Source organism: Oreochromis niloticus, linkage group LG6 (assembly GCF_001858045.2).
Source record: "Oreochromis niloticus isolate F11D_XX linkage group LG6, O_niloticus_UMD_NMBU, whole genome shotgun sequence".
Lineage (NCBI taxonomy): Eukaryota > Metazoa > Chordata > Actinopteri > Cichliformes > Cichlidae > Oreochromis > Oreochromis niloticus.
The window spans coordinates 11503866-11575172 of NC_031971.2; the positions used below are offsets into that span (position 1 = coordinate 11503866).

The 71307-nt window shown below is 40.5% G+C and overlaps 3 protein-coding genes and 2 long non-coding RNA genes across 7 annotated transcripts in view; 1 reads left to right on the plus strand and 4 right to left on the minus strand.

Annotated features, from left to right (window-relative positions):
- Window positions 1-3295: 3295 nt before the first annotated feature.
- LOC109202539 (carcinoembryonic antigen-related cell adhesion molecule 20) lies at window positions 3296-17144 on the minus strand. Of its 2 annotated transcripts, XM_019360244.2 has the most exons (6): window positions 16961-17144; window positions 15169-15438; window positions 14526-14829; window positions 4668-4696; window positions 3605-3859; window positions 3296-3431 (listed from the first exon to the last, which is right to left on the minus strand). In XM_019360244.2, the coding sequence occupies exons 1-6, from the start codon at window positions 17031-17033 to the stop codon at window positions 3340-3342; spliced, it is 1023 nt and encodes a 340-aa protein (XP_019215789.1). In that variant the 5' UTR covers window positions 17034-17144; the 3' UTR covers window positions 3296-3339. The 2 variants fall into 2 exon arrangements, with proteins under 2 accessions (XP_019215789.1, XP_025764051.1); XM_025908266.1 differs by lacking the exons at window positions 14526-14829; window positions 15169-15438; window positions 16961-17144 and adding an exon at window positions 5595-5694 and having other exon boundaries at window positions 4668-4997.
- LOC112847179 (uncharacterized) lies at window positions 14645-26026 on the plus strand. The gene is made up of 2 exons (XR_003220570.1): window positions 14645-14677; window positions 25854-26026. It is a non-coding gene; the product is annotated as an uncharacterized LOC112847179 (long non-coding RNA).
- On the minus strand, window positions 24174-27281 carry LOC106096848 (uncharacterized). The gene is made up of 4 exons (XR_001223200.3): window positions 27048-27281; window positions 26170-26439; window positions 25679-26005; window positions 24174-25423 (listed from the first exon to the last, which is right to left on the minus strand). It is a non-coding gene; the product is annotated as an uncharacterized LOC106096848 (long non-coding RNA).
- A 2574-nt stretch (window positions 27282-29855) lies between these two features.
- On the minus strand, window positions 29856-53524 carry gtf3c1 (general transcription factor IIIC subunit 1). The gene is made up of 39 exons (XM_013265746.3): window positions 53075-53524; window positions 50249-50461; window positions 49485-49661; window positions 49225-49368; window positions 48864-48960; window positions 48659-48782; window positions 48039-48218; window positions 47801-47916; window positions 46813-46865; window positions 46314-46705; window positions 46110-46178; window positions 44635-44872; window positions 44393-44546; window positions 44158-44261; window positions 43058-43149; window positions 42157-42531; window positions 41869-42014; window positions 41436-41533; window positions 41239-41335; window positions 40843-41026; window positions 40650-40746; window positions 40196-40328; window positions 40013-40100; window positions 39815-39876; window positions 39295-39403; window positions 39070-39212; window positions 38847-38989; window positions 38694-38778; window positions 38486-38598; window positions 38339-38398; window positions 38165-38258; window positions 37783-37955; window positions 36350-36973; window positions 35874-36019; window positions 34562-34666; window positions 34181-34476; window positions 32231-32784; window positions 31962-32145; window positions 29856-30252 (listed from the first exon to the last, which is right to left on the minus strand). The coding sequence occupies exons 1-39, from the start codon at window positions 53293-53295 to the stop codon at window positions 30055-30057; spliced, it is 6681 nt and encodes a 2226-aa protein (XP_013121200.1). The 5' UTR covers window positions 53296-53524; the 3' UTR covers window positions 29856-30054.
- A 2553-nt stretch (window positions 53525-56077) lies between these two features.
- Window positions 56078-71307, minus strand: part of LOC100695880 (axin-1) — an 18173-nt gene continuing 2943 nt past the window's right edge. The window contains exons 3-13 of one of the 2 annotated variants that reach the window (XM_025908022.1): window positions 70738-70931; window positions 70404-70559; window positions 69079-69213; window positions 68860-68956; window positions 66444-66581; window positions 65273-65663; window positions 64328-64505; window positions 63702-63875; window positions 59770-60066; window positions 59527-59676; window positions 56078-59442 (exon numbers count right to left, since the gene is read on the minus strand). In XM_025908022.1, the coding sequence (XP_025763807.1) occupies window positions 59316-59442; window positions 59527-59676; window positions 59770-60066; window positions 63702-63875; window positions 64328-64505; window positions 65273-65663; window positions 66444-66581; window positions 68860-68956; window positions 69079-69213; window positions 70404-70559; window positions 70738-70931 (2037 nt within the window). In that variant the 3' untranslated portion in view covers window positions 56078-59315. Of the gene's footprint in view, window positions 59443-59526; window positions 59677-59769; window positions 60067-63701; window positions 63879-64327; window positions 64506-65272; window positions 65664-66443; window positions 66582-68859; window positions 68957-69078; window positions 69214-70403; window positions 70560-70737; window positions 70932-71307 lie in introns of both variants that reach the window. The other variant, XM_005462635.3, reaches the window with a different exon arrangement.

Below are 71307 nucleotides of genomic sequence, written 5' to 3' on the forward strand. Positions count from 1 at the left end.
CTAGTTAAGCTTAAACACTATCTTTGAAATATGCTTATAATGCAAGGACTGATGGTCTCTTTACGACCAACAAATTAGTTCAAAGTATTTTAGCATATCTCTGTAAAATCAACAAATCCATTCTTTTCACATTTTTATTGGTTCACTCTTTCACATACTAAAGCCATGCAAGTACACTGGGCGGTTGCTTTTAACAGAATCATTTGATGATTCTGATGAAATGAAGTATTGTTTCAATGAGCTGTGGCACCAATAAAACTGTCCACATCTGTAAGCTATGTGACACCAACAAAAATTAACACATGAAAATCTAAAAATTAACTGATAAAGGAAATAACTTCTCCACTTTTTTGTTGAGTGACTTTTGTTGTTGTCATTATGTTTGTTTAAACAGATTCTTGCTTTAGCAGTGAGAGGAGTCAGGTAGGGCTCCATCAGGAAGAGGGGCCCCAGAGGTCCTATCCCCCCACCCACTTCCCTGGGGCTTGAACATCAGTGGATTTTCACTTAAGCAAAGCCTCATCAAGTTCCTGCAAACAGCACCACACACACACTATCATGTATGGAGCAGAGTGTGGATGCTGTGTCTACCGCGATCATTGCATTTCTACCATCTGGTGCAAGCTTCATCTGTCTCACTGTGTTCTCCTAAAGGCCAAGACAGCAGGACAGTGAAATCAATCCCACTTATAGGTGCCAGAAATCAGTGGATATGAGATTAATGGTGGTAATCAGGTTATACAGTAGTTGTCTTCTCAGCAGGTGGGAAACATCTCTCTTTATTTGTTTATGTACATGTGTGTAACAGAAATCTATTCTTCCTGTACAGCTCAGGTTTAAGGCACATTGTTGATCTAATCTAAAGAAGATCAGTGCCTTTTTAGAGTCAGTGAAAATACTGACATAGGTGATGTCTTGGTCAAGTGTTAATGGGAAAATTCTGGACATTTCCACACCACCATCTTCTAAGCTTTGATGCTATGTGTGCAGCAGCAAACGTCCAATTAGTACCGACCGGAAGGTTGGAGGTTCGATCGCTGCCTGATCCGGTCTGTATCTCAAAGTATCCTTGGACACGATACTGAACCCCAAACTGCTTTCATTAGTCCATCAGAGTATGAATGTTAGATAGAAAGAACTTAGGTACAGAAAAGTGCTTGTATGAATGGGTGAATGAGGCATGATGTATAAAGTGCTTGAGTAGAAAAGTGCTATTTAAGAACAGGGATGTGCAAGAATTTGCTAGACACGCTTTTCTTTTTCCCAAACTAAAAATGTTATTTCAAATTTGGCAGCCTGTGTGTCAAAGAGACTGAAGAGTAACTAAAGGGTAAAGTCCAGGAATACAGCCAAACTCAGGAGATCAGTTAGGAGCACAACTGAGCAAAGGTGATTCAAAAAAATGGAGAGAAACTCTGCCATGCAGTGACATGCTGAGCAGACTGGTTTACAGCCACAAGAGAGATTCAGCGTTCACAGGTCATAAAATCTTCAGGGAGCAAAGCTCTCAGAGAAACTATAATGCAATCCACAGATACAATACAGTCACTAAACTCCAAGTGAAATGTTAAACAGTAGGAGTGCCTGGATAGCTTTTTGTACAGCTCTTTCTTCGTATCCGTTTTTCCCCCATTCTAAAGCCTCTTCAGAGGCTTTGCAATTTGTCAAACAGCAGCTGGTAAAAAGGCTTTTGCAGTGAGGCAGGGAGCCTGTTCAAACCAGATTATGCTTGATTTGATGACTGCAGAGAACTTGGGGCTGACAGCTCAGATTAGGATCGGTTCTCCCTTGAAAAGGCATTAGTGTGTTCTGTCATGGCAGGATTTCTGTTCAATGTGCACAGACAGTTAGTTAGGGCACCAAAGACACCTTAACCTGAGGGATCATTACGTGACAGCCAAAGCATCTGAGCAGTCTTATTCCTTCATCTGAACCAAATTACTCAGATTCATAGACGTCGTGCACAGCAGACCTGCAATACAACAATGAATAACAGGAGTTACGGCTGCGTTTGACAGGTCAAAATGTCACAGGGAGCATTTCAGTTAACTTTCATTCCCAGAAATCACTTCATGCATAATTAACAACAGCGTTTGAGTAATGAAAGCACTTAAATGAGCCTTTCCTTACCATATTCCACTTTGCCACCAAGTTTTATGATGAGAAGGGTTTTTTCTACTTCTATTGCTTTTTTTATATCGTTATTATTATTTCTTTTGTAATTTGTGCTTGTTTTTTGTTTTTGTTAAGATTTTCAGCTTTGTGGCATTTTTTTCCATTTCTGTTGTGTTTGATTCAACTTCCGTTACGTTTTGCATGCTTTTGCAGCTTTTTCTATTGACGGGTGTTTTCTTCAGGGACACTATATCACCATTATCTTTAAAACTGCATTTGAAACTTAATGCTGAGTTTTTACCTTCTGCAGTTGAAGTTATCTAAAGCAACTGTGTGTGGGTGCAGCTGAAAAACTTCTTCTTTTGGTAAATAAAACAGAAATTCTGAAATCCTCTACTGCATATATGAAACATAATAAAAGAAACCAAAGCTAAACTCTAAAAGATTATTTATTTCAGCTTGTTTACATCCACACCTTACAGCTTTTTATGGGTTGATAGTTTTCCTGATCCAATCTGCATACTGAGGATCACAGAGGTCCATGAAGGCAGCCGGTGCTCTGCATACAAAGTCTGGATCTCCCACAAAAGAAGAGACCCCATAAATCCTGCCATTATGAACCACTCCTCCACCAGAGTCTCCCTGCAAGATGGAAATACAGTTTCCCAGTTTAATGAAATCTTTCTGTATTTTGAATGGTTAATAAATACAGCTGTGAGCTGAGGGATCGACATATATCTTTCCCAGGACTTTGTCCACAGAACCAGTGTTGATAGCTCTTGACTCGGTGGACCTCGGGGAATTTTTTCTGTAAAATATCATTGAGCTCTGTACAGCTGACAACCTCAGTCTCTGCACAATGAAGAGAGGGTGATTCGCCAGGTTCTAGAAAAATTACACCAGAAATGTGTTTTTATTTATGAATTATTTCTATTTTGAAATTTTGCGTTGTATTTTTTTCCTCTATCAATAATCACACAGATGGGCCTGAGCAAAAGGAGCCACCAAATCCAGATGTGATCACAATCACAGAAGGAGACACTCTACACCTGAACTGCTCCTCTGTGGGAAACCTCAGAGTGCTTTTTCCAAACAACAAGTTTACTTAGAAGCTAGACAGTTACAAGCTGCTCATCAGAATCAGAATCAAAAATATATTTTAACCATTCAGTCATTTCTTCAGCTGTTACTAACAATAATTTTGTTGAGTTTGTAGTTTCCCATTCAGTTGTGTTTGCAGTAGCATCCCACTGACAGTCCGACAAGGACCAGAGCTCCCAGTATTGTCCCAGCTATTATATATGGGATGGAGTTGACTGTAGAATTGGGTTGAGGTGGGGTCGGGGGTTGGGTAAAGAAAGGAAAGGAGAATCATTTATACCAGGCAAATTAAAAACACCAAAACACTCACAATGAACTTAATTTGTGAAGTAATATTGTGATTGAACTTCAGTGACTCGTTTTCCAGGAAGTATCTGACAACACTCACCTTGTACATCAATGTTAAACTCCTTGGTGACAGTCCCTACTGTGTTGCTCACAGTGCAGATATACTGTCCTTCATGCTCAAAGCCGACAGATTTAATAGTGAGAACGCTGCCACTGTAGGAAGGACTATTTGTTGGAAGTGTCCAGGTGTATGAGGGGCTGGGGTTTCCCACAGAGGAGCAGTTCAGGTGTAGAGTGTCTCCTTCTGTGATTGTGATCACATCTGGATTTGGTGGCTCCTTTAGCTCAGGCCCATCTGTGTGATTACTGATAGAGATTAAAAATACGAAGCAAAATTTCAGCAAAATAGAAATAATTTATAAATTAAAACACATTTCTGGTGTAATATACAACAGAAAGTACTGTCGACAGTTCAGCCCACTGTACTTTATTTTCACTTTGTGCTGCTATACTCTGTTGTCAGTTTGTCCACTTCATGATGTTTAACTGCTCTACTTACTTTACAGGTTGATGCTCGCCACACTAAACATCTGACATAAAGTTTAAATTACACGTAGCATGACAGTAAGAGGTCAGTCTGACAGTTCAGAGAAGTAAGAGAATTGTTCAACCCATATGACACTGAAAGGAGACAAATCATGATTAATTCTTCTGGAGTGGCTTTAAATACACTTATTCTTTTATTGCATATTTGTGACTCTGTATTGATTCCACATTTAAACAAATAGTAAAGCCGACCTTTTATCATTTAGGATTTAAACACAATTACTATTATTATTTTTTAATGTCCACCAACAAAGTTTACTTCTATTCTGGCTTTCCACAAACTTCTGAGGGAAACATTTTACTGGTAAACAGCTAAATCCTCCACTATGTTCATCAGCTTGTGTCAGTCAGCAGTTTGTTGATGATGCTATTTAGAGCCTGTTCATTAACAGTGATGAGCGCTATGAGGAAGAATCAAAACACTATTTCTTTACTGTTTCGATTCTTCCTCAAAGCGCTCACGAGGACACAAAACCAAACCAGTGACATGAATCATGCTCAAAATGTCAAACTCTGAGAAACAGAACAAAGAACGTCTTTATTTCTCTCAGACTCACAGTGAACTATAGCAGGGAGTTTTTCTGATGTCACCACTGGAGGGCGCTGTGATCCAGCTGGTCCCAGCTCCAGCTTGGCTTCACACCAGTACTGGGCTCCATCACCTTCTCTACTGGGAGTGATGTTCAGAGTAAAGGTCTCATTCACTGGTTTCTTCTGTTCACTGTTGGACTGTAGGTGACCCAGTGCTGTGTTTCCTCTGTAGAAGGTCACAGTGAGGCTCTGAACAGGAGCTACGTTCTGTACGCTACACTGCAGGGTGTACTGCTGATTCTCAAACATCATCCCAGTGTGGTTTACAAAGCTGATGGAGACACTTTCTGGAGGCTCTGAGGAGACAGGGAAAGAAAGAGTAACACAGGTAGATGTTAGTCAGTAACCTCTGAGCTCACGAATCCGTCTGTGTATTTACACAAAGAGGTCAAATTTTGTCTGATTGTAAACAGCCTTGAAAGTTAAATGTTGCTACCAGGGGCGTCATAGTGGAGGCAAAAGTGATGCTCAGATAAAGACACCCAAGGAGCCAAAGGAAGGAGGCAGCCGCAGGTCTCTCTCTTAAGGATGTAACACAAGATGAGCTCATGCAGTGGCAATTAAACGTTATTAAAACAGCAAATCGCTTTTATCGGTGTGGTTGGTTTTAAGGTTGATTTAAAAAATTGCATTCGTTTCTAAACAGAGGAGAATTCCGCTTTTTTCATTATATATATAACACACAAAAAACGAAGACGTCATTTTTTCATTGTAGAAAATCAGCGCAGTTAGAAGTAAACTGTGTGTCGGAAACATTAATAGATCAGTTCGCCCGCTTGTTTAAAATATTATGAGTAAGCCACAGGACCACAGGCAATAATCTCGGAGTGGGCAAAAAGACGTGACAGAGGCGGATGGAAGTGAAGAGAGCGTGGAAAATAAAGGTTTTCTACCACAGAGAAGAGCTTTTGCGTAAGCGGTGAAAATGGTTTTCGGGCCTATTTCAAACATTAAAGGGGAGAATCGGGCCATGACGTCAGAAACTCTGGAAGCCCGTTCTTTGTGGGCGTTACGTATTTTCAGTCAGCCAATAGGGAACGTTGTTGTGGGCGGGGCCGGTTTCAACAATGAAAGGCAAGAGAACCCGGCCGTGACGTCACAGTCAACTCAAGTCCATAAATAGCAGGTGAACCCCGCACTGGACCAGCACGTTTCTTACTTATAGTCACGAGCGATTCACTGGATGAGATTTTGTTCTGCTACCCTCAGTCATATCTGAATGTCTGATTCATTGTAACACCGTAGCTTAACTGTCAAAACTGAGCGATCACAAACCAAAACCAGGATTAGTGTGCACTCTGCCAAAGAGTACACTGGGCGACCTGCAGGTCGAGGAGGAAGAAAATAAAGTCCTGGAAGAGCAGAAAGTGATGAAGGACACAAAAGAAATGCAGGAAAAAGTGGACGAGCAGACAGAACAATTAGCCGAGGCTAAGACAGAGACAAAAGACACGGCAACCCCAGATTCCTCCTCAAAGTTGTGTGTCGACAAAGTTGAGAAGACCATGGTAGAGGACGCAAAGAAACAAACTGAACAGGACAAAGAAATGTTAGAAGAAGTGCAGTTTGTATTCAAAGATGAGACCAACCAGGCTGAAATATCAGCACTGGAAAAGACACTGAAGCTGCAGAAAAAGGTGCGCGTCAGCTGGGTTATTCAGTTGGTGGTTTTACTGGCCAAAGAAAAAGTCTCCTCCAAATACAAGATCTTCACAGAGCGCCTCACTCCTGACTGCATCAGCCATCGTCTGATTGAGAAAATCTGGCCTGAAGTTGAGGAGAAACACTTGAATTTATCCCACGACAGCATTTTTAATGTGGGCAAGGCCATCCTCAAGGATCTTTGCGAAACACACAAGTGCAAAGAAAACCTTTTGATTTTTAATCTGAGGGAACAGCTTGACAATATTACCGTCTCAATCTTCATCAAACACCTGTTGGCATTACCAGCAAGAGTACTGAGTGTCTCTAAAGACAGGGAAGAATACCAGGAAGTTGTAAAGAATGTGACCAAAGATCTGGTAATGCACGCCATGAGCGAAGGAAATGAGACGATGACAATGAATCCAGTAGCATCAGAGTTTATTGTAGAGAGGCTTTTCCAGAAGATCTGGAACAAAATTTTGTCAAAAAAGTACAAAATGTCCTTGGAGAACATTGAACTACTCGCCCTGACAGTATACAATGAACTCCATGACAGGTGGGACTCTCCAATACTCTTAATGTGGTCAAGAAACCCAGAGATGGATGAAGCAATCGTCAGCAGCTTCAAAAAACATGCAAAACTGAGGAGCCAAAATGTCATCGTTAGGGCTTTCTCATGTGCACGCTAAAATCTAACTGACACGTGCATGTGATTATGCAAGAAAACTCTTAAATTGGCTTCAAATATTCATTTCAATTGGGCTTTCTAAATTTAATTTTAAAACCAGAGTGGTTAAAAATAACTACTCTTCTTCTCCCAACTTCCTTCCCTCATCACCAACTGGCCGAGGCAGATGGCCACCCCATCCCAGAGCCTGGGTCTGCCGGAGGTTTCTCTCTTTTAAAAGTGAGTTTTTCCTTCCCACTGTCGCCAAGTGCTTGCTCTAGGGGGTTGGAGTCTTTGTGCATTATTGTAGAACAACCTTACAATATAAAGCACCATGAGGGAAGTGTTGTTGGGATTTGGTGCTGTTTCTTAACTCAAAATGTCCAATTACAACAGGACATTTTGAATTTAAAAAAACAGCACCAAACCACAAATAAAAAAATAATAAAATAAAAAAAAAAAAAAACTTTGAATCTGTGCTTTGTTTCATTTACTGTTTAAGAAGTTCGTTCTTCCTGCAACTTTTAAACACAACAAACAACAAATAGCTGAGCTGTTGGATTTACTAAGTGCAGCCAAGAATACAAACAAGCAGTCCTCACACACATTTGAGAAAAACTGAGACCTTTGAATCTTTATAGCTTACTGAATATTTATCTCTTTACTCTGTCTGTATTTGTCCACTTTTTTTCTTTTTCTATTTGTATTATTTACTTAGAAGCTAGAAAGTTACAAGCTGCTCATCAGAATCAGAATCAAAAATATATTTTAACCATTCAGTCATTTCTTCAGCTGTCAGTAACAGAAATAACAGAAGACAATATATTAGCAAAATTAACATAGATTACTAACTGATGCACATATTTGTTCTTTTTTAAACATCATGACATCATTTATTTAATGTCTGCTGAACTCTGTACCATTTCTGAATCAATTTATAATGGAAATGTCTTTTTTTAATAAAAAAACAAAAAAACCCAAAAATGACACAAATATAATCCAAGAAGCGTCTCAGGTTTTCTGAATTTCTGGCAAAAAAAAAAAAATGTATTGAGTTAACCATCAGCTGATTTTGTTTGTCAGCTGTTTGGTGTGGATTTTAGAGAATTTCCACTCTGTCACCGCTGACATGAGCTTTGAGAAAACAACCAGAATGGCAAATTAATGTAAAGAAATCTAAACCAGTGAGGTACAACATTCTAAAAAGAAAATGTTCATTTATGTTTTTATGTTTTTATTATTTTATGCTCACAGTAGACTGTAACATTGACACTTTCTAATGTCACCACTGGAGGGGGCTGTGGTCCAAAAATTGACATGTACAAGCATATGAGGGCAGATCATTGTAGTAGAAAACAAATTTCAATTCATTTACTGTATTTTCCGCATTATAAGGCGCACTTAAAATCCTTTAATTGTCTCAAAAATTGACAGTGCGCCTTGTAATCCGGTGCACTTTATGTATGAATTCTGGTTGTGCTTAATGACCTTGAACCAATTTTATGTGGTACACGGCGCTCAAAATCTGTCAAAAAGTGGTTTAGTACGGCTTTTGTAAGCTATGAAGCCGCACCGCTTGATGAATTTGTCGGGTTAAATGAAATCATTCTACATACCAGGAATTCAAGACAGTTAAAGCAGCCCTTCTACAACACGACCACACAAATCTACATGCTTTCAAAACAGGTGACTGGGTGCTGAAAAGAGTTCTCTGGAGAACCATCTGTAAGCAGAAACAGTTGTAGGGATCATTCCAGGTTCTACTTTAAACCCAGATAGCAGTTAAGGTCAAAGATTGCGCCACTTGGATCCATGTCAGCCATTGCAAAGAGGATTCCAGAACCACAATAACAACACAAAGGGTTAAACAGATTTCCACACAGACAAAGACATCAAGGGTGTACATTGTGCTCTGCCATTTCAATTTACAGAGCCAGACTGTCTCCACATGAGGCACCGAACATGAACACAGGAAACACAGGAAAAAGTGTTTTGTTTGTTTTTTAAATCACTCAGATGCTCCTTAGGGAAGAGTTTTAAAGATTACTCTAGTGTGTCATTAGCTTGGAAAGTCGTGTGTGTGTGTGTGAGATGTTGTACATTCATTCTTAACAGTATTGCAGCTCACAAACTGGAGACACTGGCTGACAAAGGAGAGTTTTTGGATAGAAATAAAAAAATCTTTTAATCTCCCTGATGACAAGCGTCATTGTGGCTTTGGCTCTCCTAACACTGTGTGTTTCCTGTATCAGAGACCTGGTTGATAGGACAGCTGATAACTCTGTCTCACAACAAAGGACTTCCTTAAATGCACAATGGCTTCTTGTGAATGAACAACTTGATTTAATTCCTCTGCCATCTCAGTACCTTCCTATCAATATTGAAATTCCTCAGTCAGTAAGAAATGAAGATTTTGTGTACATTTTTAAATCTCTTTACACTTTGTAGCCATCAGGATGCCTACTAAAAGGATAAGGCTATTTCATTTTTTGTATGTTATGTTCACTCAACCCCCATTTGTTCAGGCACTGATATTTTGGGAAGTTTCTTTATTAGCACTATGTTTTTTTGGTTAGAGAAATATTGGATAGATAGAATCAGACTACCCTCAATTGCACAGCTCTGTATCTAGAATCAGTCTCTTGGAGACAAAGCAGAGTGCTAAGCATGCCAGGACGGCATTAATACACACTTTATTTATCCCAAAAGTCACAGACCAAAATGAAAAAAGGAAACGAGAGACAGAGGGTAATGCCCACCTGATCTGTCACCACAAGATGAGGACATTATTATACTTATCGCACAGACCACAGCCATCAAATTCAAATTGACCTTTTTTATGGTACATTTTCTCACTTCAAACATTTGATAACAAAAGCTCCAGGCAGCGTGCAGTACGACTCTCGAATCGGCAGCTCTTGGGGGTTTAAAAAGGGGAAGTGTTGGGTGAAACTGTGAACGAGGTGCCAGTGTTGCTAATGGATCAAGGGAATTTACGCTCAGGGGTTTAAGAAGCAAAACTAATGTGACTATTGCAGTGTGTACTGTGCATTAGATGGAGGAGTTGTACAGGAGTGATTTCCTGTGTCGTTCAGTGGTGTATTTGTGTAATCTCAGTCTCTCACTGGACATGCTCCTGTGACTGGCCAGCACGTCATGAAGTGGGTGGGAGGTATTGTCCAATATTTTCCTTATCTTGGGTAATAGCTGCCTCTCCGACGCCAACTTAACAGAGTCCAGCTCCTTCCCCACAAACTTGCGGATCAGTTTATTGAGTTTGCGACCCTCAACCTGCTGCCCCAGCATGCAACAGCTTAGAGGATAGCACTGACCACAAGAGACTCATAAAAAATCCTGAGCATTGTCCAACAGTTGTTGAAAAACCTCAGCTGCCTCAGAAAATAGAGATGACTCTGGCCCTTCCTGTAGAGCGCGCTGGTATTTTTAACCCAGTCCAGTTGATTATCATTGTGTACTCTGAGGTATTTAAAGTCCTTCACAATGTGAGAATTTAATGGCTGTTTTGCTCGAATGTGCTGTGACTTTCAATGACTCAATTTTCTGTTACTTGGCTGTGTCATTTTTTTTCAAGAACACTGCTGCACAGCTTTTAAATTTTCATGTACTTTTCACACAAGACAGACAGACAGACATTATTGTTTCTGTTATATTGTTGTGATAATAATAATAATAATAATAAATTTCAAAAAGGTAGCAAAGAGATTTAAACTCAACTGGTAATTCTTCTACCAAAATAAAATACAATAAAATAAAATAAAATGAAATAAAAATCCTCAGCTTCATAACTCATAAATAGGCAAGAGAAACTTCAAGTCACCCATTGTCTCTCCATACATCAGCTTGTTCGCAGCTACCGAACGTTCAGCATCGACTAAAAAGAATTTGGAAACTTCTAGATTCTTTAGAATGTATTTGTATCAAGGTACTAAAATGTCTCACAGACAACACCACCGAAGCCAGAGGGATCACTCCAGCACTGCTCACTTGGGTGAATTTATGGCCCTCAGAAAAGCATTTATAAATTGTTGCAAGGAAAAACAAGACCTGGAGAACAGGATTCAACAAATGGAAGAGGAAAAAAGTGCCAAAATGATTAAAATGCAACAATTTACAGAAATATTGAAAGACAAGGAAAAGAAGGAAAAGAAAAACAGAGAAATGCAGTGCAAGCTCCAAGACATGGAGAAAAACAGTGAAGGTTTGTGTGTCATGTTTGATGAAGCTCTCAAAAGAAATATACAAATGCTTCAAGCGAAGGAACAATAGGAGGCACTTCATCAACACATGCAGTGCAAACGCCATGACACAGAGAAAAACATGGAAACACTGCAGGAAGTCTTTGATAAAGCACTTCAAGAAAATGCAGACCTGCTAAATGAAAAGAAACAACTGGAAGAAACCCAGAGAGAGACGCAGCAGATTCTCCAAGACTTTAAAACAAGGAAGGCAGAATTGAAACTACTTAACAATGAAGTGAAGCACAAAAACACTGAAGTCGAGGAAGAGAAACAGCAACTAGAAAAAAAAATGCAGGGATATGCAGTGCAACATCCAAGTGATGGTGACAAAAAAATATCCATTTGAAAGCGTTATACAACAAAGTTCAGTATGCAAACACCGAAATTCAGGAGGAGAAGCAACGACAGGAAAAATCACAAGAAGACACACAGTCTTCGCTTGAAGAACTGCTGAAGAAACATGACAAGTTACAAGCCATCATTGACAAAGAACGACAAAAAGACATAGGACAAGCATGAGAAAAACAAAGAAGTGCGAGAAAAAACTGATGAAAAGCAAGAAACATTAGAAGAACTGGAGAAACGCTGAAGAATCTTGAGGTGCAGGATGAACACTTTTTCACCGACATGACAAATCTCATAGCGCAAAACAAAGATCTGCATGAAATCTGCCTAAAAAAGAAAAGAAAGCAGTTCGGGATCTTCTGGAAGAGGACTTCTTCCCAAGAGTAGCCTCATCTTCCTCCTTCAGGGGCTAATTATTCAATAAAAGACACAACTAAATTCAGTGTGCTTCAGGGTCTTATTTAATTTTAACATTACTGATGAAAAACACTGTTTAGCAGTGCTTACGAAAAGCTGAATAACTTAAACTGAGCTTTATTTAATATGACTTCCTGTTTTTAGATGAGTCGACAGGTTTGAGTTGGATAACAGGTACCAGTTCAAGACTTAAAACGCACCGTAATTAGAAAATAAAATTTAAGACAAGTCACACTTTGATCATTTGCCTTCATTTTATAAAGATATGTATGCGTTAGTGTTGACTGATTCTTTTAAGTCTTGTTGTTGCTTTCCCAAAGACCACAAAGATTTAAACAACAAACATATAAAAGTGGAACACAAGTTAAAAATAGAAGGATGAAATAATTTGCGGATTTCTTTCTTTGTAAAAGAATCAGGGAATAAACAAATGCAGATGTACTTCAAGGTTATAGGAGGCAAAGAAGACAAATAGGCACCATATTATTTTACATGCATTTTTTATAAAACATACATTTAATGCACATCATGATCATTGATAAAGATCATTGAAGACCTGCTGGCATTAAAAAATCATCAAAAGGATTAAAAGGATTCTTTTTAAGGATTAAAAAAAGGCTTACTCTGTAAATTCTATTTAGTTCACTGAGCTTAAATTATGCAAATTTGTTGCCTAAAAAACCTAAGCAAAGCATATTTAAAATGGAAATTAAACACTAAATGTATAAAGGCTAATTTACACCATTGAAAGTGAACAGCATGCCCTTGGTGTTAACATAAAACTCATTGTTGGAGTCAGGGGCAACACAAAAATGACCCCCACCTCCAATTTGTAGTTTAAGTGTTTATACATTTAGCATTTCCGTCCTCTTTAAGCTGAGTTAGGGAAACTTGTGAATTATTCTCCTGTAGCAGCTCTACCCACAATGCAAAAGTATCGCGTCACAAACAGAAACACAGTTATGGAAACAGCTGCTGTTTACAACATTTGGTACAGGAGGTTTTTGATATAGACTGAAAGTGTGAGGGCTCAGTGGTTGGCACTGTTTCCTCACATCCAGGGTTCAAACCCACAAACCAAAACCATTTCATAAAGTGTTGATTCACAACAAAATTAATGATTCACACAATATGAGAATGCACACAGACTTCTGTACACTAAAAGAACAAAATCAGAGGTGTTTTATTTCACAGTTTATTATTCAGTGAGTTTACTGTCAGGTCTACTTAAGGCATTCACGAGGCTCACAAACTAAAATGAGATGACACCTAGAAGCTACACCAAAACTGGAAGCAATGCATATATTAAAACATGGAAACATTAGCATGTGGGCGTTGTCTCTAGCATGAACGAAAACTCCTATCAGTCTAATGCCAGTGTCAAACATAAGGCCTGGGAGTCAGAAACATTGCAGCAAAGATCAACTGGAGAGCTCTGGAAAATGTGGAGGAGGGCGTAGATTTTGAACTTTTAACTGTATTATCATAACTTTCACAGCTTTTCAATGAAAATCTTAATAAAGAACACCCTTCACTCATACTACACCAAAGTAATTGATAAACAATTACAATTACAGAAAGTTCCTGTTTTGTTTTCATTATCTACTATATAAATGTGTTGGGGGGCGCTACCCTACATCCCATGCCTCTCCTCTTTTTGATCCACAGCCACCTCGACGCTGCTTCTGCTACGTTGGTGACCAACTTGATAGCTCTTCGCTGGTTAACCCCTGTGATTCCAAGCATCAAAACTTTATATTTTACAAGTCAAGGTAAAACTTTTATCATTTATCACATTTATAATTTTTACACATTTATCATGTAGTTTCACTTTAGCTTCTGTGTGGCCCACAATGTAAAATGAGCTTGACATCCCCGGTCTAAAGCAACTCTAACCAGTCAGTGATCCCAGGATGTTCTGTGTCCTCACAAACATCAAACACTCTTCACTCTTCAAGGCTAACGCTCTCTCAGGCTTAAACATTAAAATAAAAACAAAAAAACGTCATTTTACACAGCTGGCTGTACAGGGAATGATTTTTTGATGTAACAGCTTCATGCAACATTCTGTCGTGAATTTACATCAAAGCAGAGAACAGAAACTTTAAACACATGAAGTGAAAAATGAATATTCTGCTGGAGCCTCTCTTCCATGTTGCCTGTCCATTTCTTCCCCCAAAAGCTACAAACAGACAGACAGTTAAAGGGTGCAAAGAAACATCTGTGAATCAGAGACTGAGCTGTCATTATTGTAAGACTGTGATGTACGGTGGCTCAGAGAGTTTACTGCAGTATGCAGTGTATCATTTAATCAAGAAGTCAACTGATATGAGTTCACTGACACACATAGCTACCTAATAAACAGAAATAAAGCTGCTTTATCCTTTTTCACTGTCAGCAAGGTTTTGCTAGTTTCTGAAGGGTAAATTACGATTTTGTTGACTTTTAGTTTCTCAGACTTACTTTGGAGTGTAAGCTTTAGTTTTTCTGATGTCACCACTGGAGGGCGCTGTGGTCCAGCTGGTCCCAGCTCCAGCTTGGCTTCACACCAGTACTGGGCTCCATCACCTTCTCTACTGGGAGTGATGTTCAGAGTGAAGGTCTCATTCACTGGTTTCTTCTCTTCACTGTGGTTGGACTGTAGGTGACCCAGTGCTGTGTTTCCTCTGTAGAAGGTCACAATGAGGCTCTGAACAGGAGCTACGTTCTGTACGCTACACTGCAGGGTGTACAGCTGATTCTCAAACATCATCCCAGTGTGGTTTACAAAGCTGATGGAGACACTTTCTGGAGGCTCTGAGGAGACAGGGAAAGAAAGAGTAACACAGATAGATGTCAGTCAGTAACTGCTGAGAGTACGAATCCATCTAACTGGAAAGAAAGGGAAAGAAACAAAAAATGTAAAGAACAACACAGAATGCAAGCTAAAGACTTGTTAACAACAACTGAGAGGATGAATCCATGTAACTGTATATTTACACAGATAAAGACGTTGATTTGCGATTATAAATTATGAAAAATTCATTAGCAAGTGTCATGATCTAGAGTACATATTTACACAAAGAGATCAAATTCAGATTATAAATGATGCAAAATTCACTAGAAAGTCTGATGTTATAAAGTAAGTATACTTACGATAGATGGTTATATCCAGAGCGCTGCAGCACTGATCACCAGCATCAGCGTTATAATAGCACATGACAGATATGCCCCATTCAGTCAGTCTGTCGACCGTCCACAACATCGTGGTTCCATTTTGTGTAACTTTTCCCACAGCGTGCTCCAAACCAAAAACATCTCCACTGCAGTCCTTCTGACATACATCACATGTAACACTGGCTGGGTCACCGTACTTCACTACCAGTGCAGATGGAGTGAACACAGGAAACTCTGTGCAGCTAGAATCTGTAAGAAACAAAGTATATATGTCTGAGATAATCAAGGAAACCATAATGACACCAGTGCTTTATAATCCTTCTTATGACTTTATATTTTACAATAATGATATATTTTCTTGTTGGTAATTCACAGTCTCAAAATATCTGAATGTTTGGTGATTTAGCAGTAAAGTCAGAACAAATCTACAAAGAAAATAAACATTTATCTTGAATGGATGTATGTCACATTTGGACTAGATCTGGAAAAGATTTGTTTTATGCCATTATAACACAAAGTATCCTTATATAATAGCTGGATCTTACCTGTACATGATGTAGTTCTGATGTATGTTTTTTTTACTTGCTTGTTTCAGAACAGTAACCAATTTATAACTGATTAGAATATTTTCATTGTAAGATTCAATGATAACCTTACGTATTATTCAGACATTCAACTAACAGCCATAGTAATTACTTGGCTGTTAGGCTACATAACTTTGCACTTTTGCTGTAACAAAACAAATTTCCCACCTGTGGGACTAATAAAGGCCATCTTATCTTATCTTATCTTATCTTAAGTTTGTAAGTGTCAATCAAGATCTGCAGCTGCAGATCTTGTGTTTCTTTTGTGAGGACCTAAACATAGACAAAGGAAGGCAAAACTAGATTTTTAACAAAAAGGAAACCGTTTATTAAGGATGGTAGAAAGACATGACCAAAAATTGTCAAACCAAAATAACAGAGAAAACCTGGAACACTGGGAATACCTTGGAAACACCTTGGAATAATAACAGAAACATGGAAACACGGATTCACGGAGGAGTTACAGACGATCTGACAATGAACACAGGGAAACTAAATATATACACATGAGGGTGACGAGGGAAGTGGAAACAAACGGGGAACATGGCTGGGATGAACAGACATAGTGACACAGGGGAAGTAAAATGGAACACAACGAACACGGGACGAGTGACTGTCAAAATAAAACAGGAAACATAGTGAGACACAGAATAGCACACACGGGCTAGTCTGTGTCTCTGGGACCTAGGCTAGAACAGACATGGGGACAAACGGACTGGGGAGATGGAGAAGGTGAGAGAGCAAGGGACACAGAGGGGCAAGAGACAAGATTGGCTGGGGAGATCACACAGATGCACATGAGGGTAGCTGGACTGAAACACAAGGAGGGAAACAGAAAAGGGAGAGGAGACACAGACATCGCTGAGGGAGCATACACAAAGGACAAGCCAGACTCTGACAGGAGACACAGGGATGACAGAGACTCAAGAGGAACCTAACACAAGAAATATAAACTAGGCATACAAGAAAGCTTAGAAACATGTAACTAACTAAACTTGAGGCTGACTCTAAAACTGGAATTTAACCCATCTTTAAAATAGAAACAGTCACAAAAACACAATAACCATAAGACACTTGGTCAAAAGACCCAGCACCCTGACAGTAAGACTAACATTCAGCGGAATCAGGGCTAAACAAGAACATCCCGAACACAGCCTCTTTTTATAGCTGGGAAACTTTTAACTTACCACAGCTGGACACATGGTGGGTCCACAGAAAAGTTACTGAGGAGGCAACCAGAAGAATAAAATGGAAAAACATTATTCCCAGCTAGATTTTTAGAAATCAAATGATCAAACATGAAACCCAAAGGTGTACAGAGAGGGAATCTGCTCTGCGAGTTCCCCGTTTTGCTTTTCTTCCGTAGGAGAACAATGTTGGCAGAGTAGCCTGTTTACCAAAAATACATCTTCTGTTTTTTTTGTTTTTGTTTTTTTCAATCTTCAAAGATAGTCAGCTGTGAAAGTGAAACTCTGTTTTTCTGAAGTCACGGATTCAAGTCAAGTCTGTCTCCTGAGGAGGTTTTACAGTCCAGATCAAAAGTTTAAGACCACTTGCAAAATGACAAAAAATCATATTTTGCATTGTTAGATCTTAACAAGGGTCAAAGTAGAGCAAGAAGAAGAAATGAGAGTGACACAAGGAGTGAGCATGCAATTTATTGAAAACAGTGCTTAAACTTAAACAGGCTGTTTTACCTGATCAAAAGTTTAGGAGCATCTTCTCCATGAAGGGTACTTCTGCTTGTGGATGTTCAACTTATAGCCAAGCATCTCACTCATTACTGGTTCTACGTACAAGCTCCCGAACCATGGGGTGTTTGTACAACGAGCTATAAACACACGAAGATGGAGTAAGTATGGTTCCTAGGCAAGGACTGTAGGAGAAAGCGTCTTGTCTCTGAAAAGAACATGGCAGCGCGGCTTAAGTATGCAAAAATTACATCTGAACAAACCACAAGACTTCTGAAACACTGTCCTTTGGACATATGAGACCAAAGTGGAGATGTTTGACCATAATGCAAAGCACCATATTTGGAGAAATTAAACACAGCATCAACACGTCATATCACCTGTGCATGGCAGTGATAAGTTAGGCCTGCATTGCAAACACAGAAGCTGGGCACCTGGGAGTCACTGACTTGAGCATGAACTCCTCTGTATGCTTTGACAGTATAAGCTTGGCTGAAATTGGGTCATGCAACAAGACAATGATCCCAAGCACGGCAGGAAAACCACAAAGGAACACCTGGAAAAGAAAAAAGAAGTGTTGCAACGACCCAGTCAAAGTCCAGACTGCAACTTGATTGAAATGCTGTGGCAGAAACTTAAGAGAGCTGTGCATAAACAAATGAACTGAAGCAAAATTCTAAAGAAGAGCGTGCCACAAGTCCTGATAATATGATTAAGGAAAGGATTCATGCCTTTCTTATAAACGTGTTTCTACAAGCTATTGAATAATTGGTTGTCTCTTTCTCAATTTGACTTTATGTCTATTTAATTGCATGTTGTTTTACACCTGAGGTTAGGTTAGATTTAGTGGGGTTCAGATTTATCATGCTTTTGTTTTATTATTTCAATTAATTTAATTCAGTTGCTTTTAATTGTCTTTTAATTTTCTCATTGTATATTATGCATTAGCTGTACCTGGATATAAGCACTCTCTAAATCTGGGCTTTTGTGCACTGTCATATGGAACTTGTCAAAAAATCTTTTTGTTGTTGTTGTTGTTTGTCTGTTTGCTTGTTTGTTTTTTAAAAAGAAAATTAATTAGCAAATTTCTAGATGTGACTCCTCATGTAGTTCTAATTAAATGCATAATTAAACATAGTTTTGAATATGATTTTCCCTCTTACAGCCTCTATTGTCTGTATGATTACATGTGGTTCAAACCTATTGGCTGCATAAGTGAAATTTTGGTAGTTCATGCTGAAAGATGAAATTTTGTCCTCATGAGTGACACTGAAATGAACGGCAATGTGGTACATTCCTTTCTCTTCACTTCCCGGGGATCTTTATCAGTTTCCTGAGACTCCTCCCATGCTCCTCATTAAAGTACCAGTTACAGTGTATGGGCCAACCTGACTCAAGTGTACAAGAAAATGAAGGTACGCATGATATGAGATCATTTCCATCCTTGAAAAACTGACAGAGAGTGTGTATTTTTAAAGCCAAATACGCTTACATCAGTGGCTTGAAGTGACTTTTACAGAAAGCCAAATCCACCAATATGCAAATAAAACATTTTCCTCCACTATTTAGTATTCACTAGCTGGGACCACGTCCTCATTTTAGGTTTGACAGCATTTTAGTAGGTAAAGATGAAGAATGCTTGGACATGAATTGAGCTGCGGTTTAGGGAAGGCCTCTAAGGGGGCTGGCGCCAGCTCCCGGGCCTGGCAGATCCCCATGTACTAAATAGGAGTAAGGAAGTTAAAGAATTGAGAACAAGGAGGGAGGGAGGGTGGGGCACGTAAACGAGAATGAACAGCTTGCAGAACTGGGGGAACCTATATAGATGACAACCGGAAGGAGCGTGTTTGGAGGCGTGGTCCCGCTCCTGAAATTCCGATACATAATCTTCAAAACAAGATAAGCTGGATCCCATTAAAATGAGCTGCATGACTGTCATGTCTCCCTGGTTGAAGTATTGCAAAATATTATTTCATCTTATTAGTTCTATTATTAATTAAATATCTACTATATTGCCAAAGCGATTTACTGTTAACTGACAATGACAAGTGGTGGAGGAAATTTTCAAACTATTCCTTTAGGAAAAGCTTTAATAAAACACTATGAAAACACCTGACAGTAGTCATCATAAAAATGTGCATATCTGTAAAATTGCACAATATTATCAAAAATTTTAAATATATATATAGTCTGCAGATAAATCGGTGTTATGTAGTCAATATTACTGCTGTATATGTGCTTAAAGTTGAACTCATTTTAAATACTTTGCATTATGTTTAAAATCCAGCAGCAGATGTTTTTAATGGCTGTCCTGTGAGGACCACGTATCTCAGGAAAACAAAAAAAACAAACAAAAACACAATCTCTGTGTTCAGGCCCACGTGTTAAATTATATTACATGGCTTAAGCGGTGTGTGCATTTTCTCTTGCTAACTACTTTGGCCAAGATGTGTAAGATAGAGAAAACTGAGTGTTAAAAAGATGTTATCTCACCCCATGCCAATTTACCAATTACCCAATTTACCAAGATGACCTCAGAATAACTTTGGTTTCTGCTAAAAAAAAAAGAAAAAAGAATCCTCTAAAATATCCTTTAAATACTGAAGCCTAGTCACTAAAACTGTTTGCATTACAACTGACTGTAGTGCAGACCGATCTGCACTTCTGTTATGTGTGCATTGAAGGAATTCCATCTTATGAGAATTAAACTGTCTTCTCTTTTAGTGCTCAAATCTGCTGCACCTTTCAATAGCTCAATTTTATGTGAGTGAAGTTGCCAATCCAAAAAGTGGTATCAAACATTTGTGCTGGTTTGTGCTGCAAAATTTTTTGTTTGTGCCGCTATCATTTTAAAGACATTAATAAAATAATGTCTTGATGCATGCGCAAGACATTATGTAAATCCTAGTATGTAAATCCCAAAAGGTTGATTCTGTTCATCTGGACGTAGCGTTTTCAGTGGGAGAAACATTTCGTCACTCATCCAAGTGACTTCTTCAGTCTCAGCTGACTGCAGGTTTCCCCAATCTTATAAACAGTACATTTGTATAATGAATGAAACCAGCACCACTGAATGAACTGTGAGGTCAGTTCCTTGATCATTAATATGCAAATTGTCATGGCCATTGATCAACAACCACTGATCAAAGATCATTGATCAATGACCATGAGTACCATTCACAGAAAGTTGGGGAATGGCTGCAATCACAGCATTGTAAGATGGTGAAAGATGTACCCTTAGGCCCCCTCCTCGATTCAGTTGTAAGCTTGTTGTAAATAGACTCCAGAGTCCTAGCCTGACGAGGTGGCTCTTCTGCGATGTGCCATTGCAATGCTCCCATGGCTACGGTGGCCCTGAAGTGCACCGTACATGGCCCTCAGTGTACACTAAAACAACATAAAGATAAAAAGATAAAAATAAAATAGAAGTCTTATTATGTTGGACACTGCTGTTTATACAATTTAAGTCTCTAAATTGTATAAACAGCAGTGTCCAACATAATCATAGTGATTGTGGGCAAGTTTGTGTGCAAGTGGGGATGGGGCAGTCAGTGGAAAGGCAATGCAGGTCTGGAGTTGGTGTATGTGAGAGGAGAGAGTGAATTCAGCATCTTGACAGCCTGATGGATGAAGCTGTCTGTCAGTCTCCTGGTTCTAGCTTGGAGGCTCTTAAGTCTCCTTCCTGATGGCAGCAAACTGAAGAAGCTGTTGGACAGATGAGTAGAGTCACCTGTAATGCAGAGGGCTTTCCAGATGAGGCGGGTGCAGTAGATCTCCTGCAGGGAGGGAAGAGAATTACCCACAATCCTCTCCACTGTTCTCACTATTCACTGTAATTTTTTCCGGCAGGACCCAGTGCAGGAGTCATACCACACAGTGATGCAGCTGGTGAGGATGCTCTCAAGAGTTGCTGTTGGGCTTTACTGACCAGTGATGCTGTGTTTTTTAACCAGGAGAGATCTTCTGGGATGTGCACACCCAGGAACTTGGTGCTGCTTACCCTCTCCACAGCAGCACCATTGATAGTTAGTGGGGTGTGGAGGGAGTGAGTTCTCCTGAAGTCTATGATGATGTCCTTGGTCTTCTCAACGTTCAGGAACAGGTTGTTGTTGCTGCACCAATCGGCCAGATGAACTTCACTCCTGTAGTAGATCTCATCGTTGTTGCTGATGTGACCCACCACAGTTGTGTCATCTGCAAATTTGATGAAAAGGTTGGAGCTGTGTGATGGTGTGCAGTCATGGGTCAGCAAAGTAAAGACAAGGGGGCTCAACACACATCATTGGGGAGCCCAGGTATTCAGTGTTCTTGTGCTGGAGGTGTTGCTGCCGACCCGTACTGTCTGCTGTCTTCCTGTCAGGAAATCCAGCAGCAAGTTTCACAGTGAGGCACTGATCCCCAGGAGATCCAGTTTGTGAATGAGCTGCTGCGAAATGATGATGTTGAATGCTGAACTGAAGTCTATGAACAGCATTCTAACCTATGAGTCTCTAGTGTCCAGATGTGTGAGGGCTAAGTGAAGGGTAGTTGAAACTGCATCATCGGTTGAGCGGTTTGGCCAGTATGCAAACTGAAGTGGATCCAGGTTGGGGGGAAGAGATATTTTGATTTGATGCATGACTAACCGTTCAAAGTACTTCATAAGAGGTGAGTGCGACCAAACGGTAGTCGTTAAAGCAGGAGGTAGATGACTTCAGTACAGGAATGATGGCGGAGGCTTTGAGGCATGTGGGAACGACAGCCTGGCTCAGTGATGTATTCCACAGAGTTCCACAGCACAGTCCCTCAGTGCTTACCCAGGGATGTTATCAGGACCTGGGGCTTTGCATGTAATGATCCTGGCAAGGGATCTCCACACACTGTCTGGGGATAGTGTCACCCCCGATTGTTGGGGGGGGGATGGAGTTTTCTGTGCGGGGGTGAAGTTCTGTGCTTCAAAGTGAGCAAAGAACTTGTTTAGCTCATCTGGTAAAGAGGTGGAACCGACAGCGATCTACGGAGTGGGCTTGTAGTCTGTGTTGGTTTCTATTCCTTGCCACAGCCTCCGAGTATCTTTGCTGTCGCTGAAGCTTTGTGAAATCCTCCTGGAGTATTGCCTTTTCACCTCCGATGCCATGTGACAGGTTTGCCCTTGCTGTTCTTAGGCTCACCTCATCCCCAGCTCTGAAGGCTGCATTTCTCAACCTCAGGAGCCTGAAGACCTCACCTCTGAGCCATGGTTTCTGATTGGCCCGAAAAGTGATAGTCCTGGTCTCTGTGACATCATCGATGCATTTTGAGATGTAGGCAATGACAGCTTCTGTATATTTCTGAAAGTCTGTGGAGCAGTCTGTTTAAAGATCTCCCAGTCTGTGGTGGAAAAGCGGTCTTGCAGTGCCTCTGAGGACCCTTCTGGCCACACACCTGCTTACAAACTGGTTTTGTGACTTTGACCAGGGGCCTGTATGCTGGCATTAGCATAACAGTGATGTGATCAGAGGCACCAAGGTAGGGGAGGGGGAGGGCTTTGTAATCTCCTTTCTGGGTGGTGAAAACATTGTCCAAAAAAACAATGACACAAATGAACACAATGACACCACAGGGAAAGAGAAACTAAACACAATGACAAACACACAATACTCTTTCAAAATAAACCAGGAAACACTGAGAAAATAACAATAATCAAAGAATAAAACTAAAACACAAAACACTGGGCCGTAGACCCAGTACCGTGACAACAGGATCACTACGGGTTTTTGCTTAGGCAGCAGTTGTCCTTCTCTCCTGGATCGGCTGGAGCTTTCTTTAGGTGCCTTCCCAGCTTTGACAAATGTCCAGCTGGGATAACCACATTTACTCAGGGCCTTCTTGATGTGCTGTTCTTCTGCTTCCCTGGCTGCTGTGTCTGTGGGAATGGCATTCCTTCTGTGTTGTAGCGTCCTGATGACACCCAGTTTATGCTCCAGTGGATGATGAGAGTCAAACCTTAAATACTGATCCGTATGTGTAGGTTTATGGTACACGTCAGCTTTTTGATGTCCCCCCATTACTGATGGAAATCTCACAGTCTAAGAAGGCTAACCTGCCACTTTTCATATCCTGGTTGACCTTTTGACCTTTACATTTTCATTAATATCTTTAAAGCAGAAGCAGCACAAACAGCAGTTTTAGTAGCACAAACTAACACAAACGTAGCACAGTTGATTGACACCAATTTTGTTTGATTTCCTTAATGGGGGGACTTGCTGACCTCTGATGACCTCTAGAATTCTTTGTTGATATCTCTAAAATGATGGCGGCACAAATGAAAATTTTTGCAGTACAAACCAGCACAAACGTTTGATACCACTTTCGTTGGATTTGAAGAAGGTGGGGGGTCCAACTTCACTCACATCTTAAATTTCTGTAAGCAGGTGTAGTTGAAACAGCAGTATTTGTATATATATATATATTTCACAGTCTTTTGATTTTTCATAAGTCATAACTCTTCATAATTCATATACATTCCAACTTCAAATATTATGCACAAATGTGTATCTTTATCCTAATAATACCAAGTCATGGCTTCTCTTTCTCTTTTGGGTTTATCACGGTTCTCCAGCTTCCTCTCTATAGTCTAAAAATGGTTTAACGGGCTTCTGCGACTTGTCTTTTCAAACAGGCTAAATGATCACAAAGACAGAAACTTCTCATGTACACATTAAATGTTGTGACCAAAAGGAAGAAGTTGTTTACATTAAAAAATCAACAACTTTATTTTGGTTTATATTTGGTGTACATACATAGAAAAATCAATATACACACATAAAACAGAATTCTGCGATTAAAGCCATTCTCAGATCATACGATTCATTATATAGAAGGAAGCTAAGACTGGTGTTATTGTAACTACAGGAAGATCTGTTATAGTGGCTGTCAGTGAATAAAGCATTAATGCAAAAAAATGTATGATGTGCATTTATATACAAATCAGCACTGTGGTATATGGTTCCAATGTTGGACAGTTAGGTTATCAATTTGGTATTCATGATCCTCACAGGATTAATCCACAGACTGATCGCGACTTTTCTCTGCCAGAAATGATTTGTTGCAACTTTGGTAATGCTGTGACCTCATCAAGGACCATCGTCAGCTCAAATGAAAACATTTCCCTGCAGTGTTATTTATGATTAAATATCTAAATGTACTATGTTCTTAGAGTGAAATATTAGTTTTCCTCCTGTGATCACGACAGAGATTAAAGTAGACTGAGCGAATGTGCACAAAGGGAAAAATAAAGACAAAATTATGAGATGGAACTTATATTTCTGCTGCTCCTCATTTGTTTGTAAAACAAATAGATTATAAATGTGAACACTGTCAGAATGGGCGTGTTCTTATTTATAGACAAATGAAGGTGTTTAATTTCTAATGAATTAAAATGAGGTCGACACTGCAGAGCGACACTACAAATGGAACCACTGAACTCCTGAGAAACATCAGCTTGTTGGTGTTTCTAGCACAGCTGTAAACGACTCTAATGATCTAAATAAAAGAAAGCAACTCTAACTAGTCACCTTAGTTCGTTATGTGTGTGCATATATAGAAAAACAAGTCATTTAAATACTGTTCACTCACTGCCTTTAAAGCTAAGAAACTATACAGAAAATGAATGAAGTATTTGCTATGATCAAGTTACATTCATTGTTATAAAAGGCTCATGCAATTGTTTGATATGAAATCAGATGACAGCAGAGAGCAGAAGCATTAAACACATGAAGCTGTGAGTTAATATTCTGTTGGAGCTGCTGTTTGGTGTAGTGTTTGTTTGTGCAATTAGTGCTGTCGTGGTCGCTGTTGTCGTTGTGGCTGAGCTTGTAGTTGATTTGGTGATTGTAGTTGTTGACTTTGTAGTTTGGGGTGTTGTGGCTCTTGTGGTTGACCTTGTTGTTGATTTAATGGTTGTAGGTTCTGGCTTTCTGGTTGTGGTTGGTTCAAAATCTAGAAAAAGACAAAGAGGTAATGTGAGCAAATGAACACCTGATGTATAAATCCCGTGTTTTGGTCTGTCTGTTAATATTTTCAGTCTGTAGTCTAAGATAAGCTAACCTGCTCCAAGCTATTGGTTTAAGATTATGCACAGACATGGAAGCGATACCAAACAAAGAAAAAAAAAAGTATGTTGAAAATCTGTGTTGGTTTGGTGTGAATATAAAACTGAGGTTTGATTCTTTTAATTTTCCCACAGTGACTTACAGACTGTAGCACGGAGTTTTTCTGATGTCACCACTGGAGGGCGCTGTGGTCCAGCTGGTCCCAGCTTCAGCTTGGCTTCACACCAATACTGGGCTCCATTATATTCTCTACTGGAATTGATGTTCAGAGTGAAGGACTCATTCACTGGTTTCTTCATGTCATTCTTGGACTGTAGGTGAGCCAGTGCTGTGTTTCCTCTGTAGAAGGTCACAGTGAGGCTTTGAACAGGAGCTACGTTCTGTACGCTACACTGCAGGGTGTACTGCTGATTCTCAAACATCATCCCAGTGTGGTTTACAAAGCTGATGGAGACACTTTCTGGAGGCTCTGAGGAGACAGGGAAAGAAAGAGTAACACAGGTAGATGTTAGTCAGTAACTGCTGACAGCATGAATCCATCTAACTGTGTATTTACACAAAGAGGTCAAATTCTGATTATAAATGATGCAAAATTCACTAAAAAGTCTGATGCTCTAAAGTAAGCATACTTACGATAAAGAGTTAGATCCAGGGTGCTAGAACACTGATCACCAGCATCAGCGTTATAATAGCACATGACAAATATGTCCCATTCAGTCAGTCTGTCGACCGTCCACAACATCGTGGTTCCATTTGGTGTACTTTTTCCCACAGCGTGCTCCAAACCAAAAACATCTCCACTGCAGTCCTTCTGACATACATCACATGTAACATTGGCTGGGTCACCGTACTTCACTACCAGTGCAGATGGAGTGAACACAGGATACTCTGTGCAGCTAGAATCTGTAAGAAACAAAGTAAATGTTTGAGACAATTAATAAAACAGTAGTTGCAACAACACTTGATACTAAATCTTATGGTTATATAGTTTACATTTCCTTCTTAATAATTCTCATAGTATTTGGATACTGTTGGGTGATTTGGCAGTAAAAGTTTAAACAAATTCACAAATAAAATGAACATTTGTTTTTTATGAATGTCTGTCACATTTGGACTAGATCCCACAAAGTTTTATATTCTTTAAATACAAAATATCCACAAATAATAATCCTTCACCACCCAACTGTACACATCTTGTTATATATGTGTGTTTGTTTTTCACTTGAGTTATTAAAAAATTTAAGATTGACAGATTGATTTAAGATTCAGTGGTCACATTACAAACTGATCAAGCACTAATATAAGATCCGCAGTTAGAGTAATTAATCTATCACTTTACAACATCTAAAATAAAAAGTGAGAACCATTAAATTAACAGGGTATTACAGTATGCTTCCACTTGTAACAATGGCTCTGTAAGACATTCAGCAGCAGCAGGACTAAATGAGAGCTGTATATTAGTTGTACCATGCACATCGTGAACACAGCCTCTTGGAAAACTCTTCACTTACCTTGACTGGACACTTGGTGGGTGCACAGAAAAGTAACTGAGGAGGCGACCAGAAAAATAAAATAAGAAAACATTATTCCCGGATAGATTTTTAGAAATCAAATATTGTCAAGAAGATGATCAAACATTTAGTCCAAAGGTGGTCGGAGAGGGGAATGTACTCTACGAGTTCCTCATTTTGGTTTTCTATTGTAAGAGAACAATGTTGGCACTGTAGCCACACCACACATCCGCTGTTTTTTTCCTTTCCTGTTTTACAGCCATCAAGTTATCAACGTTGGCAAATTGTGAAAACGAAAGTGTAGCATTGTCACCATTATACATACTGCAATCTTTTTATATACTGACTTTAAAGTAGTAATATCCTCATAATAATTAAAAAAATATCAATCAATCAGTATGACGAAGGAGCTTAGAAAAAAAAGCGTCTGGACTTCTTTAAGTTGCTTGAAGACATTTCACCTCTCATCCGAGAAGCTTCTTCAGTTCTAGGGTCAAATGTTGGAAAGTCCCAGATTTAAGCTCTGTGGGAGTATCTCCCCCCCCCCCGAGAGGGGCAAAGGACCCCCTGATGATCCTCTACCTAATCACATGAGCCAAGGCGTGAAAATGGGTGTAAACCACCACCTCTGTTCAAAGATGGTCGTTCACAGTGGACATAAATGGCTTCTTTTACTCCTCTTTCAAACCATCTGTCTTCTCTGTCCAAAATGTGAACACTGGCATCCTCGAAAGAGTAACCTTTAACCTTTAGATGCAGATGGACCGCCGAGTCTTGTCCCGTGGAGGTGGCTCTTCTGCGTTAGTACATACTGATTCAATGTCAATCAGTATGAACTTAACACACCATGCACTGTTTTATGTTTTTTTTTATCAGTCTTGAGGTTTAAGCATTTAGTGTGTGCTTCCTAACGTTTGTTTTATATCCAGTTTGTACTTATTGTGCAGTTACTGTTTTGGTTTTTTTGCTTGTTGCTTTTAATGCCATTACAGTATACCATGCATTAGCTTATTGAGTACTCTGTATATGCAGCATAACTTTTCTAAACTGTAATATGGGAGAAAAATCAGTTGTGCAATTAAACTGCCAGAGCTTTAGTCGTGAGCCAGCATTAGACAGTGGCTCTAATTAAAGTGAAGATTATCCAGTTTTACATGTTCTGAGTGTCCCATTTCAGTCCTGTATTGTAGGCTATGGAGAACTCACACAGACCTGCACAGTGCACTCAAACATATTTATCTGTACATAATATCTGTAGGCTGATAGGGTCCACACTTACAGGCAATAATATTGAAGGTTTGGTACTTTGGCTGAAGGAAAAGAGGAAGTTTTGTGCTCATAAGTCACATTGAAATGAATGTGACTGTGGTACATTCCTTTCCTCTTTGCTTCCCCGGTGATCTTTATCACGGTTTCCTGAGGCTCCTCACATTCTGTATCAGTCTTGTATTTATTCACTCAATAACAACGGTATTATTTCTGCACTTTCTGTTTTAACCCCAGTTCTCTGTATGACTGTACCTATCTCAAGTGTATCAACAGATGAAGGCAGAACATCATAACTAATTTATAGACTTAAACTGTGTGACTTTAAAAAAAACAAACAAAACCAGAGCAGTCCTGCCAAGTCTGACTTTCAGCACCTTTACAATCATCTAGGAAGTGAAAGCACAGCGTACGCCAGTAATTACCACACCATCTGAACAAATAAAATTATAGCACTGGTCACATACTCAACTGAAGCGCTGCTCATTACCTACATTACTTGCGACTTATTGGTTATAGCTGCTTAATTTCTCGTTAATGGAAATATCTAAACAGCCAATCACATGACACTGTGAACCGAGTATCAGAACAATGCCAGGATTGTTGGTGCCAGACAGGCTGGTCTGAGCATTTCACATTTTCTCACACTAGCATCTCTAGGGTTTACAAACAATAGTGTCAAAAAGAGAAAATATAGAGCAAGTTCTGTGCAAAGTGTCTTGTTGATGCCAAATGACAATAAATATAATAAAGGTTAGGCGAGTTTCCACTACCAATCAAAGATACAGATGCTTTTCATTAAGTACTTCGAGCTCTGGTTTTCATATTGGACTCTCACCTGGCTTTTATATATTGTGATTGTCTTAAAATATCCTAATGACAGCTTATTGCTAAAACATCTCCACCTTTTTATCCTGTAATAAACACAGTAAAGCGTTTTTAATTGGAGTGTGCTGTTGTTTTCGCCCTTTTCCAGATTTCTGCCCGTTCTGTAAACACTACTCGCATTTCTAATCTTCTGCAGCTAGAAACAACCTCGCTCCACTACACCAATCTCTTGATACACTTTAAAGGTACCCGATCAGGCTATAGAGAGAACGAGTGGGTCCAACAACAGGAGTAAGCCATGAAAACCTGACAAAAAGACAACTCCTCAGCGAACAGATATTTGCATGAATGACTTCCCTCAGAGTCATTCACACAACACCAAAGTATCTAAGTAATAGATAAACAATTAAATGACAGAAAAGCTCGTTTTCCATTGTACTATAAAAAAAGTTTAAAATATGGGACTGTGGGCAGTGAGCTCGAACATTTTCTGTGATTTCACACCTTTATCATGTAGAAAAAACTTGATGTAATGTAAAGAATCCAAATTTATTACTAAATAAAGTAAAAAATAGAGTACACTGAGTGTGTTTCTCTCATAAGACCTTTACAAAGCTGATTTAAGCCTTTAGGAGCTGCATACTGTATGCATAAGTGTAAACACAACTTTTGCATGTTTCAGAGAAAATGACAAAAACGTGATTAACTAATAAATACAAGTTTTAACAAAACTTTTTATTGAGAATTATAAGTTAGAGCACAGAAAAGCTGAACACAAAAAACTTCCCCAAAGGAAATACAAAGAGCCTGATCAAATTTGTGAAATATCCTCACTTAGCTGTCAACAGCCTGATCATTGCTTCAATATTTTTCTCAGTCCTTGGAGATCTAAAATAAGTTTAACAAACACTTTTCAGGGTATACAACAGTTCCAGGTTCGCTCGTTGGGCAACACTCGACAGAGTCGCAGGCAGCAGCTGATGGTGGGCTCATACATCACTATGTCTGGTTCTCTCTCGCTTTTTCTTTGCTGTGCAGGACGAGTGAACAGTGAGGGTTTAGGACTTTTAGCCAGAGTTTTCTTCGTCACACAGCCCAGTTCGATAAGTGCCTGTGGAAGAGACGGAGTAAAAACTCAACCATAAAACAGGCCATTTTTTGTCTTTGATGCATTTTACACAATGTTTCCAGCAGTCTGAAGGCTAATCTCTTAACAGAGATGCGGAACTTGTTATCTGAAACTTTGAACATGTTTAATAGGAGCACCTTATCTATATGACAGAAAATAAGGAAAGACAGCTCTTTTATAGTAATGCTAAAACTGTGACGTGCTAAAAGTGTCAAAACAAGTTATCCTGAGATGTACCACGTTTTAAAAAGTTCTTCTTTTGCCTTCATCAAACTTGTCTGAACTTTTATAATTGTCATTTTTCATGTTGTGTATGCAGCCCCCGAAAAGTTGGCATGCTGCAATTTATAAATCTCATAAACTACTTGCAGCTAATTAGGTTAATGGGCAACAACTCAATAACATGACTGGATAAAAGAAGAGCATCTTAGAGACGCTCAGAGTTTCTCAGAAGTAAGGACAGGCAGAGGTTCACAATCTGCAAACAAAAAAACAAAACAAAACAAAACAAAAAAACGGTGACTACAAACTGTGAAACATTTGAGAATGTTCCTTAATGCTAGATTGTGAAGACTTTAAATATCTCATCATCTGCAGTGCATAATGTCATCAATCTCTGCCCAAAGCTGAAAATCAGTATTGGTTATCGTGTCATCCACAAACGCAGGTTAAAGCTGCATCACGCAAAGACGAAGTCATGTATGAATATGATCCAGAAATCACAGCTGGGACACAACTAACTTAAAATGGACTGAGACAAACTGTTCTGTGATCAGATGAATTCAAATCTGAAACTCTTTTTGGAAAATATGGACGCCGCAAACTCTGGACTAAAGAGGTTAGGGACCACCTCAGCAGCTTGTGCATCTAAAAAGGCAACGTGAATGCTGAAAGGTATAAACAGTTTTTAGAGCAGCATCACGTCTTTTTCAGGGAAGATCTTGCATATTTCAGTAAGACACTACACTGCAGACCTGTATGGCTTCATAGCAGAAGAGTCCAGGTGCTGAACTGTCCTGCCTACAATCCAGTCTTCTCACAAACTGAAAACATTTAGAGCATGGAACCAAAAATGCAATAAAAAGAGCCAGGACTGCTGAGCAGCTAGAATCCTCCATGGGACAAGAATGGGAAAACATCCTCTCCCAAAAGTCCAGCAGTCGGTCTCCTCAGACGCTAAACGAGACGCTACACAGAAGCAAACAACTTTTCTGAGACTTGATCCATTTCACAACTTTAAACATTTGATACCTTTTATAGTGTGAATAAAATCTGGGTTTATGAGATTTGCAAATCATTGCTTCCTATTTTTAAAATCATGTTTTGCACAGCAATCGTGTTGTGTCTGCTATTCAAAGATACAGGCATATTTTTAACATTTAGGCATGGATTTAGTGCCGCTATAAGGCTGATTGGTTCATTTTCACCGCTGTCATCAGTGCACTTGCTCAGCCCAGCAACACACTGTCACTATAGAAAGCATCTACCTGCTAATAGATGCTAAAGGAGCTGATAGAGGTCAGAACGGAGACTGAATATTGGACGTGTGTGACTCAAGTGCTCAAATAATGGAAAGTCTATTTTATCTGTAGATCCAAAATTTCTAGTGTTTGTGTGTATGAAATGTTGATACACTTAGACGAAAAAATAAAAAACTAATAGATGAAGTAACAACTAATAGACTGGAATACCTGCACAAGATCCTGAACTGCCACTGGCTGCAGCAAATCTTTGTAATGCTCTACCAGCGCCTGGTGTGTCAGGCCGGGCTGAGACATGATGTGGTAAAGAACAGCTTCCAGCATGCCCTTACACACCTGCCGGTTCACCTTACCATCAACCAAGCGCCAGGGCCGGCTGATGAAGCTGGTTTCACTGGACGCAAAAAGGAGAGAGATGAAACATGGAATATCGAGGAAGGAAAAAAAAAAACCTTGGTATGATTAAAGTTGGTACTCACGCATCAGTATCGGGGCCTGTGGAGGAAGAGCACGCCTCATCGTTGTTTTCATCGGCTTTCCTTCCTCTTCTCAACCTCTGCTCATTCCTGTTATCTTGTCTTCTCTCTGCGTCCGTCGTCTCCTTCCTTTCTGCGGCCCGTTTTTCCTCCTCCTTCTGTATCTGCTTTCCTCCCTCCTCCAATAACAACAACTGGTCTCCCCTCGACTCATCTGCCCTCTCCATCGGCCGTTCCAGTTGTTCCAGCTGTTCGTTCTCATTTGTTTCTTTGTTACTCGACACTCCGTCCACATCCTCTTTGTCAGCGACGTCCTCTCTATCCACAGCCAATCTCTTCGCCGGTGGTTCTTCCTTCTCCACTTGGAATTCTCGGCTGCACCGCTTCCGTACAAAGGGGATGGTTTGCTTCTTCTCCAAAAACGGGTCTGACGCAAATGATGACTGAGACCAGTGCTTGGAGCTGACAGTAAGAAGCCATGGTCCAGCGAGCTTCATGAGCACCCAGCGGACACTTAGACTCCCAACTTTTACCACCTGGCCTTCTTCTTCCAACTCCTAGAACACAAACATGTTGCTATGAGTCACTGCCATTTTTAATACTTTTTAAAAGGTGATTCCTCTGTAATTATTCCAGCCTCAGTGTTGTGTAACATTTCAACTAAAGACAAAAGAAACTGAATGAGTTGGCAAAGTGTAGCTGCTGCAGTTACACAAACAGTTGAAAGCTGTTGGTGCCACAGTTCTCCAGCTCCAACTAGCTTCTTTTTACATTCGCCCCTTCAACAGGTATGCCAACATGATTTCACAGAGTGAAACAGGTGCTTTTTTTCTATGCTGTGGCTTTAATCATTGGAAAGAGGTGCGTAATATAAAGCCTGGTTTAGGTTCCTATGAGGAATCCTAGTAGAGACATACAACATAACCTATTCCCTACCTACCTACCTACCTACCGTCTGACATTATTGCCTACATTTATGCTGGTGCATTATGTGTAATAACCGCGTCCCAGTGCCAGTTTATAGAAGGAAAAAAAAAAGAAAAACTTTTCCCCTCCTGGGTCTCCACTTTTTGTTCCGGTCATTTTTTTGGGGGGGGGGGACATATTTGCTTCTTTTCCGATAGTTTCCACTCGAGGAATTTGCTGGCATTTGTGAATCTTTATATTACACTATGACTGTTATTCCTTATACTGAGACAATGACTGTTATTCTCTCACTAATAAATTCAAAAACTGGTGAAAAAGTAGAGAATGAATTGATGGTGCTGAACGACTAATCCTACATCGGCACGACATGTAGTTCCATGGGGTTTGCGTTTATGACATCGCTACAGTGTAGCCCATTGAAGCACAATGAAAGCAGCAATGCCTAGCTTTCACCACACTGTAATGTTATTGCACTGAAGTGTGACACAGAACAGACAGGCTGTGTTAATGCGGTTCTGCATGCACACACACAAACATGTTTTCTAATCCTGTTCAAGATCCATTTTCTTTCTACACTGCTCCGCTGTTTGCAGACACCAAAGGTCAGTACATTGAGAGCAATCTCATTCAGGCTTATAAACACTGTTATTTCATGGTTTGTACATTTCTTTATATTTTGCTTCTTACACAGACCGTGTTAACACTGATCAGATGGCGGTTGCCAGTGTTATAGTAACATTTGTTTACATCACTCAAACGTGTTGCGTGTGCCTGACTGGGTGAGCTTAAAATAAAATTTAAAAACATCCTGAGGATTTGTCATTTTTCAGTTCCTGCAGTGCAGACACGCAAACAAAGAGAGAAATCCTTAAAGAGTCATAAGAACGATGACAAAGTTCCTGTAGCAGGAAATAAAATAAAACGATGCAGAACACACATCGTAACATAACTTAGACACCAAATCTGTTTTCTTCACCCTTCATATAAGGATGTCGCGTTTAGATTATTTTAGAGTTAGATTTTTACCTCCATGTACTGCTGCAGCTTCCTGCTGCGTCCAGACTGCGGCTCCAGCAGGTTCGCGTGAGCCTCGAGAAAGTCATAAGCATCCCAACCTCTTTCACCAGCTTCATCTAAGCTCCTCATGATCTGAGTGCACGCTTCAATGTCCCGCGGGGTGTATCCCTTTTGCTCAACAAAGCGCCTGTAACACTCCTCAACACTGGGAGGAGAAAAGGAGGCAGAACGGACGAAGGAGGTGAGGTTGGAGGGGAGAAGGGATGGACCGCATTTTGTCAAGTCCAGAGGTGGAAAGTCTAAAACTGAAGGAAACAGAAAATAAAGGATTTTATTTTTGAACACCAGACTCTTTTGTTTTGTATCAGTCTAAAATGCGGTGACTCTTACTCTCTGCACTGAACAGGTTGTGAGCGGGTGTGTTGCGCAGCTGCAACCTCAGAATACACGACTCCATCACAATGCTATCATTGGTGTTTAGGTTGCGCACTTTTACTAGAAAAAGAGAAGAACAAACATAAACAGAAATGCAACATCCTTTCATTTTCTTAACACAGAAAACGCCTACAAATTATCTTAACTAACAATCAACTGATGCTACTGCAGGACTGCTGCTAATAAACACAATGCTAGTGACTGCTGCTAATACGAGTGTGTGAAAGACAGATAGGACCAGCTTTTGTGTTGTGTTTGTCTTTCCCATACATGCGTATAAATGCTCACAGTCAAAACCACAGACTGTAGGGACAACAAGACAAAAACAGAGAGAGAGACACAACCAAGTTGTTAAAAACCTTAACTATACAACAATCAGAGAGGGAGAGAAACTCAATTCCCTCACAGGGATCAATTTCAAAAAATGAGCAACAAAATCAGAGACAAAAAGCCTATAAAACCAAAAATACAATATGCAATTTTTAATCGTAAGAAATTGCTCTACTCATCTGGGCTTTTTTGTGTTGAAAATGTGATCATGGGAGCAGAAGGGAAAAAAAAAAAAAAGAGGTTGTTTCTCCGAAGATTCTTGATCGAGTTATAATTGTTTACAAAACAATGAAACAGCTCAACAATCACAAAACTTTTCCACCTTTGTGCATAAATTATAAGCCACCTACCTACCTCAGTCTCTCTTAAGGCTTACAGTTAGGCATGGATCATGTGACCCTGAACCCTCCTTTAGTTATACTGTCTTCTTCACTCGCTATGTGTTTATACACCACTCTGTATTTAATCATTTGTTATTATTAATCTCTGGTGTGTGTCTTTTTGTCATATCTTTGTTCCTTCACCCCAACCAGTCACAACAGACGGCTGTTGTGACTGGAGGCTTCTTCCTGTTTAAAGGAAGTTTTTCCCTCCCACTGTCGCCAAGTTCTTGCTCATAATTGGTCATTTGATTATTAAGCTTTTCTTTCTATTGTTGTGGGGTCTTTACAATAAAGCACAGCGACTGTTGCTCTGATTTGGTGCTATATAAATAAAACTAATTTAACAAGGCTTCTGTTTCATTTCTGGTGAAAACAGTTTCTCCAAATATGGCAGGAACTTCACTGAAGAGTGTGTAAACTGACACAAACTACTTGCTCTTTGCTACAAAACTATTTTGGAAGTTTGCTGTCGAATTGTTCAATCAATCCAACAAACTTTACTTTTAATCATCCACCAGGTATTATTTCACAGTAAAAGGTTTCTAAAGCTTTACCGATGCCCGGGGTGCAATATCCTCGCATCATTAAGTACTTGGTGTGCGAAGCTTTTTGTGCCTTCACTTGTAGCCTTTTTTTCCCATCGTACTCGTCACCATCATCATCATCCTCCTCTTCTTCTTCTACTACTAGTTCTGCCATACTGAAAAGAAAAGATTGTGACTTTTGTACATCGGACTACAAATAATTTTTTATGTTATCCGTTTGTAAGCTTAATGAGAGCCCACTGTATTTAAAAAAAAGCAGTTCCTTCTAGCTAAAAACTGGATAAATCTGTACAACTTAAATAATAAAAACTAGTTTCTGACTTTGCTTTTACTTGACTGTGTTGTCACTACTGCACTTTCAACCTGCTTTTGTTTATTAACACTTCAAGCAGCATTTCATGTGTGAGGGGTGATGTACATATCTTAGCCTGAGATGCTTTGAAAGTGTATAAAAGTCATTACAGTGCTGAATCCTTATGTCTCACCTCTTCACTACATCCTTGTCCACCAGGTTGCTGTCCACCAGGTTGCTGTCCACCACCACCATCTGTTTAGGAATGGAGACGTACACATTCAGCAGTCCTAGAGACATCAGGCTGAGCGAGACTAGGCAGGCTCCACCCGGGGACTGGAGAGAGAACTTGAGCATGTCCGACACATCAGGAGGCTCGTCTGAAGCTGGAGGTGCCGCGTTTGACGTGGCCGACACTCCTGGAGCCTCTTCACCAGATCCAGATGTGGAGCTGTCATCAGGCTTTTTCTGCTCGTCTGGTTTGCTCAAAACATCAGTTTTCTCGTTGTTCGTGTCAGCGTCCTTCAAACTCTCGTCTCCTTTAATTTCACTTTGGTTGTCATCTCCTTCCTTTGTGGTGACATCTTTTGCCCTTTCCGGCTCACTCGCTGGTTTGTCAGCTTCTTTTCCTCCATGTTCTTTACTTTTGGATCCTGTTTTTGTCTCCAGCACTTCCTCTCCATTCTGTGACCTGTATTCAGTTTCGTTGTAGAGTGCGATGATGGGCCTGTCATCTTGCGTCCCGTTGTCTATTAGACTCCTTAAGAAGCGGAAGGAATCGGTGCACAGGGAATGAGGAAAACGCCATGAAAAACACCTATAAGGAAGGAGAGGGAGGGGGTGGTGAAAAATTTCAGGGTGCAGTAAGCAGTGCAGGAAGAATTCAGATACTGGACTACTGGATTTTTATTATTCTGTATCCACCTGTACTGTTTATGGATGCAGTTTATTAACCAGGCTTGCTAGCTTTAGGTGAATATCTTGAAGCTTTAACCTCTTCACTTGTTCCTAGTATTCCACCACAAAAGGGCCTGACACCGGACACCACTGGCTAATGAATCACTTTGGATTTCCTGTAAGCAGTCAAATGCAAACAGAAACAAAGGGCTGGAAGGTATGCTGGTCCCAGGGGAACCCCTTCCTAATGGGTACTTACCATAACATACTGCACATAAATATTTGTCATGAAAGCAGCCTTTGTCTGAGAAATAAAAAGACCCCTCAAAGACTTCAAGGTTTCTAATCGAATTCTAGCAGTTACAAAATCACCTTTAAGTCCTACTATGAGTGCTACTTAGGTGAAAGTGGCTACAGATCTATTCCAGTTAATTAATCAACTCATTCATTCAGACATACAGTACATTTGGAAAGTGTCCATTAGCTATAATGTAGTTTCTTCTTCCTTTGTTTTGAATACCTCACCACTTTTTATGAGCAAACAGTGGAGCAAATAAAATGTCATGAGGGGAGGGGAGGAGCCCTGGGTTACCATGGTAATGAAACAGTTAGCAAGACATTCCCACTCAGTTTTCGGTAGTGTAGAACGTTCACTCCCGACCAGCTACCAGGATCAAGTGTTGCTTCAGTGATGCGTGTGAGCGTATCATTCCTCAATTGGTAACGTACCTGAAGTAGGACTGGGACAGCTGGTAGGACATAGGCAGGATGGGCAGCGCTCGGTTCTTCTTCGGCCCAAACTGCTGGCCTATACGCCGGCGGTTGACCAGACCCCTCTTCCTGCATTGTATGAAGACTTTGCACAGAAGCTCCTGGTCATACTGACTGTACAAGTGGAAGATCTACGACAGACGTGAGACAAATAATCAAAGGACTGAGCCTTAAAATATGACACAGATCTACTTATTAAGGGAATTTAATTCTATAAAAAGCTTGATTACAATTTTTAATTATTTTTTTGTTTGACGATGTGAATAAAAAAAAATTAATCTTCACAGATAAACTTAGTTAAAGGGAGATTTTATGGGACTATACTGAATGTTGGCTGTACCTGAAAGGATCTGGAGGTTTTCATTTGATTGTTGGTCATGGCCAGAGTGCTTTGGATCAAGTTATGTAACACTACAGAATGAATGTCATCTGTGCTGCAGTGGAGACACAAACAAACAATCACTTACTGCCATAAACATTCACATTCTAGTATAAAAATCTCAGATAACCTTACCTGCTCAGAGTGTCTTTGTATGGGAGCTTTTTCCCGCTGTCTATTGCAGAAACCTTAAACCTGTTTTTAAAAAAAACAAACACTTAGTGTTAGCTTTACACTTAGCTACATATTGTATGTCAGCACATCAATCTTCCAGCTTTTTACCTCGAGAAGAGCTGCTGTTTGGTGTCAGGGATGATCAAATCATGAGCATTTACAATGGAGCTGAACTTCTGTCTGAGCAGCCGGATATACTCTGAGAACACTTTGGCACAATCCTAAAAAAGCACAGACAGAAATATTACACTTTCAAGTCACTTAAATAAATAAAAATAAAGGAAATGGAAATAAAAGAGGAACAGCAAACGCATACCTCTGGTTTATCGGGATTAGCAGGTTTCTCCTTCTCCAAAAGACTCATCAGCGACTTGTCCTGGTAAACCTCAGCCAGGCAGATCCTGCAGCAAAGAGAGTTTCACGAATGACTGGATTTAAAAGTATGTGTTTCTTTGTTATCTGCACTCACCTGTAGTTCAGAAGCGTCTGAGGATTTTTCAGGATGTATCTTGAGCGACGTCCGACGGCAACAGACGTTTTATCCGATGAGATCTCAAACTCTGCGTGGAGCAGGTCTCTCACCACGCAGTGAGGTACGAACGGCCTTTTTAACTGCAACACATGACGTAACGTGCAGCACGTTTTGGAGGAAGTAAGTAATTTAAAAAAGATGACTGAATTTCTGTGTGTACCTTGCTGTTGAGCAGGTCCGCAGCCACACAGCAGAGCATCACCAGTGAGTCTTCCTGTACAGTCCAGTTGACTCTTTGCCTGGTCATCCGTTTCAAAGCCTGGTGGTCCGTCTCATCGTGTGCAGGAGTTCTTTTCTTGGGTTCTTTGATTATGAAAACACACGTTTTCCCTCACACCCAGCAGACACATGCATTCATTTTTAGGTTAAAATGGACACTTTGTACCTTTTTTCTTCTTGCGTGGGACTTTGACAACATCTTTCTTGCTTCTCTTCCTCTTCTGCCCCTTTCCTCCAACCACCCGCTGGTTTCTGGATGCTGGTTCTATTCCCACCTGGTTATCAGTGAATAAGATTACAAACAATAACCTGCAGGCAGCCTAAATAGATGTATTTGAGCACTGATCAGTAATTAAATAAAAAGAAACAACACCATTACTGCCTTTGGATATTTACAATATTGGACATAATTATTTACCTGCTCATTCTTTTTATGTTGTTTATTGTATAATAAAGGCCCACATTATGATTGTACTCTCAATTTGATTAATAAAACACATACTAACCTTATGAGCTTAATTAAACATAAGTGCTTTAAAAGCTCCTTCAACCTGTTATTATTACTTTCTGTTGAACATTGTTTATTTTCTGCAGCAGGATTTAATGCAGGCCTGTTGAACTTATTTAACTGTACCTAATAAACTGGAAAATGAGCATATCCTAGAGTTTGAAATAAAGTCCCATACCTGAACTTTTTCTGCCATCGCTGGCCGCTTGGATGTGACGCAATGCGGTTTCGCCGTACCTCCTGTTGTAGAGATTTGTGGTTAATCACAATGTAAAAAGCTCACAAACAGATGTGACATCGCTGATCACAGGAAGTGGACAAAAGAAAACAAACAAACAAACAAACAAACAAAAAAACAAAAAAAAACAAAACTCACCAGCTTTAAGTGCAAATCTGAGAGCATCTTTACTCAGGAGGCTCTTTAGTCTGGTTTTGTTGTCCTGTGCCTCTAAACCAGATTGCCTCTTAAAAACAAAACAAAAAAACCCCAAACATGTCAAAAATGCCAGCAGGCATTCAACATGCACATGACTATCTGTATTCCATATTGCACTTGTACCGTGTTAACAGAAAGCAGCTGATTGGTCCAAAACCAGTTGCGTTTAAGATGACCAAAAAATTCAGAGTCCAGTCCTCCTGCTCCTTTACCGTCTCCTGGTATCGACCCATCATCACACACTTCAGTACTGCCCCTGTGTGTGTTTGACAGATGCACATTCATCAGAATGACTTTAAAACACTGCGTATGAAAGATAGCTGAGCTACTACAGTACTGTAGCTGCTCGAGTTAAAGTCAGCTTTAATTGAAAACGAGAAATGGAAGAAAAGCAAGCACAGTGAATAATGCCGAGTCTGCAGTGGTAAGGTACAACTTTTACTTTAATCAGTCACAACGAGATTTATGATGCAGCACCCTCTTTAAAACCGATTGCACTCAGCGACAGCCAGGAAAGCTTCATATCGTTTTTTTTCCTCCCTCACAGCCAGAGGGAGAGAAATCATTACACACTCACTTTAGCAGGTACGCCAATCCTGCGAAAACATGGCGTTCTTGCACAAAAGAAGGAGTCGTTTCCTCATCAGTGGTGTTCCTCTTACAACGAACTACCCCTAAAAAGAACATTTTCAAACAGGGACGTATTATTATTATTATTTTGAATAATTGCCAGAGCAGTGCGTGCGTTTTATAGTCATGTATGCACGTACCCAGTGGTGTATTGAGGCAGACGCACATCAGGTCAAACCAGTACTTTTCCAGGTCATCAGCAGTGTTAAAGACGTAAGGGCGCCTTTCAAACGGTTTTTCAGGGCACTCTGTGACCAGCCAGTAGTGAGGCTCGGTGTTGGTGGTGTCAACAATAGTAGCATTACGTTTAAGATACACAAACACCTGGATAAATAAATGGATAAAGACATAATGCATAAAAATGCTCCTGAGCGGCTAAATTTACAGCCATTAATAAGTAAGATTTTTGTGAAGATCAAGCAATTTTTACAACCTTAGAAAAAACCGTAAAAATCAAAAACATGTAACATGCTTGTATTCCTTTTAATAGTCCTCGTACGCTTACACGTACTTCACTGTTTTAAGGTTTTGTATACCTGGTCCTTCTCCATGAACTTCTCAATTGGACCAAACTGCAGGAGACCCATGTAGACCAGCTTTAGCAGGTTTTCATGAAACACAAAGATGTACTTCCTAAAATTAAAAAAATAAATAAATAAATAAAAATGTCCATAAATGCTGACTTTCAGATCCCAGATGTGGCATGTTACCGAGAGAGAAGAATGAAAGTCACCGTTTATAAAGCAGCTGTCTTCTCATTCGTGCAGGCAGCACTCTCACCAGATGATGTTGCTTTACAGGATCATTGAGATATTCCTCCAGTCCTTCCACCTGCGGGCACAAGTTAGCAGTGTTAACTCAAAAGAATGGGTCATTCTAAAGAGCTCACTGAATTTGTGCATGGTACTGTAGTGGTACAAGTGTGTTTAGGAGTATTAGCCTCTCAGCCATGAAGCAGCAGACCACACAAAGTCTAAGTGCTGAGACAAATACCTAAACATTGCACTACATCTGCTACAAAATCAGTTCAAACTGAGAAAATCTGCACATATCTGCCACAGAGTTGGCCTGTTCATCTTTTTAGAGGAAAAATATTTTCCACTCCACACAAGCCAATGAACTGCATGGCCTTTTTTTTTTTTTCCAAAACAAAGCTTCACACTCACCTTATAAGTAACTTGAATAATTTGCACAAAAACAGAGAGAGGCAAACAGAGGAGCAGGTCGCCCACCATCGCCCAGCCGCTGCTATACTCCTTGTGAACACGGACAGGAGGGATGAATCTCTTCCAGGAGTCTTCATCGAGATAGACTATCAGCGTCACACAGGAAATAAAGGTGAACCAAGGACATTAGCTGGGAAAAATGCAAAACTTCCACACCGGTGTAGACAGAAACAAGCAATCCAAATGAAATTTTCATTAGAAATTCAAGTATACATAAGGCTGTCTCACCTTTCATGTCAGACTGAGAGTAACTATCTTTTTGCTCCTCTCCTTCATCACCAGATTCCACTTCCATGTTAGATAAGCTGGAGTCTGCACTTTTCCGGCCGTCAGATCCGGTGCCAACACTGTCCGACAACGGTGTTCGTCTGTCTGCAGGTGTAGAGCTTTCTGCTTCTTTCAGATCCTGTTGTGCTTTGCTGTCTGCAGGTTTGGCAGCAGGATCGGAGCCGTCTGCGCTGCTTGATGATTGACTGGTTGAATCAGAGCTGCTGCAGTTGTGTCGGAGCGGATGCCCATAGATCAGATACCAAAGGAAGTTATGCATCATACGTAGACGATGCATTTTAGGCTGGAAGCCATAAGTCTTACTCAACCCTCGAACTATTAAAAAAAAATAATAATGATAAAGTGAGTCAAACATTTACTGGAGACAGATCTGATTTAGTATACACAATAGCATGATCTTAGCAGGCCTGCTCAATTTACTGCATTTAAAAATGTTTTTAGTCTCTTCTTATTTTTGATCATCTGACGAACAAAAATGTCTTTTATGGTTAATTGGCCCCTAATTAACAATAATAAACCAAAACAAATGTAAAAATATCCATATTTAATACATGGGTAGGGTAAGACGGCGCTGGCACGGCTGGCAGCCTTAACCCAATTTCCCTCGGGATGAATAAAGTATGATCAATCAATCAATCAATCAATCATTCCTTCCCTTGTTAGAAGAGTATTAAGGAAATCATGAAAATAATGTTTATTCTGCCAGTTTGATATAGAGCCTGAATCACATGATTGACCCACTGGACAAACTATTAGTCTTTTCTCATTTCTGTTCTTGGCAATAGAAATTTGTGGGAAATTAAAGTTTTCCTTCTGTTGTGGTACAAAATCAAAACACAACCTCTTGTGGGCTTGAAGTCCGGGTCATCATCGATAATTGCTTTCTTTTTGTCAGCCTCCTTTTCTTGTTCTCTGGCTCTGTCTTCAGCATGACTGAGGGACAGAAGAAGAATACCAAGGGCACAACAGGCCAGTGAAACACAGAAGACAAGTTCACATTCTAGTATAGAAAGATCTGAATACATAAACACAGCAATCAGGCAGGCCGAGTGATCATTACCAAGATCAGAAGTCCGTTTAAATCTCTTCACAAGTCAACAAACACCAGGTAACAGTAAAAGCATTGAGTACTGTCCAAAAGTCTTGAGTGAGCCGATATTTCTTTGCATTTTGCTTCCATTGTTCTCCAGACTTTCTGAAGATCTTTCAAAATTTTCCTTTAGACATTGGCTGGTGTTTTGCTCATTTTCTCTTAACACTCAAGGATAAAGAAGGCATCAAACTCAACCAGTGTTGTGTCTACACATAACAGATAAATTAGTAAAGAACCAATTTAAAATTATATTTAGACAAAAACACAATTTCTTCTTCTTTTTTTAGTTGCATCTATGGGAAACAGCAGTTTGCTCAGTTTCACAGGCATTAAATGGTGTTTTTGCAGCAACAAGGTGATTCTCAGAGCGTTAGCTGAAAATACCTCGGCTTGGTGTGCAGCATGTCCTAAAATAATTTTAAAAAACTGGACAAGTGGAGGACAAAAGAAAAATGAGGGTTACCCCAAGTAGACGTTCAAGGGGGAAAAGGTCAAAGGGAAAAGGCGGGAAGACTAAGACATGCCAAATTACACAAGAACTGGACTGAAAATCAGTGGCAACAGGTCTGATGGAGTAAAGCATGGCAGAGGCTCTGTCATTGTTTGAGGCAGCGTTTAGTTTGTGGTGATGAGGATCTTTTCAAAATTGATGGAATAATGATCACTGATCATCCAATCTCATCATTGTTCAGGAACACACTGACACCCGTTTTAATAAAGCACTGCACCTACTTTCCATTTTCCTAGTAAAATATTTTTAAAAATGGAGGGGTCACGCAAGACATTAGCACAGCTCAAACATCCTGTTGTTGTTTTTAAATGTGACTTATCTTTGATTATGTGCTCACCGTAACACTGCTGAAGAGCTGGAAATTCTGAACCGGACCTGCTCAATAACCTGTTTGACTCTGTCATCGTTGGGTTGAATGGACGGATGAACAATCATTTCAACCTACAGGTGCAACAACAGACACACACATCAGACAGACAGAGGACACTTTATATATGATGTCATAGGACTCCATAAAACTCTCCTCTTCCCTGTATAGAAAGGCAGAGCGCAGATGTGATGTGTTCACGTACCTTCCTTGTCATCCCATCCTGTACAACAGTGGTCGTGTATATCTTAAGCAAGCCTTCTCTTGCGAGACAGTGGACGAGACGTACGATAGTCTTCTTGCAGCACTTTGAACTGACACCGTCCTGTTTCTCGTCGTCATTGATCATCTTCTGCAGCCTATGGAAAGCACATCACGCTCACGCTCTCTTACTGTGCATGCAAAAACACTTTAAAGTTGAACTGTTGCCATTTCAGACAAACTTACTGGAAAAGACCTTCTATGATTCTGAAGTTGCAGACAGCTTCAACTATCAAGTTCTTCCTCCTTAGCAGGCGGTACGTCTCGTGAGACCTCTCCCGAGTTCCGCTGGCTTTTTTTGGAGAGGGAATACTTTTGACGACCACGGTGATGGGTGCTGCATTATTAGCTGCATTTGGTGACACACTTTGATGCAAAGAGCTGGCATCAGTTGAACTGGTTTCTTCCTTTTCCTCAACCGGAGCTTTGTAGGAGAGAAAGGAAATTGCACGGGCACTTAGTGCACATCATCATCATCATCATCCCAAAGAAAACTATCAAAGTTATTTCAGTACCAAACAAAGAAGGGCCACAAAAGGCTGTTTTTGGCAGTCAATTTGGCAGGCTGTTTGGTTTTTTAGGGCTACAAATAAACTGTGGTTGCACTTTTCTTTGTTAGCTAGGTTTCTGCAGCAATTGTGGATGCCCAAAGCGCACCTCAGCAGGACTTCAGAAAGTCAGACTTTCTAAATCACCCAACAAAAAAAATTCCTCATTGATCAGCTTGTCAGACTGGTTTTAAAGCACAACCTCACTTGTAAATAAAAAATACTTGAAAAAAGTCCTGAACTAACAGTTGGTGACCCCAGCTGTCTCCGTGTGTGTTGAACATTAATCCACATCTGCGCTTAGAGACTATGTTTCTCCTGCTTTTGACACTACACCATCAGGTGCATATTTTTACAGTTTCATACCTGTGACTACATTTCTCTATAAGGAATGTTGTAATTATGCATGCATAGGCAAATTTAAAATAAATGCATTATAATAGTAGGAGCAGAGAAGAGCCCAAACCATTTCTTAAAACTGGACCACCTGACTCTGCACCTTCTGTTACCTTCTTTCAAATTTATAGTGAAATTCTGCTTCTTCTTTAACGTCTACAAACCTTTTTCATCTGTATTGTTATTCTTTATTGCTTTTATCGCTACCCTGTAATCTGGCCGTTTGGAACCATCTCAGCCTGGATTTGGGGAACAAAAACAATTGAACCAAAAACAAAAAAAAACGGTAAAATCCACTTTAGGCTTCAGTCACACGGACTAGCTGGAAAAAACCTCCCTGTGATTGCTTTGCTTGTTAGCAGATCGCCATGTTTGCTATAATTTCCATCAAAGATTTTTTGGTGAGTAGTTTGAGTTTGTGTTTGCAGACAAGTCAGCGTCTTCCATGGAAACTAGTGGAGAAACCTGCTAACAATCAAAGCAATTGCAAGGAGGTGTGACCAGTGGTTGCCAGTGACTATACACAGACAGCAAAGCAGATCTGAATCAGAATGAATATTTACTAAATTGACAAAAAACGTTTAATTCAAATGCACGCTAATGCATTTGTAAATATAAATTAGTTTGTTCTTTCTCCAACTAGAAAATATAAAAACACATTTTTTCCTTTATTTTAATCTACAGCCAGAGCTGTTCAGGTTAACATGTGGGAATTACCTGTCACAGCACCAGACACTGAGTCGGGTGTCCCGTGAGTCGCAGGTTCGCTGCACACTGAAGTTTCACCTGAGAGGTTCCAAAAAAAAAAAAAGAAAAAAAAAAGTTAAAAACTCATCAACATTAAGACGTTATAATGTGGATTTTACCTTACAGAGATTTACTATCTATTCTGAAATCAGCAAAGGTGTAATGACTGCTCACACTCAGCTGGTGCACTCTGCGTGACAGGAACGTCAGGCTGAGTGTGCTCTGCTGTCATGCTGCCATTTTCCCCCGTTGTCTTTCGCCTGGCTCCTGATTTTCCCCTCACTTTCCTTTCATTTCCATCCAGCTCTTCGTGTCTTGAATTTCCTTTCCCACCTTCAGATGTCTGCCCCTCTTCCTCTGCCTCTTTGTTTCTTCCCTTGACTTCTTTTTTATTCTTCTTGGCTCCAGGAGTTTTGGAGCTTCCTTTCACTGGCGCCTTTGACGATGACGGCGTTTTAGGGGAGGTCAGTTCTGCACTTGACGTCTGAGGTGCGGAAGAAAAGAGCAGCATCTGCCGCTCCTGCTCTTTAGCGAACAGCTGGAGTTGATCGCTACCGCCGACACACCTGCCAAAAGATGTGAGCAAAACGATATTTTTTACGGCAGGATTTAGTGCAAAGTGGCGCGAAAATAAGAATTTAAAGGTATAATTTATGTATTTAGGGTTACAAACTTATGGCTGATGAATTTTGTCGTCCTCTGCCGACCCTCATCTTCCATGAATCCCTACAGAGTGAGGCACACACACAAATGAAAAACAGAAATTTACAATGTAAAGCAAAACACAATGAACGCAACACTAAACGACCCACTGCTTTGGTAGATTGCTGCAACATATCATTTCCTGGTATGAAAAGGCAAGACAATGCTGAAGTGCCGGCTTATAGATCTATGACCTCATTAAACAATTTCCTGATGAGCTTATGATCGCAGTCAGTACTTAGAAGTCTTATTGAAAACAACGCGATATTCAGTTTGTAATTTTTGTTCCTCGTTTGAATCAAGAATGAGATCGTGGATACCAGTGGCAGAAAAGAGTTTTCTCCAGTGGGTAGCTGTCCTCTGACTTAGAGACAGGGTGGGGCATCATTTGAAAAGGGCTCAGAGCAGCTGCTACTCTTTGGATGACAAGCAGAAATGATCCTGGGCTGGCAGTTGTGATGTCAGGTTTGGCATTTGCCGTTCATGAGGGCGAGAAGAGCTGATATAAAAAGGTTGTAACCGATAATTCCGGCTGCTCCCTTTGCCTCTCAAGGAGTTACTTCAGAACATAGACCTGCATATTTAATTTGGCACAGGGTGGGTTCCTAATGCCTGTGCTTCCTCTCACTTGTGAACTGACAACCTTTCGCGTGTCAGAGAAACAACGGCAGAAGAATTAGAGGTTTGACACCAAATAAACTTTCAAGTGGTTATCTGATCATCAGCACATGTGCCATTAATAATAGTGTTAGGAAGGACGTTGTTTGTGGCGGCTGACCTCTGGTCAAGTCATGTGGGTGGGAAGCCGAAACACATCCGACAATTGAGTATACCTGCAAATAAGCTATCCTGATCATCGTTACTGATTTTTCTAGTTTTAGCCTACGCACATCGATCTTATTTTAGGAGAAGGGCAAAAATAAAGAACGAAAGAATAAAAGCATCGGCCCAGACCTCACCTTAATCAACCCATCTTTCTCTAGCCTTCGCCAGAGCATGCGAGCTTCCAATTTGCTGACGTTCAGTCTGAGTGCAATATCACGCTGGGGGATGCCCTTAGTGCCAGAGGATAGTACTGCATTACAAGAGAAAAAAGACAAAAGGCAACAGTTAACACAACACTCAGCTGATTACGAGTAAGACTTCAAGACTTCATTTTTCTTTTGTTTCTTAACGTAAGGAAGAGATCAAACATACTGATGTGATAGGCCTGTGTTAACAGGTCCTTCTCCATGATCCGCCCCTCTGTAAGCAAACCCCCTCTTCCTGCTCCACCGTCATCATCCTCGTCTTCATCGTCATCGTCATCTTCCTCAGCTACACCCTTCTTTATGTATGGCTTTAACAGCCTCACACAGCGAACAGTCACTTTGGAGCCTGAGAAATAAGTAAAGCAGTGTACTTTTTTTTAAAAATGTGTACATTTTAGTAACACACCAACAAAAAAATTTCTATCGAATACTCCAAAATCTCTTCTTCATGGTTCTTTACTTTAGAAAGTCAAGCAGTGACAGAGTTGTTTTTTTTACCTCACCACTAAATATAGAATGAGGACTTTTGCCAGGCACTGCAGGCCTGGCATAAACATATGCATATACATCAAAATATTTGAGAAACTAAGCACACAGAAGCAGCAACTCTGTAAACTGCACATAAAGGACAAATAAGACGGTGATTATATCAAGAAGCAGTTGTGTCATAAGCAATTTGGGTCAGATTTCTTCTCTTTCTGATTGGTCATTGATATCCAAATCAAGCATATGTTGTGCTGCACTCATGCACTATGAGGCTTATGTGGTGTTTCAGTGTTGCATTACCATTTTTGTTGGTGCGGGGTCCAGCGCTGGGGTCCAACACCTCCAAAGGGAATCGGCAAAACTCGATCAACTTGGACGCTCGCATGTACTTGAACAGACGCGAGTAAGTCCTGTCGCCCACGTTCTACGAGAAAAACAGACAACTTTCTACCACAAGCAGAAGGCTAGACAGATGGGAGCAACAGAAACTTGGAGGGATACTCACAAGATGTTCTCTGAGCGTGATAATTGTGGAAAACTGACTCGGACACTGCTGGAGAAAGTTGGACGTGACCTCCATCAGTATGTCATACTTGGTCCTCCTGAAAGACAAAAACAGGAAGCAGATGTGATAAAGCCAACACACAGATGGATGCACCTAAATTTTAAAGCTGCAAAAACCATGCACAGATTTAGGTGGTATCTTTATTGCTGAGGTTACGTGCATAAAACAGAATCTCAACTGAGGGTCCAAGGACAGATGATTTTTTATTTCATGCTTTTCTTTTTCACTGATGATGCTAAACTGACCATTCCCGTTTCTGCTTTTGATGAGATAAAATGTGAAACACAGAGCACAAACATACCTGTTTACATGGAAGCGTTTGAGCAGCAGAAGGATGGAGTGCTGCTGCTGTCCGGTCTTCATTCGCCTGACGTAGGACTGCATGGTGACCAACTGGTATCGGACAAGAGACTTTCTGAAGTAGTGAAACTTTCGGGCATCCACCCTGCTCAAACACAACACTGACTGTTAGAAGGCGGACAGCTGAGTGCAAGCCAGTCTGTAGAGGAAACACAGAACAGCGATGGAACCGTGCTAAAGGTGGGCATAAGTGTCTCCTACTTGAAAGAGCCTCCATGTAGATCCCTCTGCAGCTCTCCTTGCCATCGTGCTCGGCCCACTCTCTCCAGCACGCAGTAAGAGTCGCTGCCGAGTTTTACATCAGGATCGCTCTCGCTGCCAATCAGGGCACGATATCGCAAACACTGTGATGCCACGACAACCAGCTTTCTCCCGTATCTTAGAAGGAAGCACAATAAATTTGCTAATTCCACAGAGCATGTTAATCATCGGGTGGGGGTGGGGGGGTTATGAAACATCCAACATCCCTCACTACAAATCTCACCATCCTGCGTAGATAGTTTCATGGTTAACGCGAGCAGCTTTCATAAACACTATTAAATAAATTGCATTTTATTGATGTTTTGTAGGCATAACCATGCGATGCTAACTTGTCTGCCACTTAGGTCCTGTCTGCAACCATTTAGCAACCACCAGTCATGTGGAAAAATTAGTATTCTCCAACAGGTTGGGAGTGGTTGCTGCAGGAAAATCATTGTCAATGTCCCAGTCCAATCGTTGCCCCTCTGGCAACTACTTGTCACTAGGAAATCTGCAATCTAATAGCAACCGAAACAATCACTTGATACAGCACTTCTGATTTCACACAACGCCAACTACTAGCAACCAGTGTTTTTAATCACATCCAATATAGCGGGCAACTCTGAAGCACTGTGCACGTGACATTGTGTGAGAAATCTTCAATAAGCAGCATATTTAACCACATTTAATTCCAGGTTTGTCAGTATCAGCTCATCTCTACAAACCTTTCCAAAGCCTCGTTCAAGCTAACCAATGGGGTCAGCAGGGACTTGGAGCGGACTTGCTTTGTGACGTCTTTCCTTGTTTTGAAGAAGGCACACGAGCCCTGAATCCCATCCTTGTTTTCTGGAACAACGTCGATGGGGTAGATGTCTTTGGGAGTGTCGGTAAAGCTGTCAGTCACTTCAATGCCTGTCTCTGCATCAATGTCCTTAAACCTGAAAGAAACAAGAGCAACTCCAAACGTAACGAGAAGGCAAAATAACACATTTATTGCATTAAATTTCAATGGTAAACTTGACCCTGAAAGAAAAATGCTCTTACATCTACTACTACTACCTCTACAAACTAAGGTGTAATATTAATAACTATCTATATTTACACTATTAAAAACAAAACAAAACAAGCAAGCAAACAAACAATCCTTCAGCATTTGGCAAAGAGAATTCACTTCCGTTCAACCAGAAAAGCATTAGGAAAGTCCAAAACTTATGTTAGGATGTCCACAAAAAGAGTTTACATCAGAGCTGTCAAACAAAAGGCTCGGGGGCCAGAATAGGCCCGCAAAAGATTCAAATTTGGCCCACTGGACATCTTCAAAGCAGGGAAGGCATAAACCTTAGATGTTTTAAGTTTTACAGGTTTTCCTACTGATAATTGCCTCCACCATGGAAATTCATACAGCACCGAGTTAAATAAGAAACAGATGAATGAAGAACAGAAAGTTCTTGTTTTAAAACTAATGCAGAAATTTGTGATTTTTACGGTAGGTTCACAGTTAAAAAAAGAAAAAAAGAAAAGAAAAAAAAAGAAAAGACATTCTGTCAATTAACAACAATTTTCCTGTGTTATAATTACAGGACAGCCTGTGCAATTTATTTCTTACAATGAAGGAAAACTGAGTTATACCTTTCAAATTGCACTTTTGTTCTTATTAGTGCTGGGCGATATGACGATATATATCATGTGGACGATAGAAACTTTTCTATCGTGCCATTTGTGTTCTATCGTTTCTATCGTTTCTAACCCTAATTTTATAAATTATTACATAAAATATATCATTAACCCCTTACAACCGGTTGGAGCAGGCACACTCCGTTTTGCCTAACTATTTTTAAATCCCTGTAGAACTGGAACAACTAAGGTAGCGCAATAATTTTTTTTGCATATGAAACCGTAGGAGTTGTACTTACATCTTATTCCATTAGCTTGCCCTAGGTCACGGTTTCCTTCCACATATAGCTTTGCAAAAATTGCATAAAAAGCACTTCCAGCAACAAAAACATAATATTCCAGACTTGCAGCAACAAAAACATAATATTCCAGAAACACGCTTTGCCGATCCGATCAGCTGTTCATAACACTTCCTACGTTGGAATATAAGTCAGCGCGAACTATCGCATGTCCGCCATTACCTGTCCGAAACCGGAAGTGACGTCATTTTCGCGGAAAATGTAGTTTTTTTACTTTCAAAGCCTATGTTGGTGTTTTTAAAAGTCATGTTTGACTTTATGCTTTTCTGTATCGTTTCAGGGATGCTTAGAAGTCAAATTACACTGTTGGAAATAGTTTATTTTGATGCACATAGTGTTTTTTTGCAAATTTACATTATAATATTTATTTTCATTTTTCCTGTAGTATATAAAAATTAGTTTATCTCAAAAATAAAACTATGAAGATACTCAAAATAAATTTCCCGTGGTTGGAAACTATTTTGTGCAACTTTCTTGTATTTACAGTTTTGAGGGATAAGCCTCTAACTAGAAATATTTGTAAAAAACAAAACAAAAACGATTTTCAATTTTTTTGTAGTTTATTGCACTTTTTTGCAATTTATGTAGTTACTATGGACTTAATGCATACAAATTATTAAAATTTGGGCTATAACGGTTGTATTGATGTATAGCAACTTGAAATGCTCCCACAACTGGCACTACAGCATGTAAAATGTAAAGATAAGCTCTGGCGGACTTGGTCTCATGGTAGGTCTTAAAGAGTTAAATAGCCTGCAAATATATTAGTGTTGTCTTCTCACTATACATACTCTTAACTTTATGCAAGAGAAAATAAAGTATAAAAAAATGATATTTTTCACAAAGAAACTCCGTCTTGTGGTTTTGCAACATGGTGCTGCTTTACGTGCACCCGGATTTGCGGCATGCTTTACGGTAACTCAAAACAAAGACTGCACCCTCTCCAATCACTGTTTACAGACTGCATACTTTTCAGATGACCACAGGTCGGGTGGTATATCGTGATATATATCGTTATCGTGATATAAAACAATTCATATCGTGATAAATATTTTTTCCATATCGCCCAACACTAGTTCTTATATTAAAATATCTCAGGGATTAAATGTGTAATGTGTTTAATTACACCAACAGAAAAAGGAGTTTCACTGATTCAGTCCACTACACCACCAGTGCTATCCAGCTGCTGTTTCAGGTCACTAAAACGTCAGGAGTCACTGATGATGTTAAGCTGACTAATCATTGGCTTTTGGACGAACAAAAGAAATCAATGGACGATGACAACAAAGGCTTGAGAAATTTACAGTGGGAGATTTTCTAACACAGATGCACACAGAGGATTATTAAGTGCATCATAAACTGGTGTAATGCAGGTTTAAAGATGGAGTACATAAAGTGCAAGAGTGTTAAAGTATAGGAAAACAACAGCCCCACTAAGACAGGTTCCGCCTGTCTGTGGACCATCGTGACAAATTTGAGCATTTATTTACTTCTTGTGTGGAAGCCTGCTGTTTGTTTTAACTGCGTTAAAACTGTGCGAGCCCCTTATGATCATATCTGTGAGGATGAGAACATCACCTGTCGGTCAGCACGACATCCTCTCTCTCCTCCGGGAGCTCGTAAAACTTCAGCTCGCTGTTGATGACCAGTGACTTCCAGATGAGCTCCTTGGTGCAGCCGTCAAGCTTGAGGGGAAACCCGGGCTGCCTGTCTTCCAGTCGTATCCACAAAGTGGGAATGGTTATCCCGTCCAGCCCTTCCAGAGCCACTTCATCCACAACAATACTCAGCAGATCCATTCCGTGCTATTGGCTAGCTAACATGCTAGCGCACCGGCAGCTATCCTACCTACAGTCTGCGCGCGCGCTAAAGCCTCGTAAAGTCACGGGGTGTGACCGGAGTGCTCGCGTGCTCAGATATCTGTGTTAGTGGCAGAATAAATAAAAAGACTGATTTAGTAAACATTACTTCTTACTTCTATGACGTCTTCCAGCTAGTTTGTGTCCGTGTACGTCCCTGCGTCATATTTAAACTTTGACCTCACGTTGTGTGGTTAGTTGGGGGAAAATGAAATCCACCAGGGGGTGTACAGGTACAGTTTCTGAGCTTCATCGACGCACTGGCATATTTTGAAAAAAATGAAAAATAAATAATAATAGAATAACTCGAAAACATATTTGCTTTACAGGAAAGTGAAAATTTTACAATTATGTTTCCATTTAAAAATTATTCTGGTTTTATATTGAGCCCTGGCTTTTATTTAGTCTATTTTTCTTATATATTTGACTATTTTGTATATTCCCCCCGCCGCCTTTTTCGAGGTATATTGTATATTAGTCATAATTGAACCTATATTGTCCTCTCACCCAGTTGTACGATTTAAATGCCTTGAAACAAATTTCTGTCTGCTTCACAACACTTCCCAGCGGATGTCTGCATATTAATCAGCATATTAATCATGCTTTTCTTTGAATATGCACTCTTTCAGCAGTCACTTTGTTTTTAAGTTGCTGAGTAACCGCTGCAGTTTGTTACACCAATATTAAATGGCCATTGTTTTATTAGTTTTTGTAATTGGTATAAATTGACCTTCTATTCATTGGAAAGGTTATCTCTTTACAACACAATACTCTGAGCCGATGACTCGAAAATAATAATAATAATAGTAAATAAGTATCAGTCAAGCATAAGAGTTTATTCATTTGAGACAGCGCGACAAATGACGGTGGTATATTTGGGGGGTTTCTGTCAACTTGAACTTACAACCTTTTTCCTTAACTTGCTCTCTTTAAATATTTTTTTAAATATTTTTTTTATTTAAGTGAAAGTTAAGGTTAATTTATTTTGTGTTGTGTGTGACTTAAATCTGTTGGATTGATCTGACTTAATTTTTTTTTCTTTTTTTTTTAAACCTGACATAATCTAATTAAGTTTGTCCAGCAATTCTCCTTTTCCTTTTTAGGTCATGGAGACCTAACTCCACCTGCTGCTGAAGACGGTGCGTCACATGTGACACCTGTGGACATGAAAGCAAAGTGGATGAGTTTGAGCTGTTTTGCCTTTAAATATAAATACATGCCAGGCATTTGGTAAGATGCTGAGTACATTAACTATATGCAACAGAAAGTTATATTTACAGTTGGATGGGTACTTCATTAAAAGGATATTTTCCTAATGATACATTTACACCCACATTCCCTGTCCACTGATGGAACAAGTATTGATATTGGAGACATGTATGATTATTGAAATCATACTAATTTAAATTTTCTTAGATAGTGTTTCAATTAATTAAGCTAAATAAGTGCCTGTAGACATTGCCAAGCTAAGGATCAATATTTGCTTCTAGGAGGACATTTTTATAAATCATACACTAGTGAACGAAGCTATAACTGATATAAAGACATTCAATTCTTGTCTTAAAATAAATCAGGTCCGACTTTATTAATTAGAGCTGTTTAACTGCTCATTAACACAAATACAGTGTCTAATCAGCCAATCACATGGCAGAAACTTGGTGCATATAGACATGTCAAGATGACCTGCTGAAGTTCGAACTGAGCATCAGAACAAGGAAGAAAGGTGATTTAATGATCTGAAAAAGAAGAAAATATCCAGAATAAGAGTATCTGTGAATGTGGAACACAGTGAACCTTGAAGCAGATGGGCTAAAGCAGCAGAAGACCACACTGGGTAACACTCCTGTCAGCTGAGGCTTACAATTTGCCTATTCTCACCAAAATGGGGCGTTTGAAATACCAAAGGAGTTTGAAAAATGTTGTCTAGTCTGATGAGTCTCAATTTCAGCTGCAATATTTGGGTAGTGATGTCAGAATTTGGTATAAACAACATGACAGCACAGATCCAAACTTCCTTGTATCAACAATGCAGGCTGCTAGTGGTGGAGTAATAGTGTGGGGAAATGCCACAGCTTACCTGAGTACTGTTGATGACCATGCCAATCCCTTTATGGATAGCACACCATGTCACAAAGCTCAGATCATCTCAAACTGGTTTCATGAACATGACAGTGAGTTCACTGTACTCAAATGACATCCACAGTCATCAGATCTCAACCCAATAGAGCACCTCTGGGATGTCACATCATGAATATGCAGTGTGATGCTATCATGTAAATATGGACCAAAATCTCTGAGCAATGCTTCCAGAAACTTGTTCAATCTGTGCCATGAAGAATTAGGACAGTTAAAAGGTAAAAGGGGTCCACACTAATAGTAGTAAGGTATACCTATTGCAGAAGCTAGTGAGTGTACGTACATACAGCCCTTATACAGAGTCTATATATACACACACACACACACACACACGTAAGTATGCTGTATGTATACTCAAAATACTGATTTTATCTCACAAGTTCATCCAATGAAGTGGCTCCTGAGTGTACGTGTCATTGTTAAAGGTTGCCTGAATATTTTAGTGTTTTTCCATCACCAGCTACAGCTATCACATAAATGCAGAAACCAAACTGCAGTGGTGTACAAGTGCAAAGCATCTGAAAGTTAAGACTTTTAGTTTAAGGCAAAAAGAGAAAGCCATATAAAATACATTTAACCTCAAAAATAAAGTTGAGGATGAATTTATTCAACATCTTTATTATGAAGTACCCTTTTAAAAGAAATGTACAAGTGGAACCAGCACAGTGACATCTTGGCGTTGGAAAAAGAAAAACAAAACAGAAAACACCATGGACATTTGGTGCAGGTCTGAAGACACGTATGAAATGATAATGTACATATTTACAGCAGAGGGTTGATCAGAACAGAAGTGAGAAATAGCATGACTGCAGCTAAAAATACAAATGGGACTGAGTGATGATTAAAACTAATAATAAAAAGCATGGATTGGTTTCAATAAACACATTTTTGAAAGGTTAAAGGCACTGTGTTTCACACAAATCAACAAAGCAACAGATGCAGTTATTTGTTCTTGTCCATCAAATCATAAATCTCAAGAAACAACTCAATGTAGTCATTCAACTGTCCCTGGGTGCTCTTTCTAATAAAACAGATGCAAAATATATCAGAGGGCCAAAAGCAGTTTGCACATAAACATTAAACCAAAATAGACAGTTCAATTCATCTGGAAACATTCCTTATAAAGAACATGCTCGCTGATTATTAAAATTACATTTTTTTCTTATAAACAAATACATTTCTAAATTTTTTATTTCATACTGAAGGCATAATGGGTTGGAGTAAGGACAAACATTTTCTGATCCTATGCTCCTCTTGCTGGGCCAAACCCAGGATGATTTCTATTTGACATTAATGCAACACATTCAATTAACAATCAGCATCGAGGACACAAAACAATCAGGTGAACAGATCAATAGTGAACCTGTGCTCAAGTAGCTGACATGATCGATCCTTCGAGGATATGGTGGACCAAAGTAAAAAAAAATAATAATAATTTTTTTAAAAAATTCATAAAGTTACATTCGGCTTACGTAGCTGGTGTGCCCTCAGTGCAACGTTTGCACTGCGCTTTATATTCTGACCTCAAGGCTTTACTGCGTTATGGTACAAACACAAGCAGGTTAAAAGACTAGCTTGACATTTTGAAAAATTCACTCTGCTGTTTTCATAACAAAAAAGTGACCAAATGTGTAACACTCCTCGTGTCTATACAGTAAACGTGAAGCTATAGGCAATTAGCTGAGCTTAGAATAGAAGACATCTCGCCTGGCTCTGTCTACATTTCACAGTCTGCCTCCCAGCGCCTTTCAGCATTTCCTAATCAGCATGGATCTATAACCTGAGCTGAAGGCCTTACAATCATTACGATCTTACAATCTTACTCCCACCTCAAATCTGTTTTTCCCCACCCGCAAAAGCGAGTAGTTATTAGACAGCTCATCAGGCTCTAGGCAATCGTGATAGGTCCTCTGAATCATCAATTTATATCTAATAAACTAGCAATCCACAGATCAACCAAATATCAATACTGGCATATTTTGAATCATCTACCGTGTCACCAATTTTGTGCTGAGATAGTGTGATAAAGATCTCAAAAACCTTTAAACAGTTTAGAATGACAAAAACAAAATAAATAAATAAACAAAAACTAACAATCAGCTATCAACCAAACTATTTTAAACACCGCCACTGACCCAGAATTTCATCACTGGTGCCACCCTTCTTATAAACCAATGAACAACAAATAACTGATAATTAAATTAAATTAACTTGTAGTTAAAACTCACGTAGTTTAACTCACGTAAGAGCCAGGGTAGGTCCAATCTTCCTAGTAAACTATAAACTAACAACTGCTGGCTTTAGCTTTGCATTTACCGCTTAGATATATGAGCTGTATTAACTTATCACAGTATTCCTGGTGTAAATTTCTAATGTCAAACTATTAATTTAATTTGGAGAAAGGAAAAAAAAAAACAAAAAAAAACAACCCTGCAGTTTTTAAACTCAGTGTTCCTCTACAGAGTTTAAAGATGGAGGAGGAAATACTACATTCCCTCACAGTTCTGTCAAAAAACACACATTAGATAGCTGTGGACTGCACATACACGTGTATGTAGGCGAAGGGGGATCACACTACACTCTTTGGCTGAGTTCAGGTGTACACGATGGACACTTAACGCTTCAGAATAAGCACTGTAGATATGTAGTAATGGCACTGGCCAGGCAGGCAGGCAGGCAGGCACCTAGACTGAGCTTGGAGTTCTGTGCGCAGGCTTTTGATATAGCAGAAGACTTCTAAAGTTACACAAGGGGACAGTGTGACCGTTAAAAAAAATTATATATTGTGGTCTTTTTTGAGGGTAATAAAAAAAAAATCCTATATTTAAAAATCCTCCCACAGTAGAACACGACTGCACACTCAAAGGTAAACAGTACAGAGCTGAGGTGCAGTGATGTGGTATACTGGGAAAAAACAAACAAATCGGCTGCCCTGAAATGACTAATGAACTAGCTTCAAAACATACACAATAATACAACATTAAGTCTGAGATATGACGAAATTAAGCTGCAATAATAAGTAATAGTACCTGCCTTGTACATACACAATTCAAATAAAATGAAAACAAGTAGCTAGAATACTTGTCTTATTAAAAATACGGTAAACAAGTTAAGCAGAGAACTGTTGTCTGAACAAGGTGATGTGAGAGATCACTACGTGACTTCTAGGAATTGAGGGTGAGCAGGTTTCTCTGTTCTGAGGCTATGAAGTCAACGAGAGGCAGGCTAAATGTTCCACTCCCCAAAAATCTTCTGTCACCAGCTGATGAGGAACAGAGACAGCAAAAGGCAGCTAGACTCCCTAGAGGAACAAAACTGCTTCCTTTACCGTCCTGAGCACCGATTGAAGAGTTTCCGTGGTAATGTAGCAGCATCGTAATGGTCTGCGGAGGACGGGCTCCTCCAGAGCAGAAGTGGAAGACTACTTTAAACCTCTCTCCTTCAGCAGTCCCCTCACCCTTTTCCCATCCATTGCAGTAGAAGTGGAAGACTGGTCAGACATACCTGAACAGCTCTCCTTGATCGTCCACAGTGGAGACAGGACAGGTGAAATAATTTATGTTCTTCTACTACCCGCTGTATCATCTGACTGAGCTTCTTTGCTTTATGTGGGTTTGGATCCAGGCGTTGATGTCCCGTAAATATAACCGCCTCCTTAACGCTCGAGCTTCGACTATGCAGCGCAATCTCCATTCGGTCGCACGTTACTCCTTCCGCCTTTCTACTTCCCGTTGTTCGTTTTCTGGCAGGTGAATTTCAATCCCACCTCAATGTTTTCTTCCTCTTTTTCATGCCATTTGATTTGTTTTCATGTTCCCAAAATTTCAGTCAACTTTCTCCACCTTCCCGACGATCTTCTCCTCGAAGATAGGCAAGATTGCGTCATCGTCACGAACCTCCTCGAACACCACACCACAGTCAAACTCGTCGCTCACTTTCTTGAAATAGAACCTGCACACAAGCACAACTGTAAGAGCACATCTTTAACATTCCCACACACACTTATGGCTTTTTAAAACCTGTCTATGTATTTACCTGTAGTGGCCCTTTTTGGTAAGCAGCTCCTTGAACTGGCCCAAAGTCACTACACGGCCTTTGACAGATGTTCGATATGGAATTGGTTCTCCACAAAAGTAGTAAGCCACTGTCATGTTCTCGCACACTTGACGCTTTCCAGACTTGTGCCTGAGATGGAAAAAATACACGTTAAACACACAAAAAATAAACATTAAAAATAATAACAATAATCGAGTACACAGAATTTGACCTGACACGTACCTAGGCTTGACCTGTTGTAGTGCAGCCCTCCTCCTCTCCTCCTCCAGCCTCCGTCTAGCCTCCTCCAGCTGGGTGAGGGGATTGGGAGCTGGGTTGGGGGGCATAGCTGGGTCCTGGATGAAGGGATGAGAAGGCTGGACTTGGGTGGATGATGAGCCGGGGATAGCGGTGGACACTGAAGAAGGGTTACGTAGTTGCGCAGAGACCCAGGGGTGCACAGCTCCAGGCCGCTCCACTGAAGCTGGACGTGGCGATTCGCTGCTGGTTCCTGTCCTCCTTGAGCTACTGGTGCTCCCTCTGAAAAAACAAGAGAATTGCCTGCATTAAAATGGGCACAGGAACTAGAGCCTCACAATATGAGACTATGCTTCATTGATCGCTATATGATTGCTTTATTGATCGCTATATCAAGAACCACCGAAATACTGGTTCTTGATATAGCGAGTATGCGTTACTCAGGACAAACATTTAAAACCTGAAGAAGAATAACCCCCAACATAAGCAGAAATGATTTGTTCGATGTCTGTGAAGGTTCTCAGTCATCCAGGTCATCGTAGTCGAAGGAGTTTGCAAAGAAAAGCGTCTGGACTTCTTTAAGTTGCTTGAAGACGTTTCACCTCTCATCCGAGAAGCTTCTTCAGTTCTAAGGTCAAATGGCCGAGAGTCCCAGATTTAAACCCAGTGGGAGTATCCCCCCAATGAGGGACAAAGGACCCCCTGGTGATCCTCTAATCACATGCGCCAAGGTGTGAAAGCGGGTGTGGGACCTAAACAGCCAGGGTTTCGGGTGAGCCCATTGTGAAACCTGGCCCCACCTTGTCATGTGAATTCCTGAGGTCAGATGGCCCAGGATGTGAGTGGGCGTTAAGGCGTCTGGGGAGGGAACTCAAAACTGGATTATAGATGGCAGACAGTTGGTGTCGTAAACCACCGCCTCTGTTCAAAGATGGTCGCTCACAGTGGACATAGATGGCCTCTTTCACTCCTCTTTCAAACCATCTGTCCTCTCTGTCCAATATGTGAACATTGGCATCCTCGAAAGAGTGACCTTTATCCTTGAGATGCAGATGGACTGCTGAGTCTTATCCTGTGGAGGTGGCTCTTCTATGTTGTGCCATGCGCTTGTGAAGTGGCTGTTTGGTCTCTCCAATGTAGAGGTCTGGGCATTCCTCGCTGCACTGTACAGCATACACCACATTGTTCAGTCTGTGTGTTGGAGTTTTGTCTTTCGGGTGAACCAGTTTGTGTCTGAGTGTGTTGCTGGGTCTGAAGTACACTGGGATGTCGTGCTTGGAGAAAACTCTCCTGAGTTTCTCTGATACACCGGCTACATAGGGGATGACAATGTTGTTGCGTCTGTCTTTCTTATCCTCCCTCGCTGGTGTCTGATCTTCTTTTCTGTGCCTCTTTGCTGGCTTTATGAACGCCCAGTTAGGATAACCGCATGTTTTAAGTGCTTCCTTTACATGTGTGTGTTCCTTCTTTTTCCCTTCAGGCTTGGAGGGAACAAGTTCTGCCCGGTGGTGTAGGGTCCTAATTACTCCAAGTTTGTGTTCCAGAGGGTGATGGGAGTCAAAGAGGAGGTACTGGTCCGTGTGTGTGGGCTTCTGGTAAACTTCAATGTTGAGGTTGCCATTCTCTTCAATGTGCACCGCGCAGTCCAGGAAAGGCAAACAGTTATCCTTTGTGTCTTCCCTGGTGAACTTGATGTTTTTATCCACAGCATTAATGTGCGCAGTGAAGGATTCCACTTCTTGTGTCTTGATTTTGACCCAGGTGTCGTCTACATATCTGTACCAGTGGCTGGGTACTCCTCCTTTGAAAGAGCCAAGAGCCTTTCTTTCCACTTCCTCCATGTAAAGGTTGGCTACAATAGGTGACACAGGGGAGCCCATGGCACAGCCATGTTTTTGTCTGTAGAAGCGTTCGTTGTATTTGAAGTATGTTGTGGTAAGGCAGAGGTCTAACAGTGTGCAAATCTGATCGGGTGTGAAGTTGGTCCTGTCTTCCAAGGAGCTGTCTTCTTGTAGTCGTTTTCTGACAGTCTCCACTGCTTCCGTGGTGGGTATGCAAGTGAAGAGAGAGACTACGTCAAAGGACACCATGGTTTCATCTGGATCCAGGGTAAGTTTCTGGACCTTGTCGGTGAAGTCGGTGGAGTTCTTGATGTGGTGTGGGGTGTTCCCCACGAGAGGTGCAAGGATGGTAGCAAGGTGTTTCGCAATGTTATAAGTGGCTGAGTTTATGCTACTGACTATGGGTCTGAGTGGGACCCCTTCCTTGTGGATCTTAGGAAGTCCGTAAATGCAGGGTATGGCATCCCCTGGATAAAGGCGGTGATATTTGAGGCGGTCAATGATTTTGTCCTTTTCAAGGTCTTGAAGGCAAGCTATAACTTTCTTTTTGTAGCTGCTTGTGGGGTCTCGTTTTAAAGCTTTGTAGGTGTTGTTGTCACTGAGGAGAGTAGTGATCTTTGTGTGGTAATCTGTTGTGTTTAGGACCACGGTGCACCTTCCCTTATCCGCTGGTAATATAGTGATGTTGTGGTCTTTGCTCAGGGAAGCGACGGCCTTCTTTTCTTGTAGTGTGACGGAGGGACTTTGGCACTGGAGAGGGTGGCTGAGACCTTCATCCTGATTTGCTCTGCTTCTGTCTGTGATAATTTATTAATCCGTATGGCGGTTTCTGTGGCTGTGATGAGGTCCACTATGGGCAACTCTTGCGGAGAAATGGCGAAATTGAGTCCTTTGGCTAAAACCCTCTTTTCAGGTTCAGTGAGATTCCGGTCTGAAAAGTTCTTTACCCATTTCTCCCGACTGTCTTCAGGTGTGTTTTCTTCTCTGAGTTGTGTGGTTTCAGACTGAGGAGTGTGGGTTTTTGAAAGCAAAGTGTGAAATTTCCTGCGTTGTCTTTCTTTTCCTTGAGAGTGTTGGGCCCGCTGAGCCTTGTCCACAAACTTGTGAACCTCTTCTAAGATTGGAGAGGGTAGAAGGGTTTCCAATTCCTGCAGAGTCTGGCTGATCTTGATCTGGAGCGCATCTATAGTGAAATGGACCTGTCTTATCCTTTCACTTAGAAGGTGATTCTGTGCTCTCTGTAGAATCAAGTCTGATTTGTTCGATGTATCCATGTGCTCCCCTGTGAGATTCTCCCTCTCCGATGCTGGCTAAATAATATCACTTTACTCTCATTTATTAGTAGGCTCCAAATTCCATTCATTTGCAGTAAATGTTAAATATTTCTAAGATATCTATGTCTTTCTGATCCTGTTTGAAGGGAATGGGCATCTGCCACATGGTGTTGTACACAAAAACTCCTTTTTAGCATCACTGGTGAAGAGAATTAAACTGTCACAAATAAAGTTATACTTCATTTGCGTTGTTACTGACAACATGTGCAACAAGTTCCTTCCATGTTAGAGCAGAACACGGGCAATCTGTAACACACCTATTGCTGGAGGGCGGCCTTGCCGTTAATCTTGCTGGCACAGGTCTGTTATGTATGCCAGCTGACTAGTGCCCGCACACACAGTTATATGGTCATGGGTTAATAATAAAGAGTAATCATTAGCCAGGTTATTGCTTAGCTGTGGGCACAATCGCAGATTCCATTTGCCGTTATCAAAGTGTCATCTATAAGGTCACTGAGAAATTCACTTTGCTAAGAGCAGAGTCTGCTTCTACTTTGACTCTCTGCTTTAAATGGCGACCAACAACACAAAGTGTTCTTCTTTTTTGCCAAGTAAAATATCAATGCCAAACCACTGCCAAATAAAAAAAAACTGTGGTATTTTCAATACAATATATCTGATGAGAAAGAAAGCACATCACCTGTATTCCTAATTTAATTTTTATTTCATTATTTGATCTGAAGAATTTTAAAAATTGCAACAACTATAAATTACTGTCAGCTTTAAATATAAAATGACTCACCCATGGGAACTCTTTCTCTGTCTGTCTCCATCCATCATCCATTGCAGGATCTTCTGGTTTCTCTCCAAATCCTCCATTGGTACTTGTGCCTCCAGGCCACGCCCACTCTCGTCACCTTTCCCCGATGCCTCTGATGTCTTCTTACAACCTCGCCGTGATAGTGTGCTGCCTTTACTACTGCAGAACAAACAGGTAACAAACAAAACCAAAAAACAGTTGGAGTCATCTGATTACCTAACAGCATAGACAAGATAATATACTTTACTGCCACTAGGGCACTGCCAGGATACGGACTTGTGCTTAATAGTAGTATAATACATTAAGGAATACAAATGTATGCAAAGTGGAGCCTATCCCAGGGTGTACCTGTCACAGGACAAACACACAGAGACAGACAACCATTGGCACTCACTTTCACACCTATGGGCAATTGAGATTCATCAATTACCTAACCCTAGTGGGGTTAGGTTAAAGGGTTTTTGAGTTGTATGCAAGCAACAAAGAGGTGAAGATGTCACTCAAAGCTGGTAGGTGGAAGTTAGTGATGCCTTGTGCAGTTTCTACAATCCTCTGCAGAGCTGTTCCCCTTCCATACAACTTCCTATAGACCAAGTGCACACGCTTACCTATAACCCATCCCCTCGAGTGTGCTGGCTCCAGCTCCGTCAGCGTAGTTTCGACTTCTCCCGGCATACTGATTGGCTGACTCTCCATTCCACAGGAAGTTGGGCTGAGACCTACTACCCGCTTCCTCTGGCCCATCCCTTCCTCTGTGGTGGTACAACGGCTTGTGGTGATGCATACCTGAGATGGAAATCAGTAAAGTAAATGGAAACTCACAGCACTGACATCTGTGCTATTCCACCTGAAGAGCCAGTTATGGCTTGCCATTAAAATTTTTAGTAACAGGATGTACTAATTAGTCCAAGCATATTATAGTTCCTTCCTCTGTGTTGTAAAGGTCCATTAAAAATCTCAAGACTCCATATCTTCACATTAACTCAATATAATGAGCACAAGTTAAGCCTACTCTGTTATACCAACATCAATATTAAACAGAGCAACAACAGCACATTATTCCACAGCAACACAAACACTAGAGCAGAACAACAACTATTTCTTGCTACTTGAGGTTACATTTGCCAAAAACTACAGTGTACAGTAGGGCTGGGGAATACAGTCTCCAAAAAACAAAACACCCTTAAAAAGACAGGGACACAGGATATGAACCAGGTATAATGTTGTAGTATCAGCATTAATTTCTAATGCACAGTTCCGCAAATAAATAACATAATTTTTAATGTTTGTAGAAATAATTTACCCAAAATTGTGCAATGTAAGAAAAAGTCTGCACTTTTTCTAAATGTGTCTGTAGAACTAGAGAGGACATGTAACTGTGTCCGTTGGAGAGTTGCTTTAGAGACATGTGGTATTGGGGGTATTATGGGGCAGTCAGTCTCCATGCTTAATACAGAGAGTAACCTGGGCCCACATTTAGATAGTCTGTTTGCTGCTGAAGTGCTTTGGAAATCGTACTCAACCATTTCTCCCTCCCTTTCACAGCCTCTTACCTTTGACTCCAGCAGCAGGCAGACTGTGACCTGCACCTCGGTGTGCAGGGTAGTGAGGCGGCCCGATTCCCCCGTCAGGTGAACGCGATGATTTGGGAGGAGTGTGTCGACCCCCTCCTGCTAAGGTGCTGTTGTTTGCCCCTGGCGACTGGCAGCCTGGCGTCCTCATCACCCGCTGTACGTGCTCATCCAAAATAGATTCTGGGTCGTCGTCATGGGGATCGTCTATGGGGACCAGGCCGCCGTAAGTGGCGACTGTTGCAGTGTTAGCAGTGGTCTCGGAATAACGGGCACCATAAAGAGGTGGAAACGATGAGGGGACGGGGACAGACATGCTATGAGAAGACATTGAGGTTGTCATGGAGACGTCAGCATCATCCCCCTCTTCTTCCTGTTAAGAACAGAAAATATATTTAGTTTTTCAATTTTTAAACTGGGCTGTACATCAACACAGAAGACAACGATTAAGGTGATGGAGGCTAATGAATGTGTTTCTTTTTTTGCCCAGCCTTTCTGCCTATGTATTACAAGCCGGATGGCTTCGTGGCAGTAACCTGACACCTAAAAAAAAAAAAAGTTAAAAAAAAGAATTGGGCAAACTTTATGTAAAAATACTGTTGTGCCAGTTCACCTGATATCTGCTCACTTAGAATCACCAATAATTAAACTATCGATATATAATCCCAGAGTGATTCTCTCTTCTCTTGATGGCATAGTCTCTCCTCTCACCAGCAGCAATGAGTCTATACAGAAGCAATCACTGTTAAAGTGGAATGCTAGAACCAGATTAACTGAGTGTAATATTAAATTCTCACCGTGGCCGGTCGCAGCAAAAAGAAATAGCAACTTTTCTGGCAAGAATCATGTTTGTCACTTGGTACAACAATGTGTTGCTGCCTAATGCAATTCAACGCTACTGCAAGAGAGCAGAATCAATCGCTAAACTGTTCACAGGCATTTCTGCATATATGGCATAATGCATTGTCTAAATTTCTACTGTGTAAATCTCCTTGTAGATGAGAAGCTAGCTGTGAGTCTGGAATAGAAGTGACAGAGCTGCATAGGCAGGCTGACTAAAATGGAAACAACTCTCTCTTTCACTTATAAAGTTTTAATTTTGAAGAATTAAAATCACATTGCAGGGTGCATATATACACGATTGTGTACTCACCAGCCGTACTCTCTTCAGCCTCTCTTCGAGTCTTTCCTGAGCCTCTCGCTCTCTGAGCACCGTCTCCAGCCTGCTGATGAGCTCCGCTGCAAACCTCTCAGGCTCTACGTGGATGTCCTTTGGCATTCGATACGTGCGCTGTGTATTGACACAAGTAGAAATTATTACATACTACACATGGGTGCATATGTCTGCTGCCATAATTTAAATGACAAACTTATGAATTAATATGCATTTAACACATTCAAATGGGGAAAATTAACGTGTGCAAACAATCAGTGATAGCAATTTGTGACAGTTATGGTAATTCCTTCTCAACTACTTGCAGATAAATACTGCCTTAAGACCACCTCGAATTATGAGCAACATCTACTCCTCCAACGTCTGCAAACCCAGAATATAGAAATATGTAAATATGTTTTATTCCAAAGCTTTAACTGGTGCCAATCAGATGCCTCTCAGATGTCACTTCTCAGTGTCTTTACATCGAGTGCTTTTAGTTTTTAATGGGGCTTGTGATTTCAATCAGTGTATAAGTTGATCCTGAATTTTTAAGAATCCAGTGCTGACTTTTAAATAAGTTGCTGAACTTTAGCTGTACTCATTTTGACCAACATGCTGGTAGTGCACCAGGATCTCAGCTTTGCATGGGATGCACCTTTACTTCCAGTTTAAACCGTGGAATGTGTGCACAAGTCACTTCACTGACACCAAAAAACACACAGCACCTCTGGCAGGGGTTCAACACAGTAGCAGGCTACAAGCCCACCGATCAGACACGCTGTAATGACCTCGCACTGCCAGATAACCTCAATACCCCAACAACAAAGGGGTCCCGTCGTCACCTGCCAACCAGATCATGTTCTGAAGGAACGTGTAGAACAACTGAAAGAGGTTTTTACAAGGACATTTTCAACATCGTTCTCAGACAAAATAACATTCCCACTTGTCTAAACGGCACCACTATAATTTTTTGCCCAAGAAATCTGACCCAGCTTGTTTGAATGACTACCACCCTCTAGTCCTCACCCCAAGACCTGTGAAATGCTTTGAAAGGCTTGTCTTGCAACATAATAAGTCACATCTCCCTTCTAACCCCTAGAATTTGCATACAGAGAAAACCAGCCTACAAAAGATGCCATTATATCCAGCCTGCACCACCTCAGTCTGACTCATCTGCAATACAGAAAGTCATACGCATCCTACTGATTCAAGTCAACTTTTTATACTATCTCGCCACAGCAGCTTGTGGAGAAGCTGAACCTGCTCCGTGTGGGAACTGGTACCTGGAACTGGATCTTGGGCTTTCTTACACAGAGCTGGCAGATGGCCAGAAAGGAAGAAAACAACACAATATGCTGAATACAAGATCGCCTTAAAGGGTGTGTATTCAGCCCATTATTGTTCAAGATGCAGACACATGACTGCTCTGCTAGTTTTAACATCAACCACACTAAAAGGTTTGCTAAGGTAGGCCTCATTGCCAATCAAGATGAGTCAGCACACAGAGGGGAGTTGACAGCCTGACAACCTTAACCTCAACACAGGAAAAAACAGCAACAATGAGATAATTGCTGACTTCTCGACAATCAGTTTCACCTTCCACTGATTGATGGTTCTGTGGTAGAAACAAAAGCACATAATTTCTGCCGATATGCCAAACTGATGACATCACTTCCAGTTACTACACCACCACAGCTTTAATCAAAAAAGGCCTAGCAGCACCCTCCGCCTCCTCCACATGCTGACAAATGCAAACCTGCCAACTCCCCATAAATTTCTACCGAAAATTCTACCACTGAGTCTATTCTCACTTACTGTACTACGTCCTGGTTAGGAAAAAGCAAATGGGAGCAAAAATGCAAATTAAACAGGGTTGTGAGAACACCATGAAAGGTCACTGGTACCACACACCCATCTCTGCTAGACATTTACAACCAGTGCAGTCTGGGCATTGCCAACATCCCCACTCATCCTTCTCACAGCCTGTTGCAGCATTCGCTCAAGGACCACACACACACACACACACACACTTATGAAACAGCTTTTCAACCCACATCGATCACAATGCTGAACCAGAACAACAAGAAGGGCTTTACTCAACATATTTATTTACTTGTGCATCACTTATTTATTATCGTCATGATATTTTACGCTGCGCAAGATACCAAGCTGCTCTCCAATACATCGATCCGTGTCTGAATGATACACTGAAAGCGCTTAAGCATAGAAAGAAGTATGAAAAATACAAACGGGTATGAATTTAGCAAAGATTACAAAGTTGTACTCTCACAAAAGCCTAATAGTGTGCAGAAAAACTTTAAAACTGCATTCCAGTGTCAAATTCTGCACATATTTCGCTGTGCATGCAGCAATACAAGAACTGATATTACAGGGAATTGCTGTTTGTACTCACAGGTATATGAGGTAGGGGCACACGTCCGTTGGCTTTGGCACTTTCATGCATCTCTTTACGATGCTGTTTCCAATATCTGTATGGAGGAATACCATCTCTACACAAACACAGAGGGAAAAAAAAAGATGAACAAAAATCAACTGCAGATCTGTAAAATTTATACAAAACTCAAAAGTGTAGTACTGTCCGAGGTGCAGCAGGTTGTCTTTGAGTACTTACACACTGCTGTCGGTCAGTGACATTGTGTCTGCATCGCTCGACATGCTCTGCTGCTCACTGTCATTGGCACTGGTTGCTGGAGCCCGCGCATAGCCCATGTTTGCGTAGTATGGGTTTATCGGCTCTCTCCATGGCCTGAAGAAGAATTGAGACATCGTGATTCATGTGAAGGAGACATGTTAAATTTTCAGGGGTTCTTACAAAACATTCGCACCATTTTTTTTTTTTTTTTTTGTCTTAGTCATGTCTGATATGATGCTTGTGAATTGTGCTTTAAAAAAATAAATAAAGAGATATGAAAGCTGTGTTAAAGGCTTCAAAATCTACGGAGTGTGAAGCGTTCCGATTAAATACACAAAATGGAAAAAAAAGGCTCAGAAAGTTTGGCTGCACACAAAATTTGCTCTTCTCAAGAAAGACTTGTGTTCATGATTTCGCAATAAGAAAAAATGCCACCTACTCTTGATATAAGTGGGTGTGCTGCAAAGATTCCCCGAAAAGAGCTATTTGCAATCTTGAAAGGGTTACAAAGAAGCTAACAGAAAAAGGTCTCAGCCTTCCCACATGAATATTTCCACTATAAGAATTTCAACAGGTATTATATATGTATTACTTATTATAATGAATAATATTATAGATGTATTTTGACAATGTTTGTAAATGACAAACTCTAATTTCCAAAATATTACCCTTGCATAATACTAGGTCAACTACACTGCTATACACGAGACAAGAAACACCCACTGTTTCCCACGGGACAAGATAGGGCATGTGATTATGTACGCGCACATGCATGTATGAAAGCGAAAGGAGGGGCACTCAAGCATTTTAAAAATGAATAAACATAACATAACCCAACCCAAACAAACATAACCCAATATCTACTTAGTAAGAACATACATAGAAACAATCAACAGCCTCTCCACAAAGTTCCTCCTCAAACACAGCGATTCTGAGTCCACTCGCTTAGACTGCAGCTGGTCCCTGCAGTGTTGGTCCCTGTTCTGTTCTGCAAGTCTCAGAGAGCTCAGCCCAGCAGCATCAGCTCTCCACCTGCTGTGGGTTCTACTTAGAGCTGAGTCTAGGGCTTGCAGCAGATCTCCAGAGAACCAAAGACAAACATAACCAGCTGCAGTCCAAGTCTGTCCAACTGCAGGACAAGGGAAACACTAGACGCAAAGGATCGAAGCTGACTGGTTAGCACAGAACGTTCAGATCTAGACTATGTTTTTAAAAAAACTGACATCGCATGGAAGTTTCAATAAATGTTTAGACATTATTTATGTTATGATTGCAAAACAGCAGGCGTATACACACACACACACCTGTACTCCCTGCTGTCCTGCCTCCTCCTACTGGCTGAGGCTCTCTGTGGTGCCGTCTGCATCAGCAGTGTCTGAGTCAACCTGCAAGCTGGTGTGTCTCCACAGTCGTCCTCATCCTTTTCTTCCTCCACTTCCCTCACTCCTCCTCCTCCACACCTAAGATCACATTTATGTTATTAAAATATTTAGATAAATGAATCTGAGCTTCAAATCTTTGTTAGAGCTGTTCTGATCAGCTGAGACAGATCAGTGAAGTTTACAGTTAAATCCTATGCAATGCATAAGAACTGAAATGTGGAATAACACAAAGTCTCAAGTTCCTTTCTCTTCTCACCTCCACTCCTCATCCTCAGCGAGTGTAGGCAAATACCCAGAAACAGGCTTGGCTGGTCCTGATGAAGGGCTCTGATCACTGGGGTTGGGCTTGGGGCTTTCTCCCCCTGTCCGTGTGTACTCCAGGTACAGATCTGACTTAAGGAACAAAGGGTAGGTGTTCTCCTCGATTATGGTCTGGATCTCTGTCTGAGCCTGGAACACACAAAGACCAAGTTGGTACAATAAAAACGAAGACATTATTTCTCACCTTTAACTAAGCTCACTGTGACACAGTGCTCCCAGACTGAAAGGCTTTGCCCTTTCAAACTATATGTTTCATGCCAAATGGATACTCATTACAGACCAACACAATTACACAGGATATACCAGCATTTATGTTAGAGACTACACAGCTAGGTTAACACCTATTCCAGACTGAAAAAGCAATGTGTGTCAAACCACATGCAAGCAATAAACCTGAAAGGGTCAATGTACATCCCTCGATGTGGCTTGGCACAAGTCAAGTTGGTTTGAATTCTAGTTGAACAGTACACAGCTTTGGTTTTTATTACTTTGATGACTTGCGGAG

Bases quoted from the DNA above. Each gene is read 5' to 3' on its own strand.
- LOC109202539 (XM_019360244.2), bottom strand. From the start codon at position 17,033: ATGTTTTTCCATTTTATTCTTCTGGTTGCCTCCTCAGTAACTTTTCTG. The intron at 4,697-14,525 runs ATCAGAAAAACT...TCCAGTGGTGAC, and splicing joins CAGCGCCCTCCAGTGGTGAC to ATCAGAAAAACTCCCTGCTA. The intron at 3,432-3,604 runs GTGAGTGTTGTC...CCAATTCTACAG, and splicing joins GTTTAACATTGATGTACAAG to TCAACTCCATCCCATATATA.
- gtf3c1 (XM_013265746.3), bottom strand. From the start codon at position 53,295: ATGGATCTGCTGAGTATTGTTGTGGATGAAGTGGCTCTGGAAGGGCTG. The intron at 48,219-48,658 runs GTAATGCAACAC...CTTATTTCTCAG, and splicing joins ACCCCGCACCAACAAAAATG to GCTCCAAAGTGACTGTTCGC. The intron at 40,329-40,649 runs GTGAGTGTGTAA...AAACACACACAG, and splicing joins GGATTGGCGTACCTGCTAAA to GGGCAGTACTGAAGTGTGTG.